Source organism: Quercus suber, unplaced genomic scaffold (genome assembly GCF_002906115.3).
Source record: "Quercus suber isolate HL8 unplaced genomic scaffold, Cork oak 2.0 scaffold_507, whole genome shotgun sequence".
Classification (NCBI taxonomy): domain Eukaryota; kingdom Viridiplantae; phylum Streptophyta; class Magnoliopsida; order Fagales; family Fagaceae; genus Quercus; species Quercus suber.
The window spans coordinates 121883-193971 of record NW_027069956.1 but is presented as its reverse complement, the minus strand read 5'-3'; the positions used below and the strand labels follow the sequence as shown (position 1 = coordinate 193971).

At 35.9% G+C, this 72089-nt stretch overlaps 4 protein-coding genes across 4 annotated transcripts; 1 reads left to right on the top strand and 3 right to left on the bottom strand.

Moving 5' to 3' along the window:
• Positions 1-14720: 14720 nt before the first annotated feature.
• On the bottom strand, positions 14721-22051 carry LOC112008333 (probable L-gulonolactone oxidase 6). The gene is made up of 4 exons (XM_024040665.2): positions 21186-22051; positions 16140-16404; positions 15948-16049; positions 14721-15818 (listed from the first exon to the last, which is right to left on the bottom strand). The coding sequence occupies exons 1-4, from the start codon at positions 21852-21854 to the stop codon at positions 15040-15042; spliced, it is 1815 nt and encodes a 604-aa protein (XP_023896433.1). The 5' UTR covers positions 21855-22051; the 3' UTR covers positions 14721-15039.
• A 16552-nt stretch (positions 22052-38603) lies between these two features.
• Positions 38604-39512, top strand: LOC112016255 (uncharacterized). Its single transcript, XM_065763443.1, has 5 exons — positions 38604-38826; positions 38940-38990; positions 39089-39116; positions 39269-39334; positions 39438-39512. Exons 1-5 carry the CDS (start codon positions 38642-38644, stop codon positions 39510-39512), a joined length of 405 nt encoding a protein of 134 aa, XP_065619515.1. The 5' UTR covers positions 38604-38641.
• A 3828-nt stretch (positions 39513-43340) lies between these two features.
• On the bottom strand, positions 43341-45713 carry LOC112016257 (uncharacterized). The gene is made up of 2 exons (XM_024048777.2): positions 45503-45713; positions 43341-43859 (listed from the first exon to the last, which is right to left on the bottom strand). Exons 1-2 carry the CDS (start codon positions 45596-45598, stop codon positions 43725-43727), a joined length of 231 nt encoding a protein of 76 aa, XP_023904545.1. The 5' UTR covers positions 45599-45713; the 3' UTR covers positions 43341-43724.
• A 12676-nt stretch (positions 45714-58389) lies between these two features.
• LOC112016256 (low affinity sulfate transporter 3) lies at positions 58390-63056 on the bottom strand. The gene is made up of 12 exons (XM_024048776.2): positions 62501-63056; positions 62340-62388; positions 61966-62173; positions 61684-61858; positions 61469-61534; positions 61148-61378; positions 60935-61061; positions 60508-60794; positions 59393-59586; positions 59213-59298; positions 59042-59118; positions 58390-58958 (listed from the first exon to the last, which is right to left on the bottom strand). Exons 1-12 carry the CDS (start codon positions 62828-62830, stop codon positions 58806-58808), a joined length of 1983 nt encoding a protein of 660 aa, XP_023904544.1. The 5' UTR covers positions 62831-63056; the 3' UTR covers positions 58390-58805.
• Between the last annotated feature and the right edge of the window lie 9033 nt (positions 63057-72089).

Sequence of the window (72089 nt, the reverse complement as noted above, 5' to 3'; positions counted from 1 at the left end):
GCCCTTGTGACTGATGCTCCTATGAGTTTTCCTACTCTTTTCATTTGATCTTTAGTTGGGGTTTATAGGAGTAGTTCTAAATCACATGGTCATTTCTTTTCGGTCTTTATTCATAGGATTCTCTTACATTTAGGTTTAGAAGATTTTCCCGTGTCTGAGTATGTACACATTATAGCTCCTATAGGTGCCACCTTTCTTGGGCAAAGAGCAGCTTAGATGAAAGCTAGCTCTAAACACCCTAAAGTCGAATCTTCTACAGGTGCATCTCGGCCTCCTACATTTGGCGATCCCACTACTGAGGAGTATGTCGATCCTACTGCCGTTGTTGATCCTCCATCTTCTTCTTCGAGTGATGCTTCTTTGTGGAGTATGCTAGAGACTGTTATGATCGTTCAGGTGGTGCATGGATAGATTCTGGTGGATGTGCTTGTTGAGCTTCAAGCTTTACAAGCTGATTTGGTGAGTACTAGACATTCTACTCCACCTCCACCTTTTGATGATGAGTCATGATTGCCCTTTGGTAATTCGTCACAAAAATTGGGAGTACATATCATGTTGATAGGGGGAGTTATTTTGTTGATAGGGGGAGTTGTTTTTGTTTTGGAGCTAGATTGTATATAGGTGCTACTTTGATGTATTTCTTTTTATTTGGCTCAAGATGTATTTATTTTTTATGGGTTGTATATATTAGAGGGAGATACTATATTTTATATTTATTTTATTGTTTCTTGTTTCACATGTGATACATTGGTTATTGATTTATATTATAAGGTTATTGATGGTATATGTCTTTCATTTTTATGTTTTGTGAAATCAAGAATTTTCTTTTGTTTTACTTGTATTTTCCACACATGCGTTTATGTGTTTGTTGAGTGTTTCAGGAATATACAGGTTAATTCAGTTGTGGCTGCTGTCTACATTGGCAATTGATAGATAGTAGTTAGGTTGAATTGTGTTTAGGGAATTTTAAATTTAAATGGGCTGTTTTGTAACTTTGAGCATTTTATTTTTGTGATGTGTTTTGTTACAGATTGCCAAATGGGGAGTTTATTAGGTTCTAAGACTTTAGGAACTAAATGTATTAGAACTTTAATTTGTAATATGTTGGCAAATCATGATCAAAACTTAGAGTCTAGGTTTAGGCTGCTCAAAGTGTTTATTTGTAAAAGTTGGAATCGAGTGATTGTAGGATTTATTGGTCTAAATTTGCAAGGATCGATCAGTCGAAATTAGGCTCAATCGATCGAACCTCATGCAGATTAATTTTCTGTAGAATTTTCCAACTCAGCCTAAGCTCGGTTTGACGTGTAGGGTTTTATGTTTTACTCCAAGTATAAAAGGAAAAACCCTAGCTACGTTTTAGAAGTCTTTTGATGTGTTGTGTGTTGAATCTTTTGTGAGATCTAGAGGTGTTTACCTTCATACACACTTAGGATTATAAGATCAAGATTTATGTCAAGATCTTGGTGATCGTTTTAGTTGCTGCATAAAGAACTTAAAGAAAGTCATAAGTGGGAGTACTTGTGGTTGTAGTGGATCAAGGAAAGAAGTAGTCCATGGACTCGGAGCTATCATGTGGTCATTGTAGTAAGTTTTTTATTTGAGGTTGCAATAGGATGTTAGTGGTCTAAGTCTTATTGTAAAAACTTCAATTCTTTTATAGTGGATCTGTTTTACCTTGAGGATAGCTAAGTTAAATCATTCTCAGGTTTTTTACCGGTTTGGTTTTCCTGGCTTATCATATTGTGTGTTTTTTATATTTCCGCATTACTTACATGATATGATTTGATTGTGTTAACCTAGATCTGAATAAATTATCTAAGTAATCACTTGGCTAAATAACTAGGTTAAACAACTTGTGTTTTAAGGGGTTTAAAAACGTATTTTGTTGAGTTTTTTAAATTAAATTTTTTAAAAAAGGAAATTTTAATTGAAAATTAAAAAAATAATAATAAAAGGAACTTTCAAGAAAGCATTTTATTCATGTTTTCTTGGATTTTTTGAAACTCATTATTTTGTTTACGGAACAATGACATAACAAAGGGAATGAAATATACATTTAGTTAATATAAAAAATAATTAAATTTTATTAATTATTAAAATTCTTTATTAATTAATATTGAAGAATTGATCCCTCCTATGGTGAAATCTTGACTCCTTCACTGTTCACATGAATATTAGAAGTTATACGAGAGCAAACCTTTGCATCCTTTTATACTTTTCTTGGTCTACAATAATCCTTGGTGATGCTTTTAACAAAAATAACATGCATCTTGGTTCTTTTTTTTTTATTTTTTATGGGAACATGCATCTTGGCTCATAAACATTGTTGTTGCAAATATTTATAGTTGAATGTACATAGCATGGAAGCTACCAGATTTGTTCATAAATAAAGGAATTAAGCTACCAGATTTTAAGATGCTTTGAAGAAAGGTCTGTTTTTTTTTTTTTTTTTTTTTTTTTTTTTTTTTTTTTTTTTTTTTTTTTTTTTTTTTTACTTATCACTCTATATTTCTTCACTCATCACTCATCACTTAAAATACCTCAACTCCCTAAACCTGACATGTTTGGCACATTATTTCCGACGAGTAGTAACTCAAAACTTTGCATTTGCTGTGGGACTCATACCTGAGCACTATGTCAGGCATTCCTACTCGCCTCACACCATTTCATCATTTCATATCACTCACTTTTCATTTCCTTTTCCCTTCAACCTTGTTACTCTTCCAAAACCAGAGACTTTAAAACCCCATTCATGGACTCTCCAATCCTCACCAATCCAACCCACCTCCTCCTCAATACTTCCTTTCCTAAGCTCGAAATTACTTGGTGAAGAATGCCAGTCCACCACTACCACCAAGGGCAAGAAGGGCAAGCTCGGGCGCGGCGCCTCGCCACCACTACTATGAAGGGAAGACGCCGCACCGCCCGAGGTCGACATGGCGGTCTTAGAAGCATAAGTTCAGGCGCGGTGCCTCGCCATGGACAAAAAAGACCCCACCCTTGATGTGGGTCCCAATGGCCTTCCTCTCTTCACTTCCACACTTCCCTATCCTTCTCTCCTGCAAAGACACTTGCTCCTATTTCAAATTCAGGTACCCAAATCAAAGTTTCAACAAAACCCACTTGTATTTATAGCTTAATAATTGATAATTTTGTATTTTTGTGTGGATTTGGATCAGTATGGAGTCTTTGAAATGGGTTGGTTTTTTTTTTGTGTGGAAACATGTTTGTGTGTAGAGAAAAGATCGTGAGAAGTGAAGAAAGAAANAAAGATCGTGAGAAGTGAAGAAAGAAAGAAAGAAAGAGAAGAAGAAGAAGAAGAAGAGAGGGAAAAAAAAAAAAAAAAAGCAACCAAACCCAGAAACTCAATGTGAAAAGGAAAGAAAAGAAGAAAAAAGAAAGAAATAACAGAAGGAGAACCTAAGCCCAGAAACCCAGTGAAAAGGAATGGGAAAAAAAATGCAACCAAACCCAGAAACCAACGTGAAAATGAAAGAAAAGAAGAAAAGAAGAAGAAGAAGAGAATAGAGAAAGGTGATCTTCCCAGACCTAGCGTGAAAGACAAAAAAAGAAAAAAGAAGAAAAGAAGAAGAACACAACGTGTGTTGGAGAGAGCAAAAGGTCTGACCGTGGGTCCCATGTATGTGTGTTTATTTACCAAAATACCATGGAAACTGAGTTTTGATAACTTAAAAACACCTAAAATGTGTTTTCAGTTTTCATAACTCATCACTCTAAAATCAGAGAATTGATTGATGGAAACAAAAACTCGAAACACATCCAAACACACTACTCAGCCATCGGACCCACTAATTTTGAGTTATGGATAATGGAAACAGAGTTATAAGTAATGAAAAGTGAAAATCCAAATAGCCCCTTAGATCCTAGCTAATCCTTTGCTGCTCTCTTGGGTATTAAGTATTAACCAACTATTTTTTTGAGTGTACAGATAAGGCGTTGCTGTGTATTTGGGGTATGAACTACAGAGTATCATTATGTTTCTGTTTTTTCTCTCATTTTTGACAGTCTGTCGATTGATTTTTACTCTCTTTTGAAGGGATTTTTTGTACAGTGGGTACTAACTGTGGAAGAAGGTTTGTGAAAGCTCGAAAACGTGTTGAAAAACACAAGAGCTGTTTAGACCCCCGATTAAAATTACGGCTCGATAGATTTTATACAACTTTAATATAAAGTACGGAATAGTGTAAAAGCGAGCGGATGAACAATATAGCTACTCTAATCCATAAACTAAACAACACAGCAGTGTAATGGAATATAAAAGAGTAGGGAAGAGAGATGCAAACACAGAAAACACCAAGACGTGTTTTTGAAGACGAAACTGAAGAACTCGGCGAAAAACCTCTCCGCCGCCCTCCAAGCGGAAATCGATCCACTAGACAATCAGTTGGGATACATAAGTAAGCAAGAGACCCTCCAAGCCTAATCTACCTGATGTACCTAAGCCCTCCAAGCTCCTACTCCAACAAGGCTTCTCGGAACCGTGTCTCGTCTTAGTTCTCCGGATCCCGCAACAAGCTCCATGTTGCATCTGCCATTCCAGGCTTCTTCCAATGCTTCCCAGCAACACCAAAACGTCACACAACACTCTCAAAAGGTGTGGTAAGTGTTTGGGCTATCAACCTCTCAATGGTGTGAAATGGAGAGGGAAGGTTTAGGAGATACCACAAGAAGTGTATAGAGAAAGGTGGAGATGACAATCTCTAATTACAAATGTGTTTGGCTAGGGTTTTCTCTCTAAAGCATTCCTCAACATTTGTGGTAATGGGTTTATATAGGATAGGTGCAAAATGTGTGAGTCAGTCAGTACAGGCTGGCAGAACAGCATGTCTCGCGGTGTCTCGCGGAAGGCCTTACCCGCGAGATACTCGCGAGAGACAGCTGTCTCCATCTGTCATGACTGTTCGCATTCCAGCATGTGCAGGGCACATGCTTCACTTCGCTGGAAGCTTAGTCGGAGATACCTGCGAGATTCCATCAGCTTCCAGATTGCTTGAGTCTTCACACACTCTCTATCACACACCCCTTACAACAATTCCCACAACAAATACAGGGTATAAACAATTGATAGTAATTACAATCAAATTTGCACGGAATAAAAGCCAACAAAACACATAGTTGTAGAATCACAACTTTACAATCTCCCCCTTTGGCTATTTCGTGACAAAACCCTAAAACAGACTTAGACTAAACGTGAGTTTGGGAACACAGGAAAAACTCACTCACACCTAATTCTAGATTCTGATAAGCTCTTGAAACATATGAACAAGTAACTCCTGAAACACAACAACAAAATATTATCATTGTATGCAGAAAACTTGAAAAGCATATGGAGCAATAAGCACATGATCAAGCAGAATGAAATAGAAACACTAAATCATGGCAAGATCAAACGAGTAATCACTATACACAAGCAATTACTATGCTCATTCACACAAGGAATGAACATCCGGATATGCAAGATGATAAGCTCATATGAAGAGTACCATTTGCACATCCAACACTCAACCAATGCAAAATACTTGAAGAATTTGCATCTAGGAACAATCCTACTAGGGCACAAGAGTGTTCATCACTCAACCAATGCATAGAACGTATATGCATCTAGGAACAATCCTACACGGGCACAAGAGTGATGTAGTGAAGTAAATGTATGACATTAAACTTCAATAGCACAAGCATAAAGGCTGCATAAGCAAAGTATTGCAAATACATGGCACAAACCATAAAAGCCTACAAATCATGCAATGAAACAAAACAACCCTTAAAGCTTACAAAAGCAACATGGGTACATGCAAAGAGTGCTACAAAGCATAGAGAATATCACAAAAGAAACATCTGAAAATAAATACTTAAATAAAGCATAGTATCAAAGCTTTAAACACAAAACAAGTAAACATAGGAACTGTTGACTTCTTCTCCCCCTATCTCCATACTCCCCCTATCAATGACATCATCTCCCCCTTTTTGTCATGGAATAGCTAGTCATCCCCTTCTAGCTTCCGTTGAATTTCGTCCATCTGAGTTTGGAGAGATGTGAGCTGTGAATCAAGACGTCGGTGGTGAGTGTACATGATAGTCGCAAATCCGGACATCTTTGTACTCATCTCTTGAAGAGCAGTAAAGATATTGTTGATCTGTTCATCATTGATACGAGCTGCAGAACTCGAGGAACCCGATGGTGCATGAGTTTCTTGCTTGGTGTTCTTCTTGGCATGGCTCATACTAGCATGGAGAGACCGAATGTTGATTGGACTTGGCCTTGGATATGGACGTTCATCATCCAATGGACGGACACCTTTGAGCTTCAAAATCTTTGAAATAAGGCGAGAGAAAGGAAGACAATTCCTTGAAGCAGTGCGGTCAACTGTTTTTGCCAAAATGTGAAAGATATGAGAGCACACATCAATCTCGACATCCGTGATCAGATCGTTCAAAAACAAAGCTCGACCAAGGTTCATATATCCGGTGCTGGACAAGGGATAGAGATTGCTACACATGATCATTGAGAGAAGTCGTAGCTCGGAAGAGAGAGATGCCACATTGATTGACTTCTTAGTGGATGAGAATTCCAAATCAGCTCCTAAAGACTGTCTGAGATATTCTTCATCGGGGTTCAGCTCATCATATACCGGCGGTATGGGGAGTATTGGCCGGTTAATGTGTAGAATTTCCGCCAAGTACATTGGTGTGACAGAAAAGCTCTTTCCTCGAACCCAACATTTAATCTCATCGCCGACGACACTGGCATTGGCATAGAATTCCTTAACCATGTTCTCGAATGTATCCTCGAAAGTTGACAGCAGATAGTTCCAATCTTTCGTGGCAAACCAAATAGGTATTTGTGTGTCTTTGAGTGATGGCTGGTCAACCCCCCTTTCAACTATCAAAGGAGCACCCTGAAAGTGGTTCTTGAAGGATTCAAAAGCAGCATGAGACTTGAACAAGTGAGGATCAAAAGTTCCTGTTGAGCCACGAGTTCGCTTCGGTCTAGGTGAATCAGCATCAACATCAATGATCGGTTCTTTCCCTTTGTCGCGGCCTCCTTTCACAGCTGAAGTCTTGAATGGAGACATCTGTGCAACATAGTACACAAAACACACAGGAGACAAGAGCACAACCCATAGACCACAGAACACAGAACTTGATTAGAGTCAAGTTAGGTCAAAGCAGAAGTAACACTGCTGAATGCATAGACACAATGCATGGAACAAAGCAAATGTGCATGTGTATGTATGTGTGAGCAAGTGCAAGGTGCATGAGACACACTATCAATGACCAAATTGAGTGAAATAAGGTCAAACATGTGAAAGTCCATGGATTGAAATCACTTGATTCCGAATTAGCACAAAAATGTCACTCGGACATTTTGACAAACACCTAGCATGCACAACATCAAATAAGACATGAGCAATGCATGAACATGGGAAAATCTACCCTTAATACAAGATAAAATGCCACAAGGGGCCAACACAGAAGCAGAAACAACCAATGGGACACAGCCCAAGCAAAAGATTTGACAAAAATTCACCCAATTTTGAAAACCAACCCAAAGTTTCGAAAATCCCCAATTTTGAAAACCCTAACAAAAATTCTGCATAATCTAAGCAAAAACTTAAAAAGAAATGGTTAACAAACATACCTTGAAGAAGAAAATGCAGAAAAAATGCTTGGATTGAAGGGAAATGAATGGAATAGTGATTTTGGGTTGAGAAAGTTTGAGAGAGGTTGAGCGAGGGAAGTTTGATAGTTTTGAAAAACTGTCACATCAGCTATATAAAAACTGAAAACACGCGTTTTTCGCGGGTTATAGAGGGGCGAGACAGTCGCGAGACAGTCGCGAGAAGTGCCACTGAAGCACAAAATTTTCGCGAGAAGCATTAGGTCGCGAAACAGTCGCGAGACAGTCGCGGTAGCTTCTGTCTGAAATTGGAAAAATCCAATTTTAGCCAAACAGCATTTCGCGAGAAGCTGTTGGTCGCGAGACAGTCGCGAAAGTTTCTGTGTGACATGATAAAATAAAAAATTTCCCTCAACTCCTTTTCGCGGGAAGCTCTAAGTCGCGAGCTTCTCGCGAAATTTCCCCTGAACCTGTTTTTGAAGAGACACAAAAAATGCAATTTAATCAAAAACAAAAGACAAGAAAGTATAAAATCACTTTCAAAAACAAATAAAACACTCAAAAATCTTTTTGGGTTTGATCAACAAAGATTAAGCATGTGAAAAACACATTTAATCAAGTACAATCACACAAATGAATAAGGCATTCATTGAACATAGACTTGTGTGTTGTGTGTGGATATCAAAAATGAGATAGTCCTTAGTCCAATGTGAAGCTTCAATGATCAATTCAATCAAGGCATACACAACTAGCCCTAGATTATGTGACCTATCTCAATTATAGAAACATGCATATATGACCTCCCACATGAACTTGATAACAATTCATTGAAGCTTTTCATTTGGCTCCATATTTAACATATCATTTGCAACTTTTGAGCAAAGAGAATCTCATTTAGAGAAAGATGCCTGAAATTTTTGATATTTCATTTGATGAGTTAGCCTTTGGCTTTTTGGGCATCATACATTTTATTTTGGTCGCTTTCCCTTTTTCCTAGTCGAATACTAGTTTGTGCGACAGGCTTTTGCAGCTCTATATCTCTTTTCATTTGGAGATTTACAATTAGAGAGCTCTTTTAAAGCAGAAAATAAAAGTGGGAAGATATATAGGCATGAGTCTATGCATGTCTCAAGATCAACAAAACCATTCACTAATCATTCATGACAAGGTTGAAGATCTATTTACAACAGTCACATAGATTTTAGGATTTCTTCCACAATGATATGAGTGCATGAGAGACAAGCTAAGCTCGTTAAATGCACAAAGCCATAAGTACAAAGGTACAAGGCAAAATATGCTTTGAGACAAAACTCAACAAAGTGATCAAACTTTTTGGATTTTCTATTTTTTATGTGTTTTTGAATTTTTGAACACACCCAAAAACAGAACAAGAGAATAAAGATTAACAAAAACAACCGGTACAAAACACCAACAGTAAAAATAGAGCAATGCATGAAACGATGCAACAGCAAAAGTCCCTAAACATTGAAAGAATTTATGCGTGGACATGTTATAATGCTTATGCATGAGTACCCCTCTTCACCCACACGTCACGTGCGTTTGGGGTGATATCCTTAACGGATTGGGTACGAGAATTTGGACTGTCAAACCTTCTGGTGAAACTCTCCAAGCAAGTGGTGAAGGCACCAATCATTTTCATCACGTCCATCATGCCAGGATCACGATTCTGACTTCTCGGTTGTTCACCACCCCAAGACCTCATGTCATTTCTCCTTCCTCGTGACCGAGGTGCGCTTGAGTTGTTGTCTGATCTCAGCTTTTGACAGTTAGGTCTGGTATGTCCTTGCATTCCGCAGTAGTGACACACATAGTCCGTTCTGGGACCCCGTTGAGATCTTGGGAGAGATCTTCCTCTGGTTTCATGTCTACCTATGGAATGATTTCGGGGCTTATTCACCATCCGTTGCTCACTCACATTCTTCTTCTCAGCCTTAACATTCTCAAGAATGGGCTCTTCTACAATAGGCTCTATGGCCTTTACAAATTTCACTTCTTTGGTGGCTTTGGCTGATGAGCTGCTTCCTCCGGTGTATCCTAACCCGGACTTGTCTGAAAAAGGTTTTTGAGATGAGATAACATCATCTAACTTCTGGGAGGAGACTCTTTCTATCTTGGCATGAGCTTGCACTACCTCTTGCTCAAGAAACCTCACCTTCGTATAGGCTTCAGACAACTCGCCATTTAGTGTCTCAATCTCACACTTAGCCTCTTTATATCTGATCAAGAGACTTCTATAATCTTCCTCAGCTTTCTTCATTTTCCTTACAGCCGCCTTGGCTACTCTGGTATACTCTCCCGACTTCTCAAGTAATAAGGAGTAATTTTCTTGAAGATTAGCTGTATTCTCTTCTTCTTCTTCAGCATCTGATTCTTCCACATTCCCAATAGACTCTGAATCAGAATGCTCACCAAGCTCCTTCACAAGTGCACCCAAATCATCCGATGACTCCACATGAGCAATGGTCATGAATGCGGAGTAGTTTCCCTCTCCGTCACAACTCTCTTCCGAGTCAGAATCAGAGGAGTCTGAATCACTGAGTGTCGTGGCATAAGCTTTGCCTTTTCCCCTCAGAAAATTTGGACACTCCTTCTTTAGATGTCCATGGCCATTGCACTCATAGCATATAATTTCTGAAGAAGGTTGAAACTCCCTCCCTTCTTTCTTTGTAAACTCTTTCCTATCACCTCTTGAAGATGAAAATTTTCCTCTGTTGAATGGTTTCCCACTGTTCTTCATCTTCAGAAATTTGCGGAAGTTTTTCGCAAGAAATGCTACCTCCTTCTCCACCCCATCTTCTTCGGAGGAATCACCCATCCTTTCGGTGATGGTTTTAAGAGCAAGTGATTTACTCATCTTATGGGAAGGCAGTCCCATCTGATATGTTTGGAGAGACCCAACTAATTCTTGAATCTTAATCTCATCCAAATCCTTGCTTTCCTCTATGGCTGTAACTTTTGCTCTAAAACTTTCAGGCAAGGACCTCAATACTTTTCTCACCACCTTAGCATCTTCAATCTTCTCCCCAAGATTGAGTTTAGCAATTACAATTTCATTGAGCTTCCCATAGAATGAATCAAATGGTTCATCATCACCCATCTTGAGCTCTTCAAATTTGGTGGTAAGCATCTGAAGCTTTGTGTCCTTAACTTTCTTTGTACCCTCATAAGTGGTCTCCAAAATCTCCCAAGCTTCCTTAGCAACTGTCATATGAGAGATCCTGTGGAATTCATCAGGTGACACAGCACAAAATATAGCGTTTAAAGCTTTACTATTTGCATTGGCTGCTGCGAGAGCTGCCTTATCCTAATTTGCCTTAGGAGCTTCCGGCTTAGTCCAGCCGAGCTCTACCGCATCCCAAACGGTATCTTCTATAGAGCATAAAAATGCTCTCATTCTGACTTTCCAGAATGCGTAATTGTTCCCATCAAAAAATGGTGGAACATTGAGCGATTGAGATCAATCCATCTCAAATAGGGTCAAGGATCACACTAAGGTATTTAAACCAAGCAAGTGTACCCGCTCTGATACCAATTGAAAGCTCGAAAACGTGTTGAAAAACACAAGAGCTGTTTAGACCCCCGATTAAAATTACGGCTCGATAGATTTTACACAACTTTAATATAAAGTGCGGAATAGTGTAAAAGCGAGCGGATGAACAATATAGCTACTCTAATCCATAAACTAAACAACACAGCAGTATAATGGAATATAAAAGAGTAGGGAAGAGAGATGCAAACACAGAAAACACCAAGACGTGTTTTCGAAGAGGAAACCGAAGAACTCGGCGAAAAACCTCTCCGCCGCCCTCCAAGCGGAAATCGATCCACTAGACAATCAGTTGGGATACATGAGTAAGCAAGAGACCCTCCAAGCCTAATCTACCCGATGTACCTAAGCCCTCCAAGCTCCTACTCCAACAAGGCTTCTTGGAACCGTGTCTTGTCTTAGTTCTCCGGATCCCGCAACAAGCTCCATGTTGCATCTGCCATTCCAGGCTTCTTCCAATGCTTCCCAGCAGCACCAAAACGTCACACAACACTCTCCAAAGGTGTGGTAAGTGTTTGGGCTATCAACCTCTCAATGGTGTGGAAATGGAGAGGGAAGGGTTGAGGAGATACCACAAGCAAGTGTATAGAGAAAGGTGGGGATGACAATCTCTAATTACAAATGTGTTTGGCTAGGGTTTTCTCTCTGAAGCATTCCTCAACATTTGTGGGTAATGGGGGTTTATATAGGATAGGTGCAAAATGTGTGAGTCAGTCAGTACAGGCTGGCAGAACAGCATGTCTCGCGGGTGTCTCGCGGGAAGGCCTTACCCGCGAGATACTCGCGAGAGACAGCTGTCTCCATCTGTCATGACTGTTCGCATTCCAGCATGTGCAGGGCACATGCTTCACTTCGCTGGAAGCTTAGTCGCGAGATACCTGCGAGATTCCATCAGCTTCCAGATTGCTTGAGTCTTCACACACTCTCTATCACACACCCCTTACAACAATTCCCACAACAAATACAGGGTATAAACAATTGATAGTAATTACAATCAAATTTGGCACGGAATAAAAGCCAACAAAACACATAGTTGTAGATCACAACTTTATAGCTTGTATATTGGAGTTGAGGACTGTGTTGTACCTGTCTATAGCAGCTAAAGCTTCCATGTTCTGTGCGGACTTGGATCTATGCATGGTTCATTATTAATACCTCTAAAAATCATTCACAAAAATTCACAAACCCACTCAATGATTGATATGCACTATAGCAGAAGTCTTCTCTATTTGTTTCGGTGCTTGTAGGATGGAAATGTGAAAAATGTTAGAATGATATATATATATATATTGGATAAATATCATTTTCGTACTTAAATTTTTACCTCCTTTTTTTTTTTTTTAATTTTCAAAAGTTCTCTTTTTTGTTTCTAAACTTTGCAAAATGTTTTATTTTTTGTCATTCTACTGTTAGTTTAGGTCCTACGTGATTTAAAAGAGTGGTGACATGTCATCTGACATGGGCCAAACTAATTTCTTTTTAAAATTATAAACATGTGGCTCACATTGATTGGCTCATATGGATTAAAAAAGTTTTAGTGAGACAAATTTACCCTCACAAGCTCAAACCTCAGCTGGTCAGCCTAGTCTAAAAAATGCCCATATCTAAAAGGCTTGAAACCCCAAACCCAATATCACGGGGCATCCCCTGCTGGCAATGGAGTGTTCAACGGAAGCCTTCCTCCATCATTGAAGCTTAGTGTTATTGAAGCAACACAAAGACTCTGGGATAATTCTTACATGCTCTGTGAGCAATGCTCCCTCCTTTCACATGAGGAGTGGACCTTATAGTGGGCCCCAGGGTGGGGCCCACTCCTCATGTGAGAAGAAGGAGCATTGCTTTCAGAGCACCTAAGTTTTTTCCAAGACTTTAAACCTTCTTGTTATACACAAAGAAAAGACAATTTTTTTGCTTTGAAAGTTTCTCAAGGAACCTCTCTTGCGCTGTTGAAAGTTCAATAGAGATTTAAATATTGACTTGCTTGGTTTGGTTTGGAGTAAAAGGATGAGAAATCTTTGAAGGATTCTTGGCTTCTTTGGAATGGTCGAAAGTTGCTTTTGGAGGTTTGTTAGAAAAAAAAATTTGGTCACTCTTTTGTTTTGATCGGTTGAGTTTATTTATTTATTTATTTTTCCCTATGAAATTTACTTTTATTCCTATTTAGTTTTGAGGATGAGCCCATGATATGCCAAAATTTGATATGCGTGTATGGGTTTATGATTTATATTTTTCCAAGTTTAGTGAAGTTCATACGAATTGGTATTTGATTTTGTCACATTTCTTCTTGTATTGTTTGAAAGTTGGGTTAATGAGTTGTGTCTTGGTCAAAACTTTCATGAAGATTTCTCTTAATCGGCAGTGGGAGCTGCCTTTGAACACTCTGTCATCAGTATTCCATTTCTGGGTTGGGGTTGTCGATTGAGGTCATAGGATCGTGGGTTGTGGTGTTGGAGTTTCAAGTGTTTCAAATTTGGAGATTTTTTAGACAATTGAGGTTTGGATTTGGGTTGTGTGGGTGTGAGGGTAAATTTGTCTCACTAGAATTGTTTAATCCATGTGGGCCAATCATTGTGCGCCACATGTTTATAATTAAAAAATAAATAAATTAGTTTAGTCAATGTCAAATATCACATCACCATTCCATTAAGTCACGTAAGACCTAAACTAACAGACAGAAATGTAAGAACAAAAAAACTGACATAGATGGAAGGAAAAAAAGTAGAATATTCTACAAAGTTTAGAGACAAAAAATAATCATTTGAAAGTTTAGGGACTAAAAACAAATTTTTGTAAAAATTTAAGGACGAAAATGATATTTTACCCAATTTTTCATCAAGTATTTAGTTGGGGATGAAAAAGTGAAATGATATAAATATAATTTGTTTGGTGGAAAAAAATTGAGATAATAAAAAATATAATTTATATATAATAAAAAATTTTCTCATATCCTTATTACATAAAATATTATAATTTTTTATCATATTAAATTAGTTAAAGACATATTACACACAAATAATTGTAAAAATACTCTCATCTTGTTCCCCACCAAAAATAAACCTCACTAACCATTTAAAACCCACACCTTCTCCTATAAATGGTACAAGTTTTTTTATTTATTTATTCATTTTGTTATTTTTAAATGGAATAGTACAAGCTTTTCTCCTCTATTTTTTTTTTTTTTTTTTTTTTTTGGCTGAATACAAGCTTTTCTCCTCTATATATAATATTTGTGAAAATTTTATATAATATAAGCCTTTAAAATTGGGTTGGGCCGGCACTGCCCACCAATCGAACTTAAATTAAAAACATAGATTTTTTATTTCTTGTGTCTTGATCGAGCCTAAGTCAAGAGTCAATCAAAAGGCTGGTATTGATCGATCAAGAGGTGATCAAGGGTTGGTCGAAATTTCAAAAAATGCCTTTCTTCAGTTAAACTTTGCACTTTATTTTGTACTTTATTTTTGACACTTACAACTAAGAACAAGATACATTGTCATAGGTTTTCTCAAAAAAAAGAAGAAGAAGATACATTGTCATAGATTTGCCAACACTAACCTAATTGTTTCCACTACCACAAATATTCATAAAACGCATGCCCACAAGCATAAGAGCCCATAAAAACTGACCTAAAGGAGCCCCAAATAGGAACACTTGAAAGTTGTAAACTTCTACACGAATCACACAATCAGGTTTCTTCCCATGTATCTCACAGCATCAACAACCAAAAAAAAATTTCTTCCCAGGTAGAGTACTAGAGAACATAATAACTTTCAACAAATCACAAGAACATTGTTATAAATTGAAACAGCAACTCAAAAGAAAATTAATATTAGATTTTGATCCCTTTGAAGGTGAAATCTTGACTCCCCCATTGTTCTTCCTCACACATATTCATCTTAGAAGTCACACGAGCACACACCCTTGCATCCTTATATACCTTTCCTGGACTACAATAATAGCCCTTTTTGGGAGCACAATGAATGTCTTGTGAGCATATGCACAACCCTTCTAATGCACACCCCTCCTTATCTATAGTCACACTATTTTTCAATCCAAGAACTTGGTCAGTCCACTCACTAGAGAAGAGGCCAAATGGATCATACACTTTCTTAACCTTCAAGAATTCTTTAGCATTTTTGTACTTGTTGATTACTCCATCAAATGCTATGTTTCGATTCTTCCCCCAATGGGGCAGCGCCCTATACTTAAACAGTGCAAGTTGCTCAACTTCTTCTAGTATGTCTTCAAATAGCCTAGGAGTCAAGGGGTCTTTGCTTCGATAATAAGTGATATCAAAGTCTATTGCATCTTCTTGCTTGCCTAAGTAAGCACTCGAAGCCTTAACGTAGCGCATGAGTATTCCATTATAAAGTTCTACACCACACATTGCTTTAGGCTCTAATTCAATTAGCTTTTGCACATCTTGAATGAAGCTCTTAGCCACGGACAAGCCAACACTGAATGTACTCTGGTGAAAGAACTCACCCTTAACTCTAGGGTCCCACGCACAAGCTGTGATCAATGCATCATTAAGACTGTCTAGGCAGGTTCCTGATGCTTGAAGGTGGTTGTGATATCCAATCACAGGATAACCCGTAAAAAGAATACCTATTAGTTAAAAAAAAAAAAAATCATAAATTTTGTTATTTTGAGTTGGTAATATCATTATCAGCCACTAACGCAAATAATAATCGTAATTTCTTAGCACTGTTTAGAAGAAGAGGAAAATAACAATACCATTGTTACTTAAACCATAGGCAGTAGTCTCGAGTGCTAGAATAACTGTCTCTGCACCTAAGCACTTCCCAGCAGCGTCACTTAAGGATTCTTGAACTTCCTCTAATTTAAACAAGCACAGAACGTACCATTTCAAAACCATTACACTTTTGTTATAATAATAGCTAGCAAAAAACAAATGGTAGTGCTAACCTGTGGTTCTGACAATGCCCAGTTCAACTGAAGCTGTTGCTCGGAATGGGGTGAAATCATATAGACCATTATTACCATGTCCATGTGTGTTTGTGTAGACTCGGTCGTCAATACGATAAACTGCCTTGCGTTGACTAGGATACCAAGTTATATCAGCAAACTCATGTTCATTGCCAAAACTAGCCACCATATCTCCTAAGTCCGAATCATTTTTTTTCAAGTAGGTGATGGATCGTTTGAACATGGGTTGTAGTTTTAGAGTGACCTGCAAAGTGAGATTTTCTCATTTTGAGCTTTCATTTTGACCATGTTGTGACCTTGGCTTATATATCAATGTATAACAGCTCAACAATTTATGTCTTTGAAGCCTATTACACGTGTCTTAACCGGGAGTGATAAAACATAAGCAACATATATCAGATGCTGTCAAATCATAGTGGCATTTTCAACATCACAATGCTGTAGATCATGCCTACCATGCACGGTACCACAACAAGTAGATGACTAAATGACAGTTTCACAAGTGTCGCATGAGATGGGTGTCTATGAAAATTTTGATTCATCCTTTTAGATGCATATAATTATGTTTATACTAAATGACAGAAAAATATTATTGATGTGTATACATAGTAAAAATGATGCATATAACATAGCCTATATAAGAAAATTACAATCTGTTTCTAAAAAAATAATCAGAAATATTAATATGTGGCGTTTATATACTTTCAAATAATTCAGCTAAAAAAGAAAAAAGAGAAAGAACTCTCATACAATTAAAAATTTAAAAATATTGCATTCATATAATAAATATACAAGACATACAGGGGGGAATAAGAGACCTATCTTAATTTAATCAGTCCAAAAAAAAGGGACTATAATTTTTTTTTTTTTTTATTATTTTAAGTGGGAGAGACCTATCTTTCCTCTTGCTTCCCTTATTCGATTATTCCCTTTCTTTTGGGGAATCCCTGTATAATGTAAGACATGACTGATCTTTTGACTTAAGGCTTAGGACACTTACGATTTGGTTTAAAGCTCCCCATTAGGAAAAGGCTAGAAATTGTGGGTAAATAACTTGTTTCACACATGCACCAAGAAAATTGTAATTGTATATTCAATAAGATTTAGGCTAGCTTATGGGAAAGTTGCATATATAAGTGATACCAAGACAATTTGTAACTGTAGATTCAATAAGATTTAGGCTTATGGGAAAGTTCCATAAGAGATTCCAATAAAATTGTAGTTGGAATGCAAGGCCAACCCCTAAAGGAATAAAGTAGAGTGACTATAATAGCGGATTCTAGGTTTTGTAGGGTTATACCAACACGTAATAATAAGTATCAAGACTAATGCTTTGATTGGTATTTCCAAATAAGTTTTTCGAGAGCCACAACATTTGTCACAATTTGATAAGGTGATTAATTGTAAGTTGTGGATAATTACTTTCATATGTCATTCACTCATAGTCAACCACCTCATAATTGTAGTAAAAGTCGTATCTCTAAATTTTCTCTTTCACAAATATATTTAGTTTCTTTTTACTACTTCCATGAATTCTCTCACTAATTAAACACAAACTTTAATGTTTATTTGTTTATAATAAGAGTGTCAAATTACTATGACCAACTTCTCCCTAATTGCTTGAGAGTTTTATGTGCGTAAGTCAACATCCCACATGCAGGGTAAATTGTTAAAATTATCCGCTCAATTTTTAGCATAGCCACACATGTAAACAATCTCTTTCTTTCTCTCTCTCTCTCTCCAAAAATTAAAATTGGAAATTAGATTTTATTTTTTCCTTCATCATGCATCACATTGCCAAAGCTAAAGTACAACTCATTTTTAATTTGAAAAGGTAATAAATTATCATCTCTTTTTGTTAGATTTTATGCTTGAATGATGATATTTGATTCTATGTATGAAAATAATCTTAGTTTGGTTTCTATTAAGGCATTGAGATATGTGTTGAATTCATCTTTGTTTGAGTAGTTAAGCTGATCATGAGACTATTAGGTGATTCTATTTAAGTGTTGCAATAGTACCTTTAATAAATTAGATTCTATTGTTATATTATACGCTTTAAAATTTATTTTATTCTTATTGTATTGTAATTTATATTTTAGACAATATTTATGCTATTTGTAATTTTTTTAAAAAAAAATTAAATGTCTATTAAAAAATATCAATTTAAATGTCTACTTTAAAATTTTAATAATATAAAATTTAATTAAATTTTAAATAGAATCTCTTGATCAATTTTCTACTAGCAATATAGAAAACAAAATAATAAAACATTTTAGATAATAAATCTCAAAGATGGAAAAAAATTCAACAAAAAGAATTAGAAATAATGATTAATACAATAGAAAGTTAAAAATGAAAAATAATCAAACATGATAGTAATTGGTTATATATATATATATATATTGTTGAATTTTATTGTCATTATTGGACTCATGGTTGTCAAAATCCTAATTTGGATCCTACGATTTTACAATTTTACAATCTCACTTGCCCAAAACGATCTAGATCTTTCAAGGATATTTGCAATTGTTCAAGATTGGTAGGATCATCTGATAATCCCAAATGACTTTAGTTTTTTGTAATCTTCTTTAATTTGACAGAAGGTTTAGTTGAATCCAAATGAAAAATAAAATTTTAATAAACCAAGTTTTTCCATTCTAATGTAGAGAGAAAGTTAATTGGACCCAAATAAAAAATATCCCAATAGAGTGTCATATTTTAAGATTTTTGGTCTCTTTAAATGATGCTTACAAATGGATATAATGATGTATGGTAATTATATCAATGAATGTATAATTTATGTGATTATTTAAGATATCATATGTTTTTTTTGTTTTTTTCTCAAATAATATAAAATCTTACGATTCACGATCCAATCCTACGATTCATGATCAATCCTACCTCCTACGATCCTATGTAGGTTCTCGATTTTGACAACTTTGATTGGACTACTTGTAGTAGTATAGTTATTTTTTTTAGATGAATTTTTACAAAATTAAAATTATTAATTAGATGAATTGGATTAACCATGTTTTCAATTAAAAAGATGTTAACAAAACTTATTCAAGAAGATTCTCAAAAAACTTTGTATCTCAAGAAACAAGAAGCGTTGACTTGTAAAATATAAACAAGAAAAATTTAAAATGATTTAATTGAAATTTTATTTTAAAATTTCTCATTAAAAAATATAACTTTAAATCTTGTTTCTCAAAAAGAAAAAGAAAAAAAAAATCTCAAAGTATATTAGGTGAACCTAAAGCAACTCAATTACTATCATTTATATTTGGCAATTGACGCTGAAAGTCTTGTATTTCAATTAGTTGACATTTTTTTTTATGTTTTCAAATGAAACATTAGCCATTGACACCTTTCATGAGTGTTATTGATTTCAACATTGGGTTGAGACTTGGGATATATAACACATTCATGAGAAAATCTATCATACAACAAATGCATGCATTCACCCCCTCACATGGGGGTATATATAATTATATATACATATATATATGATGCGTAATAAATGCATGTATTCACCCCCTCACATGAGTATATATATATATATATATACACGATGTGTGTAATACTACCTCCACATTCACTGGTTAGGCTAGAACACACCTACCATGCTAAGTGGAATGGTACATCCTTCCATTATGGTTCCAAATTTATTCTTTAATTTATTTCTTATATTTCTAGTCTACATTTTTTATTATTATTTTAGTTTTAGTCCCTTAAGAAATATATCTAGAGGCCCACTTTGAATTGGGGAAAGCAGAAGAAGTTGAAGAAGGATGGCAAGTCAATCAAGATTTCATTATAGTCCGCTACCTTATGTAAAAGTAGATAAGTAAATGCATTGTACCTGCTCCTTTTTCTTTTTTTTTTAATTACTTAAAAGTAACGCTACAATACAATTATTTTTACTACTTTTTTCATAAAAGACGAGCTGACTAAGATAACCTTTTTAATTACCTATTCATCAACTGGACAATTTTGAAATTTTTTTTACTCTAAACTTATTGATGATTACTAAAGTTTTTTTAGTTAGTACACACAAACAACAACAACTAGTACATACGCTAATAACCTCTTTAGACATGCTTTTGTCCTGTCTTTCTCTTATGATCCATTTGAATGAAGAGGAAGTAAATTAAAGTTAGTCATTAGGGTCTATTTAGTTTTTGGGAAATTTAAAACTTGAAAAAGATACACCGCTGAGAGTTATAATTTATAAGAATTAGAATTTTTAGATGTAATTAATAGTTATGTTTTTTTATGCTTAAAATTTAAATTTATACTAACCATTGTTGATTGGGTTGAAAAATGTCCTCGATTCTTGGTATTGTAAGATGAAGCATAATCATTTTCTTTTATAAAATTAGCTCTAGAGATAGACATTTTTTTTTAAAGACAGAAGAAAAATTTTAATGCATATGTAACAGTAGTAATTGTTGATTAAATTAAAATACAAGAGATGTGATAATTTTTCTAAAAAAATTACTGTGAAATCTGTCATTTTCAAATAAAATATGATACTTTAACATTTTCGTGTCTAATGATAAAGAGAATTTTGTCCCAAAAAAAAAAAAATTTAATTTTTACGAACTTTAAAAAAATTAGCAGTTCTCATCGCGCATTCGTGTATATGGAACAGGTTTTTTTTTTTTTTAACAAATAATTATTACTATTATTTATTTATGGAGGTAGAAGAAGAAGAAAAAAAAAACATTAACCAGTTGTTTCCTTGTAATTGGATCTCCAAAGTTTTGGAAGTATTCTTATCACATCTCAAAAGAATAAAACGAAATCTATTACAAAATTTCTCAAACATAACACTGCGATCAAACTTCGACGACCAGAAACACCTTTTAGCAAAAGTTTGTGTAAATGGGATGAAATATGATGCACAATTAATTGAGACTCACCACTTCAAGAAAGTACACCAAGTTAAGTGTTAAATATCAACATGTAAAAAAAAGAAAGGCAAAAGAAAGAGTAAGTATTCCAAGTTATAATCCAGACCTGTGAAATGACTCCAAGAACTCCAAGCGAAACTTTAGCTGCATTAAAATCTTGGTCACCATCTTTGAGCTCCCGAACCTTAGCATAACCATCTTCAGCACCACCTGGACTAACAATTCGAAGTTCGGTAAGGTAATCATGGACTGCGCTCCCCTTGTCACGCAATGTGCTACCATGTGCACCCGTGCTCAATAGTCCCCCAATTGTCAAACCCCACCAATATGGTGCATAAGGCAAGACCAGCTCAGCCTTGGCAGCTTCGTTGATTAGCTGCCTCAATGTCACACCGCTCTCCACGGTTATCGTCATAGCTTCAACATCAATTTTTAACGCATGGTTAAGATACTTGGTGCTTATCAAAAGCCCATCTTCCCCGTCTGGACAAACTAGCTTGGGAATGCTATGTGAATAACGTGTTGCAACTTTCATTTTCCTTTTGTTCTCGGTTGCTTTTGCCACTATCGAAATGAGCTCCTCCTCCGTGGAGGGGTAAGCCACCTCGGCAGCTCGACAAGTGCTTCGATCAGGGAAGACACCATAGGAGTTTGTGATTGTGCAATCTGTATTCTTTGATGAACATTTGATGTGGTCCTCCGGGGGACTACAACGCACACCAAAGATTAAAAGGAAGAAACAGCTAAATTGGAAAACTCCGCGTAACAATACCATGTTCTAGAGTTTTGGTGATGCTTTAAATTCTTCTTGGTAATTTAAGATGCATCTTAGTTCATTTACATTGTTGTTGCACATATATATATATATATATAGCTGTGTGGTTTAGACAGGTATATATTAAAATAAAGAAACTATGATCCATTTTAAGACGCTTTGAAGAAAGGTTATTTTCTTTGCAAGTGTTGGCAGTTGGCATCAACGTGACAAACAATTCCTATTCTTAAAACGTTTGTACAAATGTGGAACAAAAAGAAATTAATATGCAGATGGAGTGATTAAATATCAATGACAAAGTCATCAATGGATTTAGAGACAGTTTTATACAACTATTAAGGCGGCCTATGGTGTTGCCTCGCGTAAATGAATGGTAGAAATTTAATGAGATGCAGTTGGTAAGACTTTATCAAATGACCTATTCATTGTGATGATACACGGCAAGCAATCCACGCAAAGAAGTCTAAAAGTTAATTAATTTTCTTTGATGAATAGTGAACATTTGAAAACTATGGTAGACAAGTGTATCCTTTTTTTGGTAAGCGGTGGACAATTGTATCATTTTCTTTCACAATCACACATCATGATGTTCATTTGTCTTTACAGCAAAGACGAGGGCAAAGTTCACAAAGCCAAGCCCTATCCACTCGACACCTCATTGAAACTCAAGTACGTCTCCAGACAGAATGGAGTATGTTAGGTGTGGCACACAGGATACTCTCCTGCTATAGTCGGTTAAGCTGTAATTACATTTGAGAGTAATACCATCAAATCACAATATAATTATAATTTTAATTAGCTTAATTAGTAAATTATCTTGCCAAATTAAGTTTTCAAATTTTGATTATATCTAAAACTAAGCATTTGAGTGGTCTTAGTAATACCATCAAATCACAGTCAAATCATAATTCTAATTAACTCATTTGATAAATTCTTTTATGGTATTAAGTTCCAATTTTGATTATGTCAACAATTAATTGATATCTTAATGTGATGATAAATTAAAGAACAATCTCTAATTAAGAGCTTAATATAAAATATAAGAACACCACTTAACCTAAATACTTAAATATTTAAGTTTGGGCTCAACTATGTTATATTAATAACTCACTCTTGTCATTTTTTTTTTTTAATGTGTGACTTTATTACATACATATACCCAACAATCTTCCTCTCATGTGTAAGTCTTTACCTCTCTGTGGGCTTTGACCAAGTCCTATTAGCTTCTCCTTGCTTTATGAGTTTTTTTTCTTCATCAATACATCATCCATAGTCCTCTCATATGCTATCTGTGATACCACGGGTCAACCCCACATGCTCATGAATGGGAACCCGAATTGCACTTCCATATCCATGGAAACTTGACGCCATACCATGATCTAGCACCATTGACAATACTATTTTGTTAGGTATTTCTTCAGGATTGTTTGTGTAAGCTCTTTAGGCTTACCCTCTTCCCGCTCCAACTATGAAAGGGATCTTAAACACCTTGCCACATTTGTCGCACATAGCAATGGGCTCTGATACCATTGTGGAGACTTTAATTGAGAGATTAATATAACATATAAGGATTTTGTTGAGAGGTTAATATAACACATAAAGACATCACTTAACCTAAAAGTTTAAGCCTTAGAGTTTGGGCCTAATTATGTTATATTAAACACTCTCTCCTATCATTTTTATTCAATATAGGACTTCACTCGCACCTATATACCCAACAAAAAAAATCATAGCAAAATCTCAATTTGTCTCTACCACAAATTTTAAAACTAAATTAACTTGTTGGTCTGGCTATGTGTTTTTCATGGGTATAAGCATAGAGGTGGCTTCCATGGCTCCATATCTAAATAAAAGATTGCCTATTTACTTCCCCATAAGTGAATGTATAAAGACAATTTCTAATTGTAAAGTTGTAGTCAGCCAGTCCTAACTCATAAAAGCTTTGTTTCTTATGATATTAGAGCATTCACAATGGTGGTTGTAATACCACTCAAAAGTTATTTTACTAACTCAAATCATTAAAATCATGCAACTAGTATTATATTTTTTTAATGGGTTTTATTGTCTCTCTCTCTCTCTCTCTCTAGTGGTCCAATCATGATGGCAATGGTGGTGGTTCAGTTGCAATTCGTGGGTCACGGTGGCAGTGGTTCAATTGCAGTTCGTGGGTTACAGCAGTGGTGGTTTGTGGGTTTGATCTGGACCATTGGGTTATAGGTCACGATTTGGATCATTGGTTCTAGGTCATAATTTTGTTTTTGTTTTTGTTTTTTCTCGATTGGTGGTGGTGATGTGGTTGTAGGTTTGGTGGTAAATGGCATTGGCAATTGTTGTCTAGTTAGGTTGTAGTGGTCTCTAGGTTGCAGTGGTGGGTGTGGCTATTATTGGCTAGTTGAGTTGTGGTGGTCGTTGGGTTGCAGTGGTGGCTGTGGTTGTTGCTAGCTGGTTGGATTGTGGTGGTATTTGGATTGTGGTGGTGTTTGTGGCTATTTCTTGTGGTGGCTGGTTGGGCGGTGGGTGGTTGCTATGGGTGTATGTTTTATGTTATTTTAATAGTTGCTTAAATTATTTTAATGAATTGTATGCTAAAATAGAACCTTTGATGTTGGTTGTATTGTAAAGTAAAGTGGTAAAACAATAAAATAATTTTTTGAGTTGCTAAAACCTAAAACTTTTAGCTCCATTACTTTGAATGCTCTTATAAACTTATTAATAGCGGCTAGAAAGGTTTATTTGTTTAGCAAGTTTGTTCTTCTTTTATTATTATTATTAACATTACAATTTTTTGGTTAAGTGTTTACTATGTAGCTAGATTTGATAAAAATGAAAATGCATTTTGTTATTGAATGGTTTGGGAAAAAGGTTGGAGGATTAATTCGGGAAAATGACCATTCCAACCCAGATTGTTGGGTCCTTGTGTCAAGTGGGTCAGGGTGTTTTTTGAACAAAGTTTGTTTGGAGAGTATCGAGGGGAAAATTGTTGTCCTTGAATGAAATATGGTGGGAGGGGGGGGGCGGTTCAAGCCGAAACTAAATGTTGGGCTCTAAGATGATACCCAAAGGCTTTTGGTGTAGGGATAAGCCTATCCAAGCAAGTAATAAAGGTTGCACCCTGGCAAGAACAATATCAAGGACCAATAAAACACTTCATAATAGTTAATTAATAGATTAGAAGTCCTGTCACAACAATGCAAGAAAATAAAATTCTCAAACGGTAGGGTAAAATTAAATTGATGGTCCAGCAGTCAATTATTGAACAAATTTAAGAAGGTGTTCACTTCTGGAAGTCCTTGTGTGTCTTGGTCAAAAAGGTCTAGGGTACTTTCTGCTACTACTACATCAATTTGAGGAAAAAATTCCATTGTTCTAAACACATTATATCCTTCAATGGAAAAACAAAAAGTAAAGACCAATGGCTCCATGGGGAGAAGAAAGGGGTTATTTGGCATGGTATGAAGGGAGAAAGAAATTCCAGCTCAACGCAGTAGATATTGAACCAAGATTCTTGTGGAATATGTATGTGGGGGTATGAGTGGGATAGTAAAGGCTATTTTGAGTGAGTGGGTGTGTAAGCTTGTAATGAGATGGTGGAAATAATGCTAAAACTAAGTCTTTAATGGGGAAAATGGTTGTTCATGGCTAATTATGGAGCATTTATGAACTTTGGATATGCAGAAAAGGAGAAATGAATGTTTGAGTCTAGGCGGGTGTTGATTTGTATGGACTGAAATGATTCATTTGTGGGTTGATGGAGCTAAACTACAAGCTAAAATATGGCAAAATGACAAGAAGAGCATAATTTTTCAGAGGGTTTTTGTGTGTCTTTTGTGGGTTGATGTGATTACGCTTTTATAGTAGAGCTTAGGGGGGTGATTAGCATGAATCAAAAAATGTGGGGCTGATCAGCAAGAAGAGGGGCAGACTGCAAATCATAGGATTTGACTACAAATGGTAGATTTTCTTTTTAGCAGCCTTACTTCTTTGGGTAATATCAAATATGGGTGAATATTTGGGTAATCTTGCATTAAATGCTAAGATTTTTAAGTTTGTATTCAACCAATGGGATTAAAGTAGGTATTAAGGTAGAATCTTGGTGATGCAATTGAGATTTGGACCCTAGGGAGTAGGATTCAGCACCCCAAGCCAGGTGTTAAAGTTTGGGCCTACTTTAGAGGGTTCTGCTGGAGATCCTTTTATGCCCTTCAAACCACATTTTCCCAAATTTTCCCCTTTAAGATTCATGGGCTTAGCACATGAACCAACTCTTGAACATTTTTGGCATTTATAGAATTGATTTGTTGAGATTTGAGTAACTTGGCTATTACTTCTTTCCGCTAGAGATAGAGCTTTGAGGAAGATGATGAAATCTCATTACCCATTAGACTTTAGCTGCTAGTACAATCTCTACGAACTGTTCACGTCAGGGAGACCGTGGTAGAAAGTTGATGGGACAGCCCTTAGTTCATTCTTAGAGATTTGGTTATCCTATGAGGAAATCTCCAATTGAATTTTGGTCAAGGATGAGCAAGAAGGAATCTGGTTGGCTGGTTCAGTCCTCTGCCTTGGTTGGAACTTTGGATTGGGCTTGTTAACATGGGTTGGACCCTTTGGTTGGGCTGTGCTAATGCCCCTTTTTCACTTGGGCTTGTTCTCCTTTTATCACACATTTGGACCTACAAGATGGACATCAATGACACACATTGCCTTGGGTTTTCATCCCTCATGAACTCTTATTGTTAGTGGATATTCAATGTAGTTTGGATTTTGATAGATATTTTTAATAGATCTTTAGGTAATGAATGTAATATAATAGCTTAAGTTTAATTATTTCAAAATGCTTTGTAAATAATATTTACCATTTTGAAATGATGAATTCCATATCATAAGTAATGTTCATGGTTCCCAATAATCATGTCATAATTTAAATGACGAGCTTGTAGGATGAATAATTATCATAGAATTATGAATAGTGACCATAGAATTTGTTAGGTTCTAAGTACTTAGGAACTAATGTATTAGAACTCTAATTTGTATTGTTGGCAAACCATGATCAAAACAGGTTTTTAATCTTATTTTAGACTTGCCCAAAGTATGTGTTTTATGTAAAGTTGGAATCGAGCTATTGCAGAATTCATTGTGTAATTCGGTTTGGCTCGATTGATTGAGAATTAGACTCAACCGATCGAAAGTCGAGCAGAATGTTTTTTCTACAGAATTTCCAACTCAGCCCTAAGCCCATATGACGCGTAAAGTTTTATGTTTTGCCCTAGATATAAAAGGGAAACCCTAGCCACGTTTTTGAGGTTGCTCTTTTGCTGTGTGTGTGAATCTCTTGTAAGATCTGAGAGGTGGTTGCCTTCACACATGCTTAGGATTATCAAGAAGGAAATTTCATTGAGAGCTTGATGATCATTCAGTTGCTGCACTAAAGAGCTTAAAGATACACAAGCGGGAGTGCTTGTACTTGCTGAGAATCCAAGAAAGAAGGAGTCTGTGTTCTCGAAGCTTGCACATGGTCGTGTCAGTAAGTTTTCTACATAAGGTAGCAATAAGATGTTAGTGGTCTAAGTCGCTATTATAAAACTTCAATTCTTTCATAGTGGATTCAGTTTTATATTGAGGATAGCTAGTTTAAATCCTCCCCAGGTTTTTTACCAGTTTGGTTTTCCTGGGTGATCATATCTTTGTGTTCTTTTTATTCCGCACTTTATTTTGATATGATATATGATTATGTTAACCTAGATCTGAAATTTGGACTAAGTAATAACTTAGCTTGTTAACTAGGTTAATCCAATTGTGTTTTTTAAGGGGTCTAAAAACAAACAGAATCAAATAATCATAATTTGCCATAAATTTGGAAACATATGAGCATTCAAGTTTTTTTTTTTTTATAAAAAAATTGTGGTTATGGGAATTGGTAATTTAATCATATGGTATTTCCCAAGTATTAGCAATATTAGATTTTTCACTAAATAGTACCAATATGAATTGGGCTTTTTGATCTTGCTAGCGAGAATTGGGCTTTTAGTATTGCCAATAAGAATTGGGTTTTTTGATATTGCCAGTGAGAACGGGGCTTTTTGACATTGCTAGTGAGAATTGGGCTTTTAATGTTTCCAATGAGAATTGGGCTTTTTGATATTGCTAGTAAGAACTGGGCTTTTAATGTTGCCAATAAAAATTGGGCTTTTCAAATATTGTCAAGCATAAGCATTCTTAGACTTTAAAAAGAATGAGATTTAAACTAGTTCAATAAAGTAATTTGGGGATGAGTCTAAATTATAGGCTTCACAAAAATATTGGGCCTTATAATGTTTTATATTTGTAGCCAAGTTTTGTGGTGGCAAGAAAAATAGTTGTGGGCTAGCATAATAATAGGGCAAAAATATTTAGAAATGCCCAATAATTTGTTGATGATGTTTGGAAATAAATGGGTGATATTTAAGTAAAAATACGTGTAAAAAAATGTACCCTAACAGAGAGAAACCCTTTAAACTCCTCATATATTTTTATATTGAGTGTGAATTTTGAAAATCTAATTGTTGGATTGCATGTTTTTATTATATCCTTCATACTTGCAAAATTTCAAAAAGATCAAAGATCAATTGCTATGTCATCAAAAAAAATGTTTAAAATTTCAAGTTTTTGTGATTTAAAATTGTGTATAAAAAATAAGTTTGTTGATCGAATAATAATTAACATCCAATTTGAAAAAAATTTCATATGCATATTAAGAACAAAAGGAACACAAAATTCAACAGTTAGATTTTTTAAATTCACACCTAAAAAAGAGATATACGAGAAGTTTGAAGAGTTTATCACTAAACTAGACTGGAGAGAAACTTTATTCATGTTTTTTTAATTGGTAATCATGGAGATTTGTTGTTTTTTATATAGGGTTATCAAATTTCAACTATTTAGTTTAACTTCTTCACTTGTTATGCCTGACATTCAATTTTACTGTCTATGGATTTTTTTTTTTGTTAGAGTGATTATAATTACACACTTGCATACATGACATAGTTGAAATCATGTTTTCTATAAGTGTGAAATTGTGTTTTCAACTAAAATATATACGACAATGTGTAAGTAAGTGTGTGCAACAATAATTAGCGTTGTTATAAGTGCAAGATTGATACAAAGTGGATAAAGTGAGAGATCCTATAAGGAAATTGCACTATGAGTGCGTATTATCCATTAACTTTTCTCTTTATTGATGCGGAATGCAAAAGGGACAAAAAGAAGAACGCGAAATTTCTAGAAAATAAGATACAAAACATGTTTGCTTTTAAAGATAATCTCAAATCCATAAGGTTCCATGAATCTACAAGGAGAAAGAGGTCTGGAATCCACCAGAAAATAGAGAGATAATAGTCTCAATTTTATTGATTAAATAATGTTTTAGAAAAATGTTTATAGACTTAGATGCCTATTTAAAGGCTTTGTAAAACTTGACATACAAGAAAATATATTCTAAAACATATCCTAATTAATAACTAACCATTATGGGAACCAAATTTGACTAAAAATAAATAAAAACACTAAAAGCACCTAAAAACAAGCAAATAAAAATCTTGAACCTAAAATTTTGAAAATTGCCATTAAAAATCAAAATTAACAAATTACAAAAATTAAATAGTACATTATGTCCTAAAGCGTTTATCTATTTTTGCTTTTGTAATGACCTAAAGTTGTTATGGAAGCAAGAAATTAGCCCTAGCTTAATGACTTGCCTATAATCACAATTGATTTTTATATGGGCTTAATACAATCCACGATAGGAGATTTGAACAAGAAAAAGATAATTCTTTGCTTTATAAAATTGTGTCAAAGACTTTATTCATACGATTATTTCTGTTACATTCCTCACTCAGTGTTTCGCTCCTCTCTTTTTCTTCCCTCTATCTTTCTATTTTAAATAACTGTCCAAAAACGGCCTTTGTTTATCTGTCTTCTTTCTTTTTATACTCTTCCTCTATCTTCTTCTTTATCCTTATCCTTTGCTTAATTCTCTTCATTTTCTTCTCCAGCCTATGCCATTGTATATAGTTAGGCAGCCTTCTATCCGATCAGACTCTTCTTTTCTTAAGGTTATGATGAACAATTATTTTTAGGGCCTTTTGTTTTTATTAAATTACCGATTGTCCTAAAAGCTTAAACTATTAGGAAATAGTGAATTTAATCACTTAACCATAATTCTCATACTCCCCCTCACATGTGGGCCTAAACTTCCCTTAGTAAGTGGGGGCCCAACAAGTGGGAATTTAACATTTTAAATGGAAGGTAGAGTAAAGTCAGGGATCGAACTCAAGATCTCCTGCTCTGATACCATGTTAAATTACCGATTGTACTAAAAGCTTAAACTATTAGAAAATGGTGAATTTAATCACTTAATCATAATTCTCACACTCCCCCTCATTTGAGATGGGGTGTTAGAGATATATTAGCCCATTAGCATAGACCCAAGCCTAATTCTACTTTGTGTGCAAGTCAAGTTTTCTACTTGTACTAAAAGTCTATTAGTCTAAGGTTTAATCTACTATATATATATATATATATATATATACATGTTATGATTCATTTCTGCAAGACCATTGCCTTCCTCAAACTACCGTCACAGAGCCAAACTTCATTCAAGGGATCTTCTTAACCTTATCAAATCTCAAGATTTCATCAAGCTTCCATCTTGAGTTTGAGAGGGGGTGTTGGAGAAATATTAGCCCATTAGCATAGGCCCAAGCCTAATTCTACTTTGTGTGCAAGCCAAGTCTCCTACTTGTACTAGAAGTCTATTAGTCTAGAGTTTAGTCTACTATATATACACATGTTATGATTCATTGTAACACAGGATTTATACTACACTCTAATATATTATTGATGTAGCCCTTTAGGGTTTCCTCCGTGGATGTAGGCCGTTAGGCTGAACCACGTAACCCTCGTGTGTTATTGTGTTCTATACTTTATACTTTCGCTTCCGCATCCACATTAGCATATTCAACATGGTGTATCAATGCTAATATTTAACAATAATATATATATATATATATATTAGAATGTGTAACAATGATTAATTCTTCAAAGATCGAAATTTAATTATGTTCCATATCAGAGAGATTCTAGAAAATTATATCATTATATTATAGCGTCCTTTTTTTTTCTTTCTTCAAGTCAATGGAATTTTTCTATTCCCAAGCAACAATACTTTTTTCAATTACTTTTTTTAATTGTTCTCAACTTGTTTGCCGCTTTGGCTTTGTGTCAATCTTGATATAATTATATCAGCCGCATTTAATAAGTTCACATTCTTTTTCTTTTTCTTTTTTGAGAATCAATAAGTTCACATTCTAAACTCTCAATCTTAAGGCTGCTTTTTGTTATGAAAATTTAAGTGGAAAGTGAGGACATGGTGGATTAGATCTAAGATGAGTTCAAAACATGTCAAAGAGTCTCGTAGATCGATGATGTTGGACGTTGAAACTTGAAACATTTAAAATCACTCACCACGGATAAATGTAATTTGACAAAAATGTAATTACATCACCTTATCTTATTTAGGTCAAATGTAAACCCATGAACATAATTGATATTGTCTCACATTGCATTTTTCGACTCTTCAATTAACTTAAATTGTAAAGCCAAGAACAACAACTTTGAGATTTCAAATTTTATTAGTTGTTGATATACTAATAAGGGATGTATGGATTCTTAAGAAGATAAGAACAGTAATGGATCCCATGATTAAATAAAAATCAATTGATAAATGCATTTTGTTATACTACTAGCTAAAGTGAAACTAAAGCCTTTGATCTGTATAATATTCTACCCGAGAAATTTAGAAAGACTTGATCAATGTCATTGGAAATAATCATTCAAAGCAAATAACGACTAATGATTTTAGAATTTAAATTTTGCGTACACGTCTTTCTTCTCATTAAGCTTCTATATGATTGAATAGAAAATGGTTAATAATTCAAAGTAAATAATGATTATTTTTTTTTAGGAATTTTTAAAAATTGGATCCATGTAATGCACCCAAAGCAAATAACGACTAATGATTTTAGAATTTAAATATTGCTTACATGTGTCTTTCTTCTCGCTAAGCTTCTATATGATTGAATAGAAAACGGTTAATAATTCAAAGCAAATAACGACCACTTTTTTTTTTTTTTTTTTAAGTGACTTTTTAATACTGGATCCATGTAATGCGTCCAAAGCAAATAAAGATTAATGATTTTAGAATTTAAATGTGGCTTACACGTCTCTCTATCATTAAGTTTCTACATGATTGAATAGAAAGCGGTTAATAAATGCAAGATCCATGTAACGCGTCTAAAGCAAATAACGAGTCGTGATTTTAGAATTTAGATATTGCTTACACATGTCTCTCTTCTCATTAAGCTTATATATGATTGAATAGAAAACGGTAATTAATAAATGCATTTCATTATATGGTTGTTAGTTAAAGTCAAATTGAAAGACAGAACGTTGATTTGTGTAATGCTATTCGACATATTTAATTAGAAAGATTTGATCGATGTCATTGGAAATAATTCAAAGAAAATAAAGACCAACATTTTTTTCGAAACTTTTTAAAACTGGATCCATGTAATGCGTCCGAAGCAAATAATGACTCATGATTTTAGAATTCAAATGTTGCTTACACATTTCTATTTTCCCATTAAGCTTCTATTTGATGGCGCCCTCTTCTCTTCCAAAAGTCTGGCAGGTTAGGGTGCAATTATCCAAAACGACAAGGGTCTTGTTATGGCTGCCTATTCACAATCTATTCCATTGCCTACGTCTGTAGAGACAGTGGAAGTGTTGGCAGCGCGCAATGCAGTTAGTTTGGCTAAGGACTTGAATTTTGATCAGGTAATCTTCGAAGGAGATGCGGAAGTAATTATCAAAGCCATAAACAATGGAGGTTTTTCATCTTCAAGCTTTGGACATATCATCAGGGACATAAATCTCCTATCTTCAGCCTTTCACAAAATGTACTTTCGCCATACCTAGAGGTGTCCAGAGTACCCGAAGACCCGTCGGAACCGATCAGCCCGACCGGAACCAACCCGTCACGGCCGAACCGACACCTCCGACGGGTCGGTGTCGGGTCCCAAACTTCAGAACCCGACCCTGGCAGGTCGAGTGGCGGTTTCGTCCTTAAAAACCCGATCTACCCGACCCGCCCGACAAAACCTCAGAGAGAAGGCTGAAATCTGGCGATGTATGGGCTTCTCAGCTTCGATCCGGCCGCGTTTGGCCTTCTTTTACTCAAATCAACTCAAATCCTCACTCAATATGCTTAAATCTGGCGAATCTATCCCAGATCTACTCAAACTCGGCCAAACTCCGGTAAGCTCGACTGTAACTCGGCCAAATCTCGTTAGATTTCGGCCAAATCTCGGCCAGATTTCCATTGATATGAAGGAATATCGGCCAAATCTTGTTAGATCCGGCTAGATTTCGGCCAAAATCCGGCGAAATCACAAAACCCGAAACCGACCGATTATTACCCGAAACCCGATACGGCCCGACCCGGTTGATCTAAAACTTCTCACGGGTCGGTTGTGGGTCGAAATTTTCCCCACCCGAGAAAGTCGGGTCGAGTCCGGGTTGGGCACAAACCCGACTCGGCCCGACTCGTGGACACCCCTAGCCATACCTGTCGGCAAAGGAATAGAGTTGCTCATGGATTGGCTAGAATGGCTTGTAATTTTTCTTCCTTTCAAGTCTGGATGGAGGATATTCCTCCGGACTTAGCTCCTGTATATATCTCTGATTTGCTTGAATGAAGTTCTTCCCCCTGCTTCTTGGGGTGGTTTCTCAAAAAAAAAAAAAAAAAAAACATGAGTTTATATAAGTCATTGGCTTTGCTAAGGGTCATCAATGGGCCAGTTCGAACTGGCCCGACCCATTTTTACGTGGCAAATGGGTACAATGGACTAGGCATAATAGACTATTAACTAGTTAACGGGTCGAGTTGGGCTGGGCGAAAGAGATAACCTCAGCCCATGACCCTGTCCATGGGCAATGCCCATTTTGTCTTTAGCGAGGTGGGCTATCGAGTTAGGCCTAATGGGCTACCTATGAGTTTGCGTTAGCATATTATTTTATTATTTTTATAAGAAAAGAATCAATTTTTTATAAGGGAATAATCAATCTATTTTTTTAAAGGAAAGAATTAAAGAATTTAATACTTAATTACAAATTTTTTTACAGTCAAATCTATTTAATTTTTTGTTTTGATGATGGAAACCTATTTAATTTTTTTATTAAGGCTTTAAATAGTTTTTTTTTTAAAATTTTTATCTTTAATAAAAAAAAAAAAGGTCAAATGGTTAATTCAAATTTGCTAGACTACTAGAAAAATATATATTTAGTAAACTAAGTTTAGCACAATTACTTTGAGTATCTTAGTGGTTAAGAGAGTTTTCTTAAAAAATTCCTCTATAATATCTTAGGATCAATCTTTCATACACTTTCAATATATTTTTGTTATGAATTATGAGTTATTGGGCTGGGCCAACGGGTTAGGCCAATGGGCTGGGCAATGGGTTGGGCAACTAGGCTAGCCCACTGGGTACCCATGGGCAAAAAACTAACGCATGGCCTAACCCACTGGGCTAGTGGGCTACCCATGAGCCTCAATAACAACGGGCCGGGTTGCCCATTAGCTCGGTGAGCCATCGGGTTTCTGAGTTGGGCTGTGGGCTATGGGCTACTTGATGACCCTTAGGCTTTGCCAATGTGGGACGTGGCCCCTAGAAATTGTTTTCATCCAAGGGGATTCGAACCTTAGACTTGGAGGGAGCATGCTACCAACCCCAAAGCCCTAACCACTTTAGCCAACCCCTAAGGGTTATAACTTATAACGACTAATGTTTTTAGAATTTAAATGTTACATGCATTTCTCTTCTCATTAAGCTTCTCCTGTTGTAGATTCTTAAGCTTCTTTCTTTTAGCAGATTATTCAATATGACAAAATTAGAGAATGTAGGATATGATATAAATGTATCTAATTATCAACCAAAAAAAAAAAAATGCAAAATAGGTTTGAGAACCATTGTGATGTAGGTCATACTATAGTCACCCCTTATCTTTAAGTTGAAATGTGCCCCCAAAATGAGATAAAAAGTAATTAAAAAATGAGACAAATTTAAAAGCCACACATATAAGATATATAGGGCATATCAAATCATAGTTTTTTTTTCTTAGAAACCATATCAAATCATTGTTGATATAACTTTTGTTAAAATTACATCATTTAATAAATTTTTTAATAATTAAGGTTTTGAAAATTATACCAAACGTTCTATTTGTTTCACACACACACACACAATTTTTTTTTTTAAAAAAAAAAAAAACGTTTAAAACTTTATAAATGAGATAATTATTAATCTCTTATATATCATTTTCATATTTTGTAATTAAGGGGTATAAGCAGATAATACAATTTAGCAATGGATATTTCCAAGAACTCTCAAATACAAAATGTATATACACAAACATTATTTCATTCTCCGTATTTATCACCCCATTTCTCAAATTTTAAAATACCTCTAGCATTTAGCCAACCTTTCTTTCTACATAATCTAACTATTTACCCTTTTCCCCCCTCTTGGTTTGAGTTGTGATTTCTTTGGAAAGTTATTCCTGTAATTTAGGGAATTTCAATTGGATTTTTAAAAAATTGGGAATTGGAGCGGGGATGATGGGAAGTTCATTGCCATACTACAAATGTAAGGAGAATTCTATGGTATAAACCTGTATTTTATTTTATTATTATTGTATGTGTAGGGATAAAGACCTAAAATCATATATTGGGCCCTAGGCCTTGTTCGAGGACGTTGGCATGTCCGAGGAGGGATAATTGATTGTGAGAAATTCTAGTTTAGAGTCTCATGAATAAGAAGGGAGTAGAGGGTGGTCCGAGGAGGAATTCCTCCTTGGCCATGACAAATATAGCTCAGATACGCATCCCAATGATGACAATGACCTCATAGAAGCTCCAGTGTTAGGAGCATGCCTCATAACAACACGAGAAGGAAAGGAACCCAAGAAATATCTAAGTAAAAACTGATATCTTCGCATTATATGCACTGCAGCTACTTTTCTGACCGCATTTATATGGAGAAAACCCCTGAACAGTGCATCTTTGACTACCGTAACTCACAGAGAGCCAGAAAGGGTGTTTAATGGGACAGACACTCGAGTAGTGGCTTGGACGATTGACAAATGGAGGACCAAGATCACCAGGAAGAAGGTATGTAATGTAGGAGACCCCTGAAGGAAGGAGGATCGAAAAAGGAGAGGAAGAGTACTATAACAATCAAAGCTGCATTTGCAATCATTTCTATTGATTTATACCTAAATTTTTCTCCTCGGACAGTGAGTTTATCCAGCCCTATATGTCTTGTTCTTACTTGATTGCCTTTTTTTTTTTTTTTTGATAGGAGTGCTCATAATATTTTATTCAGAAATTGACGTAGATAGTACATCATGCATGCATGCTTGTTCAATGCACCCAGGGCATTCCTCAAGCCATACAAGATAGTCTTCCACGTTAACTGCTTGCTGAGCCAGTACGTGGGCAGGGATATTTCCCTGTCTTTTGATATGGGAAAAAGCAAAAGTATGAAAATCTTGAACACATTTTAAGACACCTGTGACACATTCTGGACTGCAGGATTTGCTTCTGTCAAGCCGTGAATAGCATTGCATACCACAAGCGAGTTGCCCTTAAAGGTCACGTCCATGACCCCTATCTCCCTTGCAAAGGTGACCCCTATCTCCATAGCCTTGGCCTCTGCTTCCAGTGGCCCCAACGGATTGTCTAGTTTCTTGCATAGAGCTGCAATTACCTCTCCTCTGCCATCTTGTACCACCACACCAACCCCCGCCTGCTTCCTTTCAGTGAATACAGCTCCATCAACATTCACCTTATAGCCTCCTGCCTGTGGAGGGACCCACTTAGTGACCTGGTCCTTGATTTCACATGTCATTGGTTTTTCATTCACCATTTGGAATTCTTCAAGCAAACAGAGGGAGCTTCTCGTCACAGCCTGTCCACTTCTAAGCTTACCCCCGTGTCGAGCCTCATTCCTATTTTTCCATATCCCCCCGCTAATCATGACTGTCCGCTCCACAATTTCTGGCCTTGCCTCCTCCCATTTTTGAAGGTGCCAAATGACATCCATGTAGTCCCACGAAGGAAAAATCTCAAAAGGAAAGGAGAGTTTGCAAGAGGACCACACCTCTTTCGCATGATCACAAAACCAGAACAAGTGACTTATGGTCTCCACCTGCTCCCCACAAACTACACACATGCTGTCTTTTGTGATGTTCCTTCGCCATAGATTTTCTGTCGTTGCTAGGATGTTTTTACATGCTTTCCACGCAAAGTGCTTGACCTTATTTGGTACATTCATCTGCCATAGTCTTCTCCATGTATTTCTCATAGTTGACTGGTTTGAGCCTTCAGCCACTAGTTTTTCCCCTTGGTCCTCCTGTGCCAGTCTGTATGCACTTTTGACCGTGAACCTTCCATTCTTATTTTCTGCCCATATCACTTTATCCCTTGCCTCGGTAGCGCTCAAGGGTATGCCAAGGATAGCCACTGCATCTTCCGGTAGGAAACATTGGCTGACAAGGTCCCTCTTCCATTCCTTGTTATCCTCATCAATAAGATCACTGACCCACTGAAACTGTCCCTGTGTTCTCTCAGGCGTAATAACCTTGTATGTACTCGGACTTGGGATCCATTTGTCCTTCCAAACCTTGATCTGTTTACCATCTCCCATCTCCCACCTGCCACCTCATACCCCGTCGAACCAGTGGTTGGGCTGCCATGATGCTCCTCCATGCATATGAAGGCTTACACCCCATACTAGCATCCACAAAATCACAGCTTGGGAAGTACTTTGCCTTATAGACCCGGTAAAATAGTGAGGAGGAATTTGTCTGGAGTCGCCACCCCTGTTTAGTCAACAACGCAAGGTTAAACAGTTTCAAATCCCGAAAACCCATACCACCCCTCTCCTTTGGTAGACACATTTTCTCCCAACTCAGCCAGGCCATTTTCTTTTCATCCTTCACTTGTCCCCACCAAAATTGCCTAACCATTCCAGTCAACTCCTCGCATAGAGTGTTAGGGAGCTTAAAACAGCTCATCGTGTAAGATGGAACTGCCTGAGCTACCGCCTTGATCAGTACCTCATTTCCGGCATTTGATAGCAATTTTTTCTTCCACTCGGTGAGCTTGTTTGCCACTCTTTGCTTCAGTTGCGCAATCGTGTTTCGTTTAGACTTACCCACTAGAGAAGGCAGTCCCAGATAGGACTCGTGTGGCTTGATGACCTGTGCTCCAAACATGGCCTTTATAGCTTCCTTTGTGTCATGGTTTGTATTGGGGCTAAAGAAAAGGGAAGTCTTATCTTTGTTAAGTTGTTGACCAGAGGACTCCTCATAAACTTGGAGCACGCGCTGAATTTCCTCCCCATACTAGCCGTTGCCAAATTCACTAGGGCATAGTTCTTTGACCCACTCTCTACAAATTTATTGTACTGGTCTCATTGGGCCAAGATTCCATACCACTTGGGCTTGGGCCGCAAAAACGTGTCCATACAGTATGTATCATACATCCAATTATTATCCTTTAAAAAATATATATATATATATATATTATAATAATAGATAAACGGTTATAATTAGTAAAATATTCTCATCAAAAAAGCCTCTCTCTCTCTCTCTCTCTCTCTCTCTCTCTTCAGTTACTTGCAAATTCTACTATGGCTCCATTTAAGATTACCCTAAAAGAGAAGAGAAGAAAGGCTGTTGCCAAAGGTCAGCAGCCACAGTCCAAAAATGGAAATGTTGATGCTGCTTTGGGACCAATAACACGTAACCTTCACATTTCCTTTACACTGCCACGGAATAGGGGACCCAGCAGTGTTCCTCCATTACCCAAAAAGAGGTCTCCATTTGATAATCATTGAACATGTTCATTTTTTTTTTACTCATTTTTCAAACAATAAGATTTTGAACTAGAAAACTGCTATATGATATGATTTCTTTGTGTGTGTTTAGGGAGGAAAATGTTTCCATTCGTTACTTGCGACCTCGTTCCAAGTCAAGCGGGTAAAATTACTTCTTTTGAGTTTTCTTTCTTCATTTCTTTATTATATTATTATTAGTATTATTTACAACTAACAATATTTTTTTTCCTTGACATACAGGAATGCCAATGAAGAAGAAGAAGTACAGGTGATAGACACCACACACACCCTCTCTTTTCTTTCTCTCTTGTCATATATATATGAGCTTGTTCTACTCAAATATTGCTTTATAAGAAAAATTATGGTTTACTATTGCATGCGTCTGAAATCTGTACATATATATATATATATATAAAATAGGGAATTGAGAAGCATCATGTTAAAATTTGCGCAAGACAGGGACTTGAAGTTGTGCTTGAGGGGTACGTACAAATTAATTTCATATATATAAATTGTAAAAAATTTGATCTAATGCTTTTTTTTTTTCTGCATATGACCGGTTGATGATGATTGCTTTGCTCGACCATAGGATCAAGGTAATATATATGCATACCTTGTATACACAAATCAATTTACTTTACATCCAAAAGAGATCGAGACATAGTGTTCTTCTATCACCTAATAATATATATATGCTTGGTGACATTCATTATCTTTTTATTTTCAGGAAATGCAGGAAGACCTTGAACAAGTCCAACGTCATCTTTGTGCCTTGCAAGAGGAACTCAGGTGAAGCTTGCAGCCTAACCCTTGCAGATGATCTCTTACAATTTGTTCCGCAGGGATCTCACAATATATGCAGTTCTTTTAAAATCTCTCAACCAAGTATTATAGTAACAAAAAGATAAGAGAAAATAAAGGAAAAATAAATAAAATATGAAAATTACAAAGAAAATGATGGTATCGCATTTTCATATTTTGAAATGCTAAGGCTTTGATTGCGAGAGTTTATACAAAGACAAAATGTGGAATATATGTATATATTAGATATGAAATCTATGTTTTCTAAAAAAGAGTGGGTTTTGGTTAGTTTCATTAATTGACAGAGGTTTTTTTTGTCATTAAACAAAGGATCATCTCTAAACCCAATTACACAAAAAACTAATTGATTTCTTACTTGAAGAAAAAAAAATTATGGACTAATGTATGTTCAAATTTTAACATAACAATAAAACAATTCCTAAAACCTAATTATGAAAAATTGCATAAGATGCCAAAAAAAAAAAAGGGCTTTGTTTGGTGCAAATGATTTGAAACTACATATTTCAAAATACAACTTTAAAAAAAAAAAAAAAAAAATCTAAGAATAGTTTTTCAAACATTGATCATTTTTAAAAAGTTGAACCAAATGAAAACAAAGTTAGAAAAGACACTTAAAAAAGAAATAATCCGGTGTGTGTGGGACAGGGGACTGCATACATCAGATAGAATAGTCAAAAACTCAAAGAGATTTGAATACTCTTGTTTATATATAAAAATAAATAAATAAAGGCACTTAAAAAATAAATAAACGTTGATAATAAGCCATTTTAGGGTCTAGCCCTCCAAATTTAAAAAAAAAAATAATAATAAATTATACATTGATAGTTAGGATTAGGAGGATTTGAATCCAAGTTGTTTCGGTTGAAAATACCAAGAAGTACTAACCAATTGAACTACTAATCTCTTAGTTTAAAAAAAAATGCTTATGACTATTAAGCATTTGTATTATACTAAATCCAATATAGGGTTTATACACTAAATAACTCTAGGTTGACCTAGACTAACCCATGATTGGTTTGTTAGTTAGTCAATTATATGAACCTACAATTGGTTTGAGTCTCTTGAGCCATAAAATTTATAACCGTATCTAAGAAAAATAACAGCATGAGGGCTTGTTCGGACCTAAAAAAGTCCAAGTCCTCTGTAAGAAAATTATCTAATAAAAGTGGTTTTCTTTCTTTAGTATTTTGTATTAGCCCCCCAATTGAGCTCATTAGTATCCATACTTGCATTGCTCACAAAAATGTGATATACTCTGATGTAGCAGGAAACCATAGTCGGGTGCCTGATCATGAGAAAACGAAGTAAAATGGAGGAGGAGAGATGCTGCTCATCTAGTTGTGTTGTGTTGTGTTTGTGTTTCTAATTATGTTATGTGGTTTGGCTGGTGCTTTACTCGGCAATTAGTGTTCCTCGGTTGGTTACTGTACCCAAAGAAAATGGTGTGTTTACTGTTTATGCGTGGTCTTTTTTTCAGGGTTGGCTTTGCAGTTTGTACGTATCAAGAAGTTATAATTAAGCTATGGTTAATAAAATTATGTTCGTAGCTTCCTCCATGATTTATATACTGTCATATTATGTTACAGTTTCTCAATGAATATTATCGAAATATGTTTGAAAAATAAGTTATCACATAATTAAAAAAGGAGTCACATCATTGCTACATTAGACACATAAGCAAGAAAACTAGTGGAAGTAGATAAAGGGAACGCTCATTTTTTGTTACAGTTTCTCAGTGAATATTATCGAAATGCGTTTGAAAAATAAGTTATCACATAATTAAAAAAGGAGTCACATCATTGCTACGTTAGACACATAAACAAGAAAACTAGTAGAAGTAGATGAAGGAAACATTCATTTTTTTTTACTTTAGAAACTAATAACGCTACTTTAAAACTTCAAAGACAAAAGTGCTTACTAAGTATGTTTTAAGGACCAAGAATTCGACTGTTTATTTTTATATAAGCATTGGTGATAAGTTCCAGTTCTTCTTAAAACTAATATCCTTTTTCTATCAATAGCTATATTTGTATGTTCTCACCGGTGACAAATTATGGTTGTCATTAAAAGAGTGCTTTCCAAACTTTATGTTCAGAGATGAGTGCGTAGATTTGGGCTTTTGAACATCATATAATAAAAGAGGGTTGACTAATGTTAGGGAAATATTGCAGATATTATTTGGTACTCTCGAAGTATGATAATGTGGTGTATCCTTTTTTCATATTCATAGTGAATCCCACTATGAATTTAATTAGTGAGATTCACTATGGATATGAGAGAAGGAAGCACCACATCACCATACTCTAGGAATACCTAATAATTACTCAAAGATTGAATAGAGACGAATACAATTTGACATGGACGGGTCTATTCCCTAGAAGAGCAAGCTGGGATTAAGCATCTTGTAGCAGTGGCTTCCAATTATAATTCCAATTCGCTAGACCTTAGCATGGAGACCATCACAGGCCTTGGAACATTAGATTCCTTGCAGCTTGGAAGAGAAGGACCTAGTCAAACAAACTTGGAATAAGGAAGCAAGTCAGTCAAGTGCTTTTAAACTTGTGAATAAAAATGAAGTTTGTTAGAGAGGCATTTTGAACAATTGCCGAGAGACGGTCAAGGAGCTTGTAGCTGGAATCGACCAAATTTAAAAGCAACAAGCATCAAAGAGTAATCTAGCAGTAGCTAGAAACCTTTAGGTGAAGATAGAGGAAGGTCCCATGCAGATAAGAATCATATGGAGACAAAAGTCCAGATCTTGTCTTGAAGAAGGTGACTCCAATTCCAATTCCAATTCTTTACATTTGATGAACAATCATTGGTTTTTTTTTTTTTTTTTTTTTTAAATAAAAAAATTCGTTTATCAACCGAGGTAGAGGAATGAGATTGGCGAATATTTATTCCAAAATTTCAAGAAGGGCTTTTAAATCTGCCAATTCCCCGATGAGCTAGGAGAGATAATCACCCCCACTACTTATATGAGGAAGAGAATGAAAGCTTAATTGAGATGTCAACAGAAGAATAGATGGGAGATATACACCTATCCATGAATCCTCTAAAAGAGTTTGGTCCATATAAATTGTCAGAGATTTCTTCAACCATGTATTAATTTTTGTGTGACCAGTATGCATTTCATATATTTATTGACATTGACGTCCATTCTCGTCTCAAGAAAACAACACATTAACTGGTCTTGAGAGATCAACACTGACCAGTGGCAATTGACATCAAGAGAGAGAGTGCAATTTGACCTAGTGTCGAGAGAGTATTTCATGTAAACATAAACATATATATATATATATATATAACAGAAGCCTCTTACAATTTGTTCAACTGTTGTCAAGAATGGCATTCCCAAAATTATATACTACAAAAAGATGATCCATTGCAAGTGATGAGAGGCATTCACTCTCCAACTTAAATCGATAAAGCTTACCTCAGGCGCTAAAGCGACATTTTGGTCTGTGTAAATGCTTTGTAAAGTATATAAATTACATAACAAGAAAATCCCTCTTGCTCTGAACGAGAGGCATTCACTCTCCAACTTAAATCGATAAAGCTTACCTCAGATGCTAAAGCGATATTTTGGTCTGTGCAAATGCTTTGTAAAGTATATAAATTACATAGCAAGAAAATCCCTCATGCTCTGACTGGTAAAAAAAAGCCAACCAATACAAAACATCAGTATAGCCCACTTCTTAATTGACACTTACAGAAGAAATTTAGTACTATCACAGATGACAGAGCTGTTATGGAAAATATGCAAATTAAATTTCCTTGGTATAAGCAAATATAGTTTTAAGTGATCTGTCTTCTAAACAGATTACTGCGTTTCTCCCATCTGGATCAACTCTTTCTTTTCTTGGTGCCAAATCTACTTAATACTTCTTTTCCATAAGACCCAATAGAGATAAAAACAAAAAGAGGAAGCTAATTTTATAAAAGAATCACTGAAAGTAGAACTTCAATATAAGAATGATTATGATTCTTTCATAGGATTAGCCCTTTATTTAATATACAAAGTAGCATATGTTATCCTTCATTAAGGCTGATCTCAAAGACGAGTGTCATCAAACACCCAAGGCTCATGTAAAAACAGCTCCCGGCCATTCATTTGGACTATTCCTGCAGCAATATCCTCTGCACGCTTCCTCGCCGCTTCAGCTTTTCTGGCTGACTCATCAGCATCCTGCATTAAAGTATATATGTATTAAGAAGGATTATTCTGTGGCAGATCAATTTGATACAATACCTCCAATTGAGTAGAAATCTCAGATTTGATTAATAGAAATGTGAGTGGGACTGTGTAACTTGAGTCCTAAGGCAGGCCAAGGACACTAGACTGTGTGGCTAGGTCCTTCAAAACAGGCAATTCAGCTTTGCTGTGAGCAATCAGATCTGAGATTAGCATTTAACTCTTTGAATGTGATTCATTCTTTTTCCACAACATCTAATTCCTAGTGCTGTTAAATAACTGCTTACTAGCAGCTTAGATGTGAATTGACCTGTGTAACTCATTGTAAACACCTTAGGAGAAGTACTAGCAGCAGAGGAACACACCTGTGTGTGCAACACATGATCTGCTACCAATTGGGTGTTCCAAATTAGCTTTCCAAGATGACATGGAAATGGCAAGGAAAATCCTTTACTTTATAGAGGTTATTAGCAGTAAGCACTAGATAGAATTAAAATATGCAACCTAGTGGTGCATGTGCATCAAGAATCTACCACTTTAATCATTCAGTAAGGTTTATCTTCATTACAAGCAATATCAGTTGAGTATCTCTGTGTATGATTGGGGAGGCTGTGAGTTTCATTTGAACTTTGAAGAGCCTATTCAAATCTTTATGGCTTCTATTATGTTTGCTAATAAAACTTAAAATGAAATGCCAAAAATGATCTTAATTGCAGAGGTGGGTCTTAATGAGATTGTTTACTTCTTTAGGTAAACCCAACTTAATCTTAAATTAATATTATATACGTTTTGATAAGTCATAAATTTTATTAAAAAGTATAGAAAGAGCGCATCCAAGTACTCAGGTTGTGGAGATGAACTGTGCGGCAAATCATCTAAAATTACAATAGTCAAGAAATCGCAGAAAATTAGAGAATTGATGACCAGTGAAAACCATCCAATCATACACAGAACATGAGGTCATCTTTCAATCCGTCATAGCTTGTTCAATTCCTTCAAATGTCTGGCAATTCTGTTCTTTCCAAATAGTCCACATTATCCACAAAGGGATCACATTTGAAGAGATAGATAGATATATAGATAGATAGCTGCTAAAATTTGACAAGAGACTACAGGGTTGGTATCATAACTAAAACAGTTCCTGAAAGTGAAAACCACATATGAAGCATAAAGTAGAAACAGAGTACTAAATCAAATACATAAACTTCAATAAACCCAGATTCCCATTCCACCACACATGTGTTCTCCTCCACATACGAAGTACCTACACTACCATCTCAATTCTCAAGCAAAAGTGTATACATCACCACACCACTAATACTTGTAAAGCATATTATCTCATCTAAGGATCTCTAAAATCTAAACCCCAAATCATTCCTACACAACTAGGTACAGAAATATCAATTGGGCCATATGGGCATAGACATTCAGTTTCTATTCCCAAAAAAAAATATATATATATATATATATTGGAACATATTTCATTAAATAATCCAATTACAAGCCAAAATATTAAATAGAAACAGAAATAAAAAGAAACCCAATTCTCTATTTCATGAATACAAGCTTCTTAAACAGCTAAGGAATTAAAAGCATGAAAATAAAAATTTAAAGAAAAAAAATTAAAGAAAAAGAACCTTCTGGCGCTTCCAAGAGAGGAACTGGGCCACCGTGATGGAATTGGGGCTTGGCTTCTCATTCTCAGTTCCTTGCTTTTCTGCTTCTGCTCCCATCTTCTTTCTCTTTCTTTTCAGATTGCGCGTCTCTCGTTCGTGCAGCTATGTAGAGTTCTTTGTTAATCCTTTTTACTTTAGGAATTGGCCGTATGCATTACTCTTTACATATGTAACAATTTAAACTGACCACATTTTGATAATTAAATAAAGTAACCCAATACTAAATAAATTCTAATTTAATTAAGTTTCTTTTTTTTTTTTTTCCTAAAGAAATTCTAATTCTAATTTTTTTAGGGGAAAATTATAATTCTAATTAACTAAAATATTGTATTTTTTATTAAAAATTCTCTATTTTTTGACCTTATATAGTAGGCGAATATGTTTGACTTTTTTTTTTAAGACTTACGGCAGCCTCACAATTTTTTACATAATTTTTATTTTTTTATTTTTTTTAATTTGACGCATAATTTTATTTTTTTAATTCCTTATTTATTTTAAAAAAACTAATCAAATATCAACCATTCATTTTAATATTTAGACTCCCAATAGGATTTTTTTTTTTTTTCTTAGAATGTCATGCAAGTCTTTGAATTGCTTCTAAAGCATGTTTGTATGCAACGTAAATTCTTTCACAGTAAAGGATGTGTAGCTGACTTACCCTCCTAAAAATCATATATAACTAAAAGATCTAGGCTAAGCTCGACCCATATATTTATACAAGAAGCAAGAACCCTCATAGAAAAATTAAACAATATTGTAGTTGTAGTTTTAACTTTCAAGTCATGAGAAACTTGCTATAGAAATATTAGTGAGACATATAGAAGAAGAAACACAGTAACACGCCATGACTAAGTACAGGAAGATCATTCAATCTTCACATGCCAAATATGTGTAGAGCCCATGCAATTAAACTAGAAATTCAACTACAATAACAATTGTGTATACCCTTTTTTTATGATGCCAAATACATCGAAACCTAGATTGAAAACAAGGTGCCAAACATTGAATGTCCTATATTTATTTATGATGCATGAATTGCATGTTTAAATAAGAAATAAGAAATAAAACTTAATATCATATGTATTCTATATTTATATTTGCTACCTCACCTTGAAGGCTTCACAACATCATTATTTTATTTTTAAACCAAATTTTACCACTACAAATGTGTTTTTCTTATATTTCTGTTGTGCACTTCTGTCCACTTTGGTCATACTTAGTCCATTTTGTCCATTTTGGTCCACATTGGTCCTCTTCAGTACACTTTGATCCTATTCAGTCCACATCAGTCTTATTCTATTCTATTCAATCCAATTCAGTCTATTCTATCCACTTCAATCGTATTCGGTCCATTCTGTCCACTTTGGTCCTATTTGGTCATATTCGGTCCACATTGGTCCTATTAGGTCCATTCTAACCACTTTGGTCTACTTTGGTCCTATTTGGTCCATTTTTTCTACTTTGGTCCTATTTGATCCACTTTGTTCAACTTTGGTACTATTCGGTTCTATTCGGTCCACTTTCCTTTCTTATTTGACATAGCTACCTATAATGCCCCATCTCATTCCTTTCTCATTTGACGTGGATAAAGTTAAACCTTGTTCATTGTTGGCTCTAACCTGACATAGAAGCGTTATGATTTTTTAATAGGAGGATTTTTTAGGCTTAATCCATGGGATAGACGTTTGGGCTGATTGCCTTTCAAAATACATCTATAATTTATTGGTAAATTTGAAAGATATCCATTGTTCAGCTTGTTGGTTGGAAGTAGTTGGAGACTTGAGTTCAGACTTAAATGGGCAAGCAGTTTATATGCCATATGGGATCATTTTCGACTGGCTATGGCATAGTGGCAGTACCACCTTCTATACAATTAGTTGAAAATGTCATGGCTAGATTATCTTCATAGTGACAAAAGATGAACTATTATACTGTACAATCATATAATGTACTTTGACATGCAAACAAATTAGACAACGAGCTTAATTTAGTACCTTTTCCACATTTTCTTCACCATCAAACACTCTCAAACAAATCAAAAAACAATTTTTATATAAGCCACAGTGCACTCGGACGAGTAGCATATAAATGGTCATCCAGTACTTGCAAATTGTCAGTGACAGTGACGAGTAAGGGTATGGACGAGCATATGTGCATTAACTCCAGGCAGCAATCAATAACTGAGTAATGAATAGCGCAAAACCGTTACCATCGTCCAATAATGCAGAATTAAGGACTGGTTACGAACAGAAAACGTTAGAGTTAAATTGCAATCATTAAGCATTGTTTACCAGCTGCAACATAATGGTTTACTGAATATTAACTCAATCTAAGGCTATATAAAGCTAGGAAAAGCAGGTAAAAGAACATGAACACACAACTACTATACAAATTACAGTTTTTCCAGATAGAATAATCTAACTCAAGCATCGGAGGGTCCTTGGCAGGCCCTAAACCAATGCCCTTATCTATTGAATGCTTTTTGTGACACAGGTTTTACAGGTCGTCCATTATACTAACGAGGAGCATACTCATGAGCCGCAGTTTTCTACTTCATTAGTTTGGCGCTGTCTGTGAGAAACGACTGAGTTGCAATTTTCTCAGGCAAATCATCGTATCTCTACCAACAAAGTTCCTCAAGACACATGGACACTTCTACTTCATCACCTCTTACAGACCCAACCGTAATGGCCTAACAAATTCAAGCACTCACTACTAACGTGCAAGAATTGACGAAACAAAATGAAGAATTGAAGCGAACGGTGTGCCGTGGGACTCCGACTATGTCGCAGTCTCGATGTAATCGTAATGACAACGATGATGAGGCCCATAGTCTAGAGAATAACAGATGGGATACTTCCGAACATAACGCGCAGTCAACTCGTTGCAGTGATCAAATGATGAAAAACATGAGAAAAGAGTTGGACGAGGTCAAGAACGCCATGAAGGGAAAGACAACAATGAACCTGGATGGCATGATCAAGAGAACCGACTCACCCTTCACAGCTAGTGTTCTAGAGTACCCCTTGCCTCCCAAATTTCGTCTCCCTCAACTAGAGGTCTATGATGGCACTAAGAACCCTTTGGACCACATAGGAGCATTCAAAACAATTCTAAGTCTCTGGAAACGACTGAGTTGCAATTTTCTCAAGCAAATCATCGTATCTCTACCAACAAAGTTCCTTAAGACACATGGACACTTCCACTTCATCACCTCTTACAGACCCAACCATAATGGCCCAACAAATTCAAGCACTCACTACTAACGTGCAAGAATTGACGAAACAGAATGAAGAATTGAAGCGAAGGGCGTGCCCTAGGACTCCGGCTATGTCGCAGTCTCGATGTAATCGCAATGACAACGATGATGAGGCCCATAGTCTAGAGAATAGCAGAAGGTATACTTTCGAACATAACGTGCAGTCAACTCGTGGTAGTGATCAAATGATGAAAAACATGAGAAAGGAGTTGGACGAGGTCAAGAACGCCATGAAGGGAAAGACAACAATGAACATGGATGGCATGATTAAGAGGACCGACTCACCCTTCACAGCTAGTGTTCTAGAGTGCCCCTTGCCTCCTAAATTTCATCTCCCTTAACTGGAGGTCTATGATGGCACTAAGGACCCTTTGGACCATATAGGAGCATTCAAAACAATTCTGAGTCTCTAGCAGACCCCAAATGAAGTTATTTGCAGGACATTCCCAGCAACCTTTAGGGGAGCAGCACGGGTATGGTTCAGAAAACTGCCCGCGGCGTCCATTGCAAACTTTGACTAGCTAAGTGACTTCTTTGTCCGTCACTTCATTGAAGGCCAACGTTATAAGAGGCCCACTTCCTATTTGCTAATTGTGAAACAACAGGAAGGAGAGACCCTAAGGGAATATGTGAAGCGATTCAACAAGGTAGTCCTAGAAACTGATGAGGCTAACGACTATGTGATAATGACGACCTTCAAGGTCGGGCTGATCAACCCTGACCTCGTTTTCTCCTTAGGGAAAACTCCTCCAACCTCGATGACGAATCTGTTGTTTAAAGCGCAAAAATACATGAATGGGGAAGACGCGCTGATAGCAAAGGGATTGACGGGCAAACGAAAGAAAGGTGAAGGCACAAAGTCCCAAAGCAAGAAGGAGTGCAAAGATAGTCTTACGAAAGCTAAGGCTAGCAAAAGTAGTCTAGAGGCATCATCAAAGAAGAAGCTAAATTTCACGCCATTGATAATGCATGTAGACAAGATTCTCATGCAGATAAAGGACGACCCTGCCTTGAAATGGCCTAAGCCATTGAGCTCGTCCTCAAAGCGAAGAGATCCAAAGAAGTACTATCACTTCCATAAGGACCATGGTCATTATACCGACGAATGCAAGGATTTGAAAGAATAGATAGAAGAATTAATCCAAAGGGGGAAGCTCCAAAAGTTTATTAAGAAAGACTATCAAGCTTGCTAGCAAACAGAGGAGAAACCCACTGACGACCAAAGAGAGGAAGATCGGGACAATCTCAAACCTAGCGTAGGAGAGATAAGGATGATCACTGGAGGAGCAGTCGTTGGAGGATCATACAAGTCCCTGAGGAAGGCGGTGCAGAGGCAGGTGAACAACGTCCATGTTAACCACCCAATGGCAAAACATCATCGCATTGGGAATGACTACATTGTTTTCTCCGAGCAAGATGTGAAGGCGATTAGGCAGCCCCATGATGACCCCCTAGTCATTATGCTAGCCATTGAGGGGTTTGACACTAGAAGAATGCTAGTGGATAATGGGAGCTTGGCAGATATGATGTGTATGACGGATTTCTAGTAGATGAAGTTGTATCCAAAACGCCTCAAGCCTTTCGGATCTCTATTAGTTAGCTTCAACGGAGACCATGTATATCCAAAAGGCATAATTTCATTACAGATTACAACAGGGACCTATCCCGCTCAAGTGACGAGGATGGTAGACTTCTTGATCGACGACTGCCTTTCATCTTACAATGTGATTCTTGGGCGACCAACTCTTAATCGCCATAAGGAAGTAACTTCCACATATTGCTTGAAAGTGAAATTCCTGACCCCTTACAGAACTTGAGAAATCATAGGGGACCAACTTTTTGGCTCGAGAATGTTACCAAGTGGTCCTGACATCTGGAGAAAATCACACTTGGATGGTAGAAGAAGAACCACCCAAACCTGTGGAGGAGGCAAAAAATGTAGTGCTAGTAGAAGGAGATCCATCCAAAACCACCAAGGTAGGAAAGGAACTTCAATAGATTTTGAAGGATGAGTTGGTGAAGTTTTTGAAAAAGAACTTTGATATCTTTGCATGGAGCCATGAGGACATGCCAGGGATCGACAGATGAGTGATAGAGCATAGTCTTAACGTTGACCCAACAAAGAAGTCCGTCCAACAGTAAAGACGAGTATTCACTCCAAAGCGAAATAAAGCAATCATGGAAGAGGTGGAAAAGCTTTTAACTGCTGGGTTCATTAGAGAAGTCTACTATCCAAAATGGCTTGCTAACGTTGTTATGGTAAAGAAGTCCAATGGAAAATAAAGAATGTGTATAAACTTCACTGATTTGAACAACGCATGTCTCAAAGACAGTTTTCCCCTTCCTAGAATTGATCAGCTTGTTGATTCAACAGCTAGCCATGAGCTACTGAGCTTCATGGATATTTTTTCAGGTTATAACCAAATCCTAATGAAGGAAGAAGATCAGAAGAAAATTGTGTTCGTCACTAGCCAGGGCTTGTATTGCTAAAAAGTCATGTTGTTTGGATTGAAAAACGCAGGCGCCATCTATCAAAGATTGGTGAATCAGCTGTTTAGCAAGTAGATAGAGAGGAATATGGAAGTCTATGTAGACGACATGCTTGTGAAAAGTAAGGAATCTAAAAACCATCTTGCAGACCTTCAAGAGGCGTTCGATACTTTGAGAAGGTATAAGATGAAGCTCAACCTTGCGAAGTGCCTTTTTGGAGTCTCCTTAGGAAAATTCCTAGGCTTTATGGTATCTTAGCGAGAAATTGAGGCAAACCTAGAGAAGGTCAAAGCCATACTTGACATGGTATCTCCCAAGACAGTTAAGGAAGTGCAAAGACTAACGAGGCGCGTAGCAGCATTAAATAGGTTTGTCTTAAAGGCCACTGACAAGTGTCTTCCCTTCTTTAAAGTTCTTAAGCCTGTCAGTAGAAGGAGAAGATCTATTTTTATATTTAGCTATATCACAAACAGTTATCAGTCCAACTTTGATTCTTGAGGAATCCAAGATACAAAGGCCAGTGTATTACATAAGTCAAGCCTTTCAGGGTGCTGAAGCAAAGTATCTATGCATGGAGAAGATGGTCTTTTCATTAATCGTGGCTTCAAGAAAGCTTCATTTGTATTTTCAGGCTCATACCATTATAGTTATGACAGATCAACCAATCTGAAAAGCAATAAGCAAACCAGATGCTGCAGGTCGTATGGTCCAATAGGCGACTAAGCTAAGCCAGTTCGACATTGAATAAGGCCAAGAACAGCAATCAAGGCATAAGCTTTAGAAAATTTCATTGCAGAATTTACTCTTCCAGACCTTGATCAAGAAGCAGAATATTGGACAATTTGTTCAGATGGCTCGTCTGTAACAGGATACAGAGGCGTCGATGTCATAATGATGTCACCAGAGAATGACGTCCTTAAATATGGGGTTCAGTTCCAATTTTCAGCAATAAACAATGAGGCAGAGTATGAAGCAGACCTTACCAGCTTAAGGGTTGCAAGAGCCTTCGGAGTCAAGAATGTGAGATTGAGGTTTGATTCCAAACTAGTTATTGGACAAAAAATCAACGAATATGAAACAAAGGAGGAAAGAATGAAGAAATACCTACAACTAACGAGCCAACTCATTGACGAGTTTGATAACGTTAAACTTAAGCTAATACCAAGGGAAGAAAACTCTGCTGCTGACAAAATTGCTAGAATGAAAGGCTTGCTCATGGAGGTTCAGACAACCCCTAGTATTGATAGATTGCAAGCCCTTTCAATCCAACAACAAAGTAACTGGATGGAACCAATCATATCCTACATTAGAGACGGCCAACTCCTATTTGACTCATCAGAGGCAAAGAAGGCCAGAGTCTGAGTAGCAAGGTTCATTGTTTTGAACGGAGAACTCTACAAAAGAGGATTCGCAATGCTATACCTAAAGTGTTTGGCCCTCGACGAAGCAACGTATGTGCTACGAGAAATACACGAAGGTGTCTGTGGTAATCATTTTGGACCTCGATCTTTGGTGGGAAAGATGATTAGGGTAGGTTACTTTTGGTCAACTATGCAGAAGGATGCAGCTGAACTTGTGAAGAAACGTGATAAATATTAGCAGTTTGGCAACATACAACATATACCTAGGGAATTACTGACGAGCATCTCCTCACCTTGGCCATTTTCTACGTGGGGAATAAACATCGTCGACCCACTCCCTTTGGGAAAAAGGCAAGTGAAGTTTCTACTTGTAACCATTAACTACTTCACCAAATGGGTCGAAGCAAAACCACTAGCAGTAATCACCAAAGACAAGATACAGACCTTTGTTTGGAAGAACATCGTCTGTTGGTTTGAGATCCCTAGGATGATCATATCTGATAATGGTCGTCAATTTGATAGTCAAAAATTCAAGGAGTTTTGCGCAGAGCTAGGGATACAAAATCACTACTCGTCACCTGGGCATCCACAAGCTAATGGGTAAATAGAAGTAACAAAACGTACTTTGCTTAAACTCATCAAAGCACGACTTGAGGGGGCAAAGGGTGTATGGCCTAAAGAGTTGCCTGGGGTATTATAGGCTTACAAGACAACAGGGAGAACACCAACAGGAGAAACTCCATTCAAGTTGGCCTTCAGCATTGAAGCAGTTATTTCAAGTGAGATAGAAGTCTCCAGTCTTAGACAAGCTCATTACAACGAAGGTACAAACAATGACGAACTGAGGCTCAGCTTGGATTGTTTGGCTGAAGTTAGAGATGAGGCAGCCTTGAGAATGGCTCAGTACCAACAAAAAATGCAGAAGTACTACAATCAGAGGGTAAAACTCAAAAAGTTCAACCCTGATGACATGGTGTTGCGAAAAGTCTCCCAAGCTACTAGGGATCTAGTGCAGGAGAAGTTAGAGCCTACTTGGGAAGGTCCATAATAGGTTGTCCGTTACTCCAGACAAGGCAGCTATTATTTGAAGGATTTGGAAGGTAATCCACTTCCTTGTCCTTGGAACGTGGAACATCTCAAGAAGTACTATCAGTAAAAGCTATTGTCTGGTCTAATAAGCTCTGTTTGTAAAAGCATCTCGCTTAACGACACATCAGATAAGCAACATTTAATTGTTTTTTCTAAGTATTTTTTTTTTCCTTCAAGTGTTTTGTTAAAGCTATTTTTAGTTTGCTGTTTCCTTGTAATTCCCTCATATATGAGGAATGCATGAAATAATAAGGTTTGTTCAGGCATCCTTTTTTTCAATAAAGCTTAACAAAGTGTCAAAGCTAAGTTTAATAACGAAAAGGAAGTATCTGAAATCTAGCAACAAGTTCAAATCACAAATGTGATAAGAACACGAATGGTAAAAGCTCGAATGACGAGTGAAAATCATAAGTGTAGTAAAAACTCAAAAAAGGAGTCAAAATAACAAAATATGGTAAAAACTCAAAATGAGAAGTTAAAACCATAGATGTGGTAAAAACTTACAAGATAAGTTAAAATCACAAAATAAGATCACAAAAGTGGTAAAAACTCACAAGATGAGTTAAAATCACGCCATATGGTTAAAACTCAAAATGACGAGTTGAAAATCATAGACATGGTAATAACTCTAACAATGAGCTGAAATCACAGAAAATAGTGAAAACTCAAATGAAGAGTTAAATTATTAAGCAAGGTAATAAAAGAGCAAGCATGAATCATAAGAACTTCAAAGTTCAAAACAAGATAAGTGCATTGTTTCTAAAATAAAAGCCTTAAAATAGGAGGCACCCATCGTTTCTAAATTTAAAGCCTCAAAATAAGAGGCATCCATTGTCTTTAAAATGGAACAAAAAGAAAAGATTACTTAAATTTTTTACTTCAAGGAGCACTGACAAATTCCTTAACACGGCCCGCCTCTGTTTGAGCCTCGTCATTAGCTCCTCCTGTAGCAACACCTTCTCCCTTAACAACCTTGGTAGCTTCAGCAATGGTTTCACCTTCCTTCTCATTAGCCTTGTCAGCAAGGATCTCAATATCAATGGCTTTAAAGTCCAAATTCACAAAATCAGCTACATGGCTATGGTGCTTTGTCATCCACCGCAAAGAAGCTCGAAGCTCTTGAAGTACTGCTCGAACTGCATATTGAAGAAGCAATAAGACTCCAGGAACTTGGAAATCAATTTCTCACGTTCTTTGTCCATTGTTAGGAGGGTAGCTTGAACTTCCTCGTCTTTCTAAATGAGGAGCTTTTTCTCAACCTTCAGTGCTTTTTTCAGTTCTTTCACTTTCTCCTTGGCCTTGGTCGACTGATCCATAGCTTCAATTAGATCCTTCCTCAACCTTGAGCTTTCAGCCTCAATAGAATCAACCTTAGAGTTGGCCACCACTACCTTCTCCCCGCTGCTCAAGTAGTCTGTCGTTAAACGAAAGGACTCACTAAGAACCTAAAAAAAATAAAAGGGTTAGTAATTTTTAATAGGTGTAACTACTTAATGAGTAATAAAGAAACGTTGAGTACAATACCTACACTAACTTGTGAATATGACGGCTAATTAGTTCATGAGAAGGGATGGACAAGAGACCCTTAAGCTCGTTGTCAGTGACAATATTATGAGCTCTTTTAAGGGCAGTAGTAGGGTCGTCCCAAACACTCTTGCCAACCTTGGCCTTCCCTTTAGAGCATGTGATCAGAGGGCTAAAGGTCACCATCTCGAGAGAAGGTGTGGGAGAAGAAGGAGTGCCAAAAAGTGTCTAGAGGGTAGGAGTCTCGTCCTTCCCTTCATCCAACCTGCGTTTCTTTGACCCAATGGTAATAAGGAATAAGGGTTCATTCTTCAAGCTCTTAACATGGGCATACTTGTCTTTGCTGTACCTAGTAGCCATTTCTGCAAGAAGAAGGTTAGTAGGGTGGAAATCTATAAGGTAAGACAAGAAAAGATGAAGGATTAAAAACCTACCCTTCTCTTCCCCTGCAATTTTCTTCAAAATGTATGTAGAAGGCTTGGGTCCAAGATAACACTCGTACAGACGACGAGGGTCAACCAGCTCATCGAAATCGTCAACAGTGAGGGCAAACTCAAGGGCAGCCTTAATTCGTCCTTGGTAGCGTTCCTGCAACAAAGGACAATCAGCAACTAAATAAAAAAAATTTAAAAATAATCAAAAGAGCAACAAACTAAAAACAACATGTTTAATGGTGAGTAAAAGAGAGATGCATCAAGAGAAGGAATTTCCCATTTCCGTATCAACTACAAGACCTCACCCCACAGGTCGTTTAACATGGTTTCCCATCTAGATTTAGAAATGAAGAAATATCGTGACTTCTAGTCACGAAAGGAAGTAGGGAAGCTACGGACAATTCTAGATTCCCTATTCCAAGGAAGAAGTTCAAAATACCCATAATGGGTGGAAGGCTTCAAATGATATAGGTAAAGAAACTCATTCAGGGTAATCATGTCTCTATCATGGACAAACACCCAGATCAACATACAACCAATGATCATCCTCCATGTGTTAGGGACGAGCTGACCAGGTGCAACATTCAGAGCAAAAAGGAGTTGCATAATAAAGGGATGAATTGGAAAACGGAGGCCACATGAAAAAGTAGTTTCGTAAAAACTCACCTCACCATGGGCAAAGGTGCATGCTTTCTCATTAGGACGAGGTAATCTTATAGATACCCCCTTAGGGAATTGAAACCTTTTACGAATAGATTTCAAATGTCTCGACTCTAAAAGGCAAGACTTAGAGAGGGCATGAAAGGGGATTGAAGACGAAGGAACTTTAGAAGAAGAAGAGGGTTTTGAAGAAGAGGAGGGTTTTGAAGACGATGGAGGTTTTGACACCATGATTTCAAAATCTTTATCAGAGGACTCACCACTTGATGGCAAACCAGTTTCTAACTCACTGGACCTAACTTCACTATCTTTATACTCTATGGCAGTCATCTCTAGATGATGGGCAATTAGAGAACGACGGAGCAAAGGGTAAAGGCCAATCAAAACAGGCTTGAAAGCCCTATAGTCTCGAGGAACAAATAAACCTACGTGGGGATGGCGTCCGCCAAAAGACTCAAGAAACACTCCTAACCTAGCAAAGAAGAATGAAATAGAGGGAGTTTCCTTCCTAATGAAATCAAAATCAACCATTAAGGGAGAAAAAAGAGTCTTACCGAACAGAAGGTGCAGTAACTCTCTTTTAGTTTCAGACTCCAAGCTTGGTGTATAATAATCAAGAAAAAGAGGAATATGAGAAGGCTTTTTAATAAATAAAAAAAATTCAATGCGCAGGAAACTCAAGGAAAACACACATGCGTGGCCAACACAAACATGGAACGTGGCGATTAGCAGACGAAAATATCGCCCCACAATAAATATGATGAGATGAAGATCTCAGGGCACGTACAAAGTGATCTGCCCAAAACAGACTTTACATATTCCTTAGCTCGTCCAAACTATGGACGACAAAGGAATAAGGAGGGCAACTGACGAGTAGTATATAAATGGTCGTCCATTACTTGCAAACCGTCAGTGACAGTGACGAGTAAGGGTATGTGATAGGCCACAAACTGAATGACCCCTTGTGATTAAACCAATTAATTAATTAGCCAAGTTATTAATTAATCAATTTAACATGCAAATACGTGGAAGCACAAACAAATCACCAAATAACTAAATATGCAGCGAAAATTAAATGACACGGTGATTTGTTTACGAATGGGGAAAAACCTCATGGCAAAAACCACATCAGGTGATTTTCAGGTTACCACTCCCGAAACTCCACATTATCAAATCAAGCGGTTACAAGTAAAGGAATTCCAAGTACCTTATCAACCTACAGTTGAACCCTTACCCCAATACCCAATTAGACTTGATCTGTAGCGACAGTTCCCACCTTTGATGCACGGCTCCCAAGTACGTGACTAACCAATGTGCGGATCCCAGTATGCGACTTCAAAACACCAACTTGAGGAAGAAAAGTTTGTTGCAAAGTTCTTCAGTTCATCCTACACGATGAAGATCAAGAAGATGCTTAGTCCTAAAACCCTATGGTGCAAATACACAGCAACTTCTTCAGAGAAGATGAACTAGGTCAAGAACTTCGTCTTTGATCACAATTTGCTTGAACAGAGATTGCTCAATGCTTTTGCAACTTGTGTCACACTTGACGGCTCTTAAAACAATCCTTTTATATGTTTAGAGTTTGGAGAAAAGAAGGCCCAAAAGCATATTCATGGATCCCAAGAAAATCATATCAGAAAATCTGAAATTTTAAATCTCGACAGATAGCAGGTGTCGAGGTAGCTATCGAGCAGATGTCGAGCTTTAATGAAATTGCACTTTAGCTTACTTTTTCTTGGACAGACATGATGACTTCAACACTTGAACTTGAAACCTTATTTCTTGAAGTATTAAAAACACCTAGAACTACCCAATTACAAGTAGAGTGCGTTTTGTCAAAGAATTAGCCAATTTACATAAATAAGTGACATATGTTCTTAACAAGTGAAAACACATATGTCCTAACAGTATGGACAAGCGTATGTGCATTAATTCTAGGCAGCAATCAATAACTGAGCAATGAATAGTGCACAACCGTAACCATTGTCCAATAATGCAGAATTAAGGACCGGTTACGAACAGAAAACATTGGAGTTAAATTGCAATCCTTAAGCATTGATTATCCAGTTGTAACATAACGGTTTACTGAGTATTAACTCAGCCTAAGGCTATATAAAGCCAGGAAAAACAGGTAAAAGGACATGAACACACAACTGCTATACAAATTACAATTTTTCCAGAGAGAATAAGCTAACTTAAGCATCGGAGGTTCCTTAGCAGGCCCCAAACTGGTGCGCTATCTATTGAGTGCTTTTTGTGACAGGTTTTGCAGGTCGTCTATCATATTGATGAGGAGCATACTAATGAGTTGCAGTTTTCTGCTTTATCACACTCTATAGTTCATGGTCACAACATCCGGCACTATTGTGAATTTCTTAAGGGATATATGTCACAAAATTAGCTAGCCGACTTAATTAGTATACATTCAAGACCTCATAGAGCCATCAACAGCTGCTAAGACTAACCAAGTTAGAATTAAGACATGCATCTACAGCTTCACCGACGGTGAGGAAAATCCACCCTCTGCCAAGTTTATCTAAAAAGTTGGCCAACTTCAGCTTGTGAATTACCTGCTGCCTTGGGTTGGCCATAGCTAACTGAAAAAACACAAATATTTTAAAGGTTAGGAACAAAATAAACTGAAATATCGCAAATCCTGAAATGCAGTTCAATTTCTTACTTCTATGCCATGAGAAACCAACTCTTTGTGCAGTTCCTGTAGTGCAACAATTCCTGAAGTGTCAATGCTCATCATGTCTGTCATAAAAGGAATTCAATTTGGTTAGTGATATATGATATCATTGAAACAGAATTCAACTTGGTACCAGATATCCCAGTGTATAACACTTACTGGACATGTCAAGGATTACTGCTTGAACACTTTCCCTTGCATTGTCTTTCATTTCATTTTCATGTTGTGTCACCCACCTTACTATCCTGAAATAAGTACCATACATGGATTAAGTTCAACTTGCACCACTTCTGTGTCTTTTTTCTAATGGTACACAAATAAATGCAAAAATTGCAGTACCTTTCTCTTACGAAATTGGCATTAGCGAAGCATAATAAGGAAGAATTGACACGGATAGTTATGATTGCTGGAGTTTTAATGGCCATCGGATATTGACTGATGTCACAGAAGATATCTGTTCCAGGAAGTCTACCTAGTTCTTCTATGCCAGGGCGAATTGATTTTAGTAATATTTTTGCAAATGAGATTGCTACCTGCACTCCGAAAATCACAACCAGAGTTAGAATAATTGGCTATCCCATTCCCATACAATGAATATTTTTGTATACTGCCTACAAGAAATAAAATATTTCACATTGAACAAAACTATGATCATACTTCATCCTAACATGTAGTCACTTTACTGAGAACATGTTCAGTACAGAGCTCATTGGACTCCTATCCTAGCTCATCCAAATAACTAGGCAGATTTTGAAAGTGGTGCATACCAATCATGAACAGAAGCTACATGCTAAAAGGGATGAACCAAGTCTGCTAATCAATTAGGCCTAAGGATAAAATAGTGTGAGCACCCGCTTATCAGATGGCAGTTGCATAATCCAACTCAATTACGTAATTGAACTCGATAATCATAAGACTACTGGGTTCTTTTAAATTAAGCATTAGATATTTGGAGTTTATCTATCACTATTCTACTACCATGAATCAATTATTGTTTTAATTTGTCTGCTACTACAAGTTGGGTCCTATTTTAGAAGTTGGGTCCTATTTTGGGCAGAAATTGTCTCAATAATGTAAACAGGAATTGAGTCAACACGTTCACAGTGAAACACAGTCACAAGACTACTAGATTCATCCAAACCGAGTATAAAAATATTCAGAGTTTATCTAACATTATTCTACCATCACGTTCACAGTGAAATACATCAGTCACAAGACTACTGGATTCATCCAAATCGAGTATAAAAATATTCAGAGTTTATCTAACATTATTCTACCATCATGAATCAATTATAATGAAGTTGTCTGTTACTAAAAGTCGGGTTCTTTTTTAAGGTAGAAATTGTCTAATCATGTGCACAGCCGAACAGAGAAATGAATCCATGCCAAAACTCACAGTGGACTAACAAAGTTAAAGGGTAAAAAAAAAAAAAAAAATGTAGTATACACATTACCGCAACCATTAGGCCAATCTCCACTGATGCAAACAGGACCCCAAGAAATGCACCAAGACATGCAAGAAAATCCATTTTGTCAACCTTCCAGATATAGAAAGCTTCATTTATGTCTATAAGTCCAGGAAGAGCAGATAGAATGATTGAAGCTAGGATTGTAATGGGGGTGAAGTACAAGAGCCTAGTTAGCAATTCAAGTGATACAAGCACAGTAATGGCCATCACTATATTTGATACCACTGTTTGACATCCTGCACTGAAATTTACAGCTGTCCGTGAGAATGAACCTGCAGAAATTGAACAAAACCTGTCAAATAATTGATTTATGCATCACTAGGCTTTTTAGCTTGATTGGATATATGGATTATTGCAGTGTCCAAGATAAGTTTTTAAGAAAGAAAAGGAAAAAGCCACAAGAAGAGCTCACCAGTTGCCACATAGCATGATGTTAAAGACCCTGCTATGTTCATAAAACCCATGGCTACCATTTCTTTGTTCCCATCAAGATGGTAGCCTCTAATGGAAGCAAAAGATCGGCCAACAGCAATGGCTTCCTGAGGTGAATGATTGATAATCATTAATAAACTTAATAGTCAAAATTAAAGTATAACCAATATAGCCAAGAGGAATGAAATCACACCGTGAGAGCAATAATTGCAGTTATTAGTCCAACTTTTGCTGCTTGTCCAACATGTGGACCGTGGAATTGTAACTGATTAACTGAACTTCGATTCACGCCTACTTTGATGTGTTTTATTATCTTAACTCCATGCTTATCAGCTTTGGTCAAAAACACTATCAAAGTGGATAATATAACTGCTATAAGAGGAGCAATAGTAGGCAACCAGAAGAGCTTTTTGTTTCTTCTGCCCTGCAAATATGACATGATTATAATTTGACTAAAGAAGCAGAAAAAAAGTGCCTAAAGAAATGGGAATATTGCTAGGATTCAATTGCTTACTATAAACCTGGCGAATAGGAGGAAGATCAGGAATGAACAACCAAGGACAAAGTTCAGAGGAAACCACTGTCATTGAAAGAGCAAGGCAAAGATGGAACTATCAAAGTTTGTAACAAATCAGTGAAAGCACATTAAGACTAAAGAGAGCAAAAATAAGAGGCCCCTATTCCAAAAAAGAAAAAGAAAAGAACCATGGTTCTCATAGCAGAACTTACTTCACTGTGAAGTGATTCAAAAACAGACTCTAAGACAGATACTACGTCAGTTTTGTTGGTAAAGTGACTAAACCCAAATAGCCCTTTTAGTTGTTGAAGACCAATGATAATGGCTGCACCCGCCATGAATCCAACAATTGCAGCATGTGAAAGAAAATCAATAAGGAAGCCCAATCTGAGAATATTGAAAGATAAAACAACTTGTTAGGAGAAGCAAATACAATAAGGAGCAAGTGTCATATTACAAGAAAAAATAAATGTATCTTTAAAAGGAATAATTACCTGAACATTCCGAACACAGCTTGGAAAGTTCCGGCGAAGAAGGTAACCGTGAAAACAAGATTTCTGTAGGCAATGGGATCAGCCACAGGATCTTGTATATTTGGAACCATGGAAGACATCAGAATGGACACTACGGCAACTGGTCCAATAGCTAGCTCTCTTGAACTCCCCATTAGAGCATAAATCAGAGGTGGGACAACGCTTGTGTCTAGTGGAATCAACAAACATAAACTTTCAGGCTAACAACATTAGAATAATTCCTATTTGACACAATTGTTTCTTTCTCCTGTGGCATATTGCCGGGTCTGAAAGAATAATACATAGAGAAACTTAAAAGCATAATATACAGCACTAAACTCAGCTCAGCAACTTACATAGGCCATATTCAGGATCAAGTTTTGCTAAACTAGCATATCCAATACTCTGCAAGAAATTCCATACAACATGTATACCCGGAATTAGTCCATGAAAAGACCTCTCATAATGTTCTACTTAACTTAGTAAGCAAACTTGATGGGTTAACTTATGTATATACCTGAGGAATGCTAAGACTAGCCAGTGTCAAACCTGCCATCAAATCGCTTTTAAACTTTGATGCCTTGTAATTCCTTCCCCACCTGAGGATTGGAAATAGACCCTGCAGGAATGAAGCAGCATAATCCCTTGGAGTTTGCTTCTTGGAAGATGAAGAGTGCTTTTTTCCATGAGGGAACACTGTCTGTTTGATTGAACTTATAAGCTCATAACATAGAGGTGGTGGATCAGGAGAATTGAGAACCCATTCAGCCCTCTGAACTGGACTAGAATCCTCTATGTCCAGCTGCTTCTCCTCTATACTGAAGGTCTCAATTGGAACTGAACCCATGGTTGTTTGAACTTTGAACTTCAAAAAAGTTGAAGTGTTTGGGTGAACTCTCTGAGTTACCTGTTATATACTGATATGTATGTCTCCTTCTTTCTTTTTTTTGATAACCTGTTGTATGTATACCTCCAGAGTTAGTTATATACCTACCCATTATAGTGTAATAATAAAAATTTAATGTAGATATTGGGTCATCTTAGAAAGTGCTTGACTTCTGTGCAGTTGGGAAATTCTAGGGGTCATTGTATTTGGCTGATGTCAAGGGCTGCAACTTGCTTAATGCTTGTGTTCTTTTAACATGGTTGAAGGGTTTAAGAATCGAATATTTTACTATTTCATGAAAAATGTTCTTCTTTTGCTTCAATCATTAACTCTTAATTGTTACAACTCACCTTTCAGTAACTTGTCATACAATTTTAAATAACTTTACCTAAATCATTATTACTAATTTTACTTGTAGTTTTAGTTATGAAGCATACTGTCAATTATGAATAGCTCTTATCCATAAATTACTGTAAATTGTTAACAAAAGATGCCCCTAGTGTATGGATGAGTTTGGCATTAGCTTTTAACATTAGCTTTTAGTCTTAAATACAGCTTTTTTAGAGCTTAACATTTTCTCCTTCTTCTTCTTCTTCTTCTTCTTCTTCTTCTTTTTTTTTTTTTTTTTTTTTTTCACTGTGAAAAAAATAACAAAACATAAAGTTCATCACATCCTGTCATGCAGGTCTGATCCTTTTTTTACCCCCCCACAATAAGTGGGTGGTAGCTTTAATATCATTAAAAGATTTCTCTTCCCCAAGCCGGTTTCATTTTCGGGGTGGAACGGGGTTGGGGGACCATGCCCCCTCAAGCATTTTAGTGTATTAGTAGAGATTTGGATTCCATATATGCACACCACATAAGTAGCTTCACATAATCAGAATCATAACAAGAATTCAACAACCAACATTATAATAATTGAAGCTATTAAAAATATAGATTTTTTTTTTTTTTTTATGATTTTGGTAAATTGTAAATTACACCCCTAAACTTTGGGAGTGTTTGATTTTATAACATGAAATTTCAGAATTTGGATTTTATCTCTTGAAGTTTGGGAGTGTTTGGATTTTACACCTTAATGTTTTAGAATTTAGATTTTACCTCCCTAAAGTTTAGAGATATTTGAAATTTACACCTCGAAATTCTGAAATTTGAGGGTGTAAATTCCAAGCACCCCCAAACTTTAGGAAGTAAAATTCAAACACCCCTAAAATTAGGGAGTAAAAGCCAAATTTTTAAATGCTAGGGTGTAAAATCCAAATACCCCAAATTTTAGAGGGTATAATCCAAATTTTGAAACTTTAAGGTGTAAAATCCAAACATTCCAAACTTTAGGGGTGTAATTTGCAATTTATCCTTAAAAATTTGAATACGGAACAATATTTAGTGTCATTTGGGAACAACTTATCTAACTTTTTACTGAAAGTGTGCTAAAGTATACTTGTATCTTGAAAAAAGTAAGAAAATGTGGGGAAAAGATCTTAGGAGACAGTCTTAAGGAGCGTTCCTCTCACAATATGTGTTAGGTCTAATCTTGACGAGTTTCATGATTATGTATCTTGTTTAATGTCAGTTTTCAAGTACAGGATCAAGTTCCAAGATTTAGCTCAAGAGAAAGCAATTACTAGACTTTCAATGACCTTTGATCAAATCTCGATCAATCAGGACAAGCCTCTCGACACCCTTTATTGAGACTTGCTTGATCAACTAAAAAAGATTTTTTAAGTGCACACTTGGTAAAGTGAATGAGGATTATGAGAGGGAAGGTAATATTTATTGTTAGGAATAATGTGTTGTAATAAAATAAATAAATCGATTTGTAAGTTTGGTTGTGAGATGTAACATTAGGATAAAACTTAAAATTTATTTTAGGAAATATCTTATTCATATGATTATATTTTCTTAAAAATAATTTTTTTTTAAAAAATTTGAGAGAGAGATGAATTATTTATTATGATTTTTTTTTTTTTTTTAAAAAAAAAAAAAAAAAAAAAAAAAGACAAACTATAGAAATAATTATTACATTCTAATATTTATTACACTTTATCAAACGTGCCCTGAGAGTATTGTCATGCACTATACAAAAGAAAGTAAGAAATCCTAAACATTTACTCACCATAAGCCTATGAATACAAAAAGTAGTTTTGAAGACATTGATTTCAGTCGGTAATCAAGGGTGAAGCCACAAAGTCAATCATGGTAGGTGTTTATTATGAAGATTAAAAGAATTGTTACATACCTCTAGGATAGACTTGCCGATTTATTCACGTTGCCAACCAAACCTCTATGTTATTGCTCAAGGTGGTGCTTGCTACTAGACAAAGAAGAAAGAGAGAGCGAGAGAGATACAATATTCACTAATACTATCAAATTACTTAAGGTAGCCAGCCAACCAATATAAATGGTTGCAATTCCATTATAACATCCATCGTCAAACATGCATTAATGTGGCCAACTTCACTATTAAAACATGTCCATTAATGGCCAAACAGTTTTGCCAAGTAAGGCTAATTAAACATCTAAAAGTACGTTTGGTACACTGAATGAGAATTATAATAGGAATTATAATATTTATTATTAAGAATAAAATGTGTTGTAATGCAATAATTAAACTTATTTATTAGTTTGACTGTGAGTTATAACATTAGAATGAAACTTAACATTTATTTTAGGAAATTTCTTACTCATACAATTATATTTCCTTAAAAATGGTTTTTTTTTTTTAAATTTAAGAGAGATATGTATTATTTTTTATGATTTTTTATTTTTATAATTGTTAGATATATATGGAAAGTTTATTTATTTAGAAATATATTAAGTTTTGAAATTATTACACTTACTAAGGAATAACTAATATAATATTTTAAAGAAGAACTGTTATTTTAAAGAATAGCTATTCATAAGGAATTATTATTAATTGTAATAAAAACATAACTAAACTAAAGAATAACTAAACTATAGAAATAACTATTACATTACAGCGCCTATTACAGTCTACCAAAAATGCCATAACAGATATCAAATCTTTAGACATTCCTTGTAATTATGAACAATGTTTAGTGAAAAAATTTCATATTAGAAGAGTCCAAGTGACTTGGAATAGATAGTGGGTAATAGGCTTTCGATGAGGTAGAAATTAAGATCAAGGATTTGATTTTGTTGTAAACTTCAATTTTAATAGGAAAAATCTTCTTAGAGTCACGGTTAATCCCTCTACTGGTTTTCTTTTGGATGGGTCGTAAGAATTTTCCGCTTTGTCACCAAATAAGTTGTGTTGTTTACTTTAATACTTTGTCCTGAGTTTCTTTTCTTTCTTTCTTTTTTTTTTTTTTTGTTTGGGAATCCTTTGTCATGAGTTATCTTACGCCCTTTTTAAACATCATCTTATACTTAATTATTTCAAATCTACATATCCTCAAAGCTTAAATCCATTCATGGATTTCCATTAATAAAAAAACATTATACTTTTCACAATATATTCAAGCCATTTAAAAGAAAAATAAGGAACTTTTTTAGCATATCCAAATAAACCAATATATATTATCTGATACAGGTACTACCTACGTGGCAGGCACAAGCAGTAAAGCCCGAATGGGGAAAACAAGGTGTTGACGACTAGATCAACAAGAAGGATATGTTGTGATGGCACGGATTGAGATTAGGGCGACTGCTACATCACTTCCTTTATAAATTTTTTTTTACATTTTTTTTATAATTTTAACTTTTTACTTTTTTAAAAAATATATTTTTTTATTTAATGGTTGAGACTTTCAATTTCAATTGTTCATTATTATTGCATCAGGTGCAATATCTTAGGTATTACATCTGATTTCAATCCGTTATTGCATATTGCAATTCTATATAAATTAAGGAAATCCCTAAATGTTTCAATGTACAAATAGAAAACCCATTATGCTTATTCTCTATTGTTCAAATCATTTAGAAACTTGGTCCCTAGGGACCAAAAAAAAAAAAAAAATGAAGAAGAAGAAGAAGAAGAAGAAAACAATATGAACTATTTGCTTCTAATTCTATTGCCCTTTAATCATTTCAGCAATAAAAATATGCTCACAAATAAATTTGTAAAGTTTTGTACAGATAATGATACTCATGGAAGGTACGTACGCAGGGCTGGTTGGATTTACGAACTTAAAAGAAATATTAAATAAAACCTTAAAAAGGTAACTACTTTGCACTCTATTAAGTAATGAATTATTGTTGGGCAAGATCCAGCATCTTATGATTTGTAGATATGTACCCCCTTTTTTTTTTTTTTTTTTTTTTTGTTTCCCACAATGTTTCCTCAAGACTTTTAACCAGAGACGTGCAGGTAGCAGGTTTTTTTTTGTTTCCCACAATGTTTCCTCAAGACTTTTAACCAGAGACGTGCAGGTAGCAGGACTCGAACTAGGGAGCACACCTAGTCAAGCCTAGTACAAACACTTTGAGACCAAAGCTCAACCAACTTGGCCAACCCCTTGGGTTTAGATATGTACCCTTAAGATAAGAGGATATATCAAAATCCTTTTTATGGAAAGAGATTTTCCACCAATTTTTTCCTTTTGACTGATCCTAATCTTATTGACCCAACACCTACTATAAACTAAAATAAAACTATATGCTAGAAGCCAAAATGATTGTTTAAAATAATATTATATTTTTTTCGCTTTATTAGTAATCAATCAATACATGCGTGACTTCTTGTCTAATAAATGGGCAACTAATGAGTTGACAATCTACTGTTGGTACTGATCAAGTGAAGGTTCCTTCCCTTTCTCAAAAAAGAAAAAGAAAAAAAGTGGAGGTTCCCTCCGCCAACCCAAGCTGACCCCAAAGTAAAAAAAACAAAAAAGGTCAGTCCCATGACTTCTAATCTTTCATTTACGCGGCATAAAGTGGAGGTGGTGTGGGGTTGATCAATTGATCAATCAACACTAGCGTGAACATGACTATTTTCATACTCAATTTTATAATTGGTGTTATTATAAAGTGAACGAAAAAAAATTGTGGTTGCTCTAGTTAATAATGAACAAAAAATATCAATCACTTACAGCGCACAAATCAACCAATTGTAAATCTAAATAAACGATCGAAGCGTGTCTCAGAATTATTCGTAATCAAGTGACACGTCATTTGACCAGCCTGCCACTGTCAATTTAAAGTCTCAGTATTAGTGGGGAGACCCAAGTCAGGGAAAGACTTTGGGAGTTAAAGTTAGTCAACTGAGCGGGTAAAATGTTATTTTTATCATAGTTTAGGATTTGGACCTACAACAAAGGGGTTTGGGGACCCGCGTTCTTCTACCGCAAAGGCTACGTAATGTTCTTGTAATATAAAATTATAACCAATGCTGGGCATATGAGCAAGTGATTGAAACCTTGAACATCCGTAATATAATTAAAAAGCAGAAAGCTCTCAAAAAAATAATAATAATAATAATAATAATAATAAAAAGCAGAAAAAGTCTTTCAAAAACGGCAACTGAGCGTGTGAAATGTTCTTTCACTTAACAAACCCCCCCCCCCTCCCAAAAAAAAAAAAAAAAAGAACAGAAAAGTTAAGTTGTAACCATGAACATCCTTATCAAAGAGAGGTCCTTCCAAAACTATCATTTTATAATTTATATGACCTAATTATCTTGCCATGCATTATGAATTTCTTATTTATTTCGAAATGCTACTTGACATGCAACAACACAAAAGTAAAGAGAATACAAATTCTCTATAACATTTTTTTGTATTCTATATATTGTATTCTCCACCAATCATAATATATTATGTGTCTTTTTTTCCTTTTCTTTTAATATTGAACTTCTGTTATTTTATAACGAAATTAAAAAGAATAAATGATAAATTGTGATTGAAAGAGTATAAAATAAAACACAAAAAAGTAATATAGAAGATTTGTATTCAAGAAGGGACACTCCCCCCCCCCCCCCTCCCCCTTTTTGGAAAAACTGATGCTTGTCCCATAAATAGAAAAATGCTGGTTCAATATAATGCATAGTTTATAATTCACTCAATAATTTAATTGAATATACCAATTTTGATTACCATATCTATCAAACTGTCAACTTTGTTTTGGTGAACGTTTTGATTTGTTTATTGATATGAAGTATTATTTTGATATTGATTTATTTTGATGAAGGATGGACTCACGTTGGAACCAAGGGAGCCATGACCTCCTTGACCCTAACACCCCCTTCTTTTCTTTCCAATTGAAACATTTTTTTAAAATAATAAATAATATATATATATATATATATATTTACTTCTTAGAAATTTAATTAGTTCGAGTAAAACGAATTTCAGTTAGCCTAGTCCTATCACTTGTGGCCCCTCTAAAAAAAAAAATTTCAACATTCAACACTTAAAAATAAAAAAATAAAAAAAATAAAAATTATGACCACGAGAGGCACAGGAGCTCTCAGAATAATATTAGTGCTAAATAAATTTTCTTCCCTATATAGTGACATATATATTCCCAAATATTATGACCACGAAGAAAGAGATGCATTTTGTGACTTGTGAGCATAGGCACTATTGTTTGTACTATATATATCTAGAATAATATGAATAGGTTGGGTGTCATCCTTTTTAACCAAAAAACAAAAGAAAAAAGAGGGCTGGGTGTCATCCTAGGATTAGTGGGCATAGAATATATATCTAGAATAATATCAATGAGTAAATCCCACCATTAATGTGAGATAATGCTTTCTCAAAAATAAATGTGAGAAAAAAGGAGAACTATTCACCATACCCTATTAGTACTTAAGAATTTTCTAACATCCTTGATATTATTTTCAAGAGGATTCACCATTTTCAAAGCCTCAAATTGAGAAATGGACTCCATACCAAATTTATTGGAAAAACATAATAAAAAGCACCATGCTTGGAGGAAAATAGTGATCGAAAACCGGTTAATGACGACTGTTAATGCCAATCAATAATCAATGATGGCTGGCATATATGTATTCTGTTAATGTGGCAAAACATGATAGTTTGTGAGTCATGTTTTGCCACGTTTAGAGCATCCACAGCAGATGTTGTATAAAAAATGCCATTTTGGCACACCAAAATTTACTTTATTATTTTACCACATCATTTTACAATATCTCATTTATCAGATGTTTTATAATTCAATTCTATACATTAAAATAATATTTACTACACATTAAAATAATATATTTACCCAAAACCCAGCAAATATACAAATGCACAGTCAATGGCAGTCGCCACCACCCAGAACCAACAGTCACCACTACAACCACCGCCACAAACTACATCCACAATCACCGGATCCTCCAACGAATTCCAAATCCAAAAACCTCAACAAAATAAAAATAATAATAATAATAATAAAAACTCAAAATCTTCAACAAAGCCCCAACCCAACAGATAAATCAATGAAAAAACTCAACCAACCATTGGCGGCGAGATCGGCAAAAGCAAAAGCAACAAAATATCAAACCCCAATAGAGCTGAGATTTAGAAGCAGAAGAACATACCCTTTTTCTTGGTTCAGTCCAAGTAACAAAACCCAGATTCGGTAAGCTTTAAAAGACAAATCTGAAATCACCCACCAAATTCTTCTACTCCACAGAACCTAGAAAAATTAAAAAAATAATTAATATTAAAAAAATAATCTTCTGGGAACAATTACGCCTTGACTTGTGGAACAAAGCCCAATGGGAGTGAAGCTTCTGGAGAAAAAAGAAGAAAAGAGGAAAAGAGAGTGCAGAGATGGAGTGGTGGAGAAAGAAAAAAGAAAAAGAAGAGAGAGAAGAGAGAGAGTAAAAAAGGATGAGAGAGAATGAATAAAAAACTATTTTTTTAGTATTTTCGTTTGTACTATTGCAAATTTGCAACAATACTATTCACATGTGGCAAATTTTATGAGATTTGCCACATTTGATAAAAGGAGTTTTTGGTGTTTGGTGTGGCAAATGTGCCAAATAGATGATAAACACTAACATGTAGAACTAAGGCTAATGTCACTCAAATTGGCGTTTACACATAGGGTTGTCCATGGGTCGGGTGTGTTAGCTTTTTGCCCAACCCGTAATCGACTCGAAACAGTAACGGTTTCGTCAGTTCGGGTTGCTGGCAGGTGGTGGTCGGTTTCGGGTGAAACCATCTCACCGAAATCCTTCGAAACATGACGAGATCTCACCAGATCCATCCAAGATTTGATGAGATCCCATCGGATCTGGCGAGATTTCTGCCAAATTGTGATGAGAAATCACTAGTTTGGCCAGATTCAGTGTTTATTATGCCAGAAATCGACGAATTTAAGTGAAAAAGGGGTCGGAATCCAGAAAAAAAAAAGGGGCCGGAATCTAGAAAATGTCCGAAATTTGAAAAAAAAAGAAAAAAAAAAAAGGAAAAAGGCCGGATATTGAATGGACTTCGATTCCGGTTGGGTTTCACGGGTTTAAAAACCGATAACCGACCCGTTGGGTGTCAGGTTAGCAAAGTCAAAAACCGCGTTCAACCGTCGGAGTTGTTGGATCGGGTGGCGGTGGTCGAATGGCGGTGGGTCAGACGAGTTGGGTGGGTCGCCGGTTTGCTTGGACACCCCTATTTACACATGACAAACAGTAGGACTGATATGACATGGCAAACTCGATCGTGTCTCTAGACGTGTGAGGCATGTGCTGCTTGTGAGGGTGCGTGGCAACTTCTATGGGCAACGTGTGAAAGTGCACGTAGAGGTTGTTGAGTTGTTCTCGATGATTTTTGAGAGATCTATCGATCAGTGTGCCCAAAAGTCCAAGAGACATTTTAAAGATACAGATCCAGGAGAAACAAACTATATGTATGCAGAATGCAAAGACAATGGCAGACGATGACTGTTCCAAGCAATGGTCAGCAATTAATGTTGAGCCAAACTATGGTCAACAATGGCTGAGCTCAGCGGTGGGTTTCTTGAACCCTATTGAGAGAGAGAGCGATATTCATAGGCACACTTTATGAGTGTTCTACAAGAAATAAGAGAGGGAAGTCTTAAAGAAGTAGTAGGAGTGATGTACAATAGATGATAATGGGACTGAGCCTCCAAGATATGGTCCTATAATTAAAACAACTAATATTGTAAAAAAGAATGTTGGACAGGTACCACAAACGACATAATTGAGTTTAAATGAATTGATCTAAAACTTTTAAGTTAAGAGTTGTCTCAATATTTTTATATTAAAATCTCATCAAAAAATCTCTTTATC

Bases quoted from the DNA above. Each gene is read 5' to 3' on its own strand.
- LOC112016256 (XM_024048776.2), bottom strand. From the start codon at position 62,830: ATGGGTTCAGTTCCAATTGAGACCTTCAGTATAGAGGAGAAGCAGCTG. The intron at 61,859-61,965 runs GTAATTATTCCT...CAATATTCTCAG, and splicing joins GCTGTGTTCGGAATGTTCAG to ATTGGGCTTCCTTATTGATT. The intron at 59,587-60,507 runs GTAATGTGTATA...TTCGGAGTGCAG, and splicing joins AGATTGGCCTAATGGTTGCG to GTAGCAATCTCATTTGCAAA.
- LOC112016257 (XM_024048777.2), bottom strand. From the start codon at position 45,598: ATGGGAGCAGAAGCAGAAAAGCAAGGAACTGAGAATGAGAAGCCAAGC. The intron at 43,860-45,502 runs GTTCTTTTTCTT...ACTTTAATGCAG, and splicing joins TCTCTTGGAAGCGCCAGAAG to GATGCTGATGAGTCAGCCAG.
- LOC112008333 (XM_024040665.2), bottom strand. From the start codon at position 21,854: ATGGTATTGTTACGCGGAGTTTTCCAATTTAGCTGTTTCTTCCTTTTA. The intron at 16,050-16,139 runs GTTAGCACTACC...TGTTTAAATTAG, and splicing joins GGGCATTGTCAGAACCACAG to AGGAAGTTCAAGAATCCTTA. The intron at 15,819-15,947 runs GTATTGTTATTT...TTTAACTAATAG, and splicing joins CTATGGTTTAAGTAACAATG to GTATTCTTTTTACGGGTTAT.
- LOC112016255 (XM_065763443.1), top strand. From the start codon at position 38,642: ATGGCTCCATTTAAGATTACCCTAAAAGAGAAGAGAAGAAAGGCTGTT. The intron at 38,827-38,939 runs GTCTCCATTTGA...GTGTGTGTTTAG, and splicing joins CCTCCATTACCCAAAAAGAG to GGAGGAAAATGTTTCCATTC. The intron at 39,335-39,437 runs GTACAAATTAAT...GCTCGACCATAG, and splicing joins AAGTTGTGCTTGAGGGGTAC to GATCAAGGTAATATATATGC.